Genomic DNA, 72,089 nt, shown 5'->3' with positions numbered 1-72,089 from the left:
CTGGGCCTCCCAAAGTGCTAGGATTACAGGCATGAGCCACCGCACCTGGCCAAATGACTTATTTTTTATTGTAAAATGGTTCCTGACTTTTTAAAAGAAATAAGCATGTTGTTGGAGAGAAATGATGAAAATGTGACCACAGATATCTTATGCTATAAACTTCATTCTACAGCCATGAAGACTCATATACAGGAAACCTCACAAGCGTCCTGCTTCCATATACAACTAGTAACAAAAATGTATCTACATACTCTCATTTTATAGAAATCATGCCTTCTATTTTTTAAATTTCCTAGAATAGAGCAAGGTACTCTGCACAAATGTGATTGCTTTCAAAATTACAGTCTAATTTTAATTTTTTCTCACATCATAAAAAATTCATCAAATTATTCCTGCAAAAATTAATAAGTACTTTCAATATTTACCTAATTCCTGGCCTCCAGCTTCTTAGATGGTTTGTAGTTATACAGGGTCTCTTGAGCCCTGCCAAGAATTAGCCAACATTTAGAACTAAAACGAAGATCAGGGATTTGAGTTATAAAATTTTCATCTCATGGACTCCTGATCTTACTTCCAACAGTGTGTCCAACAGCTTTCTGGAGAGCGGGAGGCTAATTACATGAAACCGAGAAACAAAATTTTTAAATAGCACATTTTGTCCCAGAAACAATACATTTTAGCAATTTAGAATGAAAGAGTGCAAAAGTTATATTATGGCCAGTTACAATTCTTTGTTTACAAAGAAGAGAAATGTCCCAGGTTTATAAGACAATGTACAGCATTTGGAATGCAGGAAATTTTGTTTTATGTCAAAACAAGTGTGAGCAGACATCACCTAAAACCTACCTGACTCTTGGATACAAACATTCTAGGGGCTTACTAGGAGAGTTCCTACAATGACTGCATAGGTAATCATTGGTAATAATACTGAAACAGAAGTACAAAGAGACTCAAAAAATTCATAATAGTAATTCTGATAATCATGATAATAATAACTAAAAGGAAGATTAACTGCAGCCCTCTTTTCCTTGGCTTTGAATTCCGGGAAGTAAGAGACCTCAGAAATAGAAGTTCAAAGCAAATTGTGTCACAGGGTACTTCTTTGTTTTTGAAATCACATCAGTGGATCTGTAACAGATAATTGGTGCAACAAATGAATACATCTGTTTTCTATGGATCGTTATGGGGATGTATCTTTAAACTCCAGTTTTTTTCTGAACAGCCTGGCAAGCTTCCTGCTTACTTGTCGGTAAATTTCTAGTCTGTTTCTATTGATGCTGTGTACATAATGTTTGAATTATCTAAGCAGCCTGTTATTGCCCAGCTTCACAAGTTGAAGGATTTATGCTTTAATTGGACCTCCATTAAATGTTGGGACTATATAATCTTGGAATTATAAAATGTTTAGAGTTTATTGTATTGATTGTGCCCTTTCCCACTTTTGGTTCATCAGCTGATTAAAAGCACAAACTTATGTTCAAATTAGTAAAGCTCAGGATATAAAAGCTACACACTAATTATAGACTCCTAATTCTCCTTTTAATAATTCATACTCTGCTAATAAATATGGGTATACTCTTTTCTCCTGCACCTCTGTCAGTCGTCACCTCCGGTAAAGGAAAAATATTCTATTCTCTTTTTTCAACCCAGACACTAAACTGGCTTAATCTACTTCTTTTCTTCTCAATCTATAATATGGTAATCCTTCAGATGTGTAATACTGATACCTTCCTCTCACCCATGCCGTTAACAACTTCTTTTCTACTCTTTTTATATGCAAAGCCAATTTTATGTGTTTAAGAATTATACTGCTTTCTCTTTCTTTCAGTTAATTTTATATATTCCTTATAATTTCACACAGTACTGAACAAAGAGCCTAGGAGGGTCTAAGTATCTAGAGGGTCAAGGACATATATAACCACCATCCATGCTTCAGTCTAATCCACAGTTGGCAGAGGGGTCGTGTATGATATTGAGAAAACAATTGATTTTTTATGATCTCCAAAGCAACCTTGTGAAGTAGAGGGAATGAACATTGCATCCTCCTTTTACAACATAAAATTTAGTTTTGTTAAGTCAAATAATTTAAAAAGAAACAAAAGTACAAGTAGAATAGAAAGAGAAGGAGTCTTAAAGGAAGATAATATAAGACCTATTTATGAGACAAAATTAAGTATTTCCACTGGTTATTTAAGCACCACACCCTGGCCAATCTGGTTCCTGCTTTTCTTTGCTCCTCTGTGAGCCAGGAGGCTAACTCCTGAGTTTCATGTAAATCATTGTTTCTGCATTCTGGGGCTTTGAGATTAGAGGAAAGAAAGATGTTATTTCTTCTCTGTTTGTCCAGCTTCAGATTATTGCCTCTCACGGCCGTAGTTGCCTCCACCAGAGGCAGGTTTCCTCCACCAGGTGAGCTGTGTGGCTGGGCCTCCTGAGCTCCAGCCCTCACTGGGTTCTAGTAACATCTTTCACCGCCTTGGGCATTTAGGCACGGGAGCAGAAATGTCTTCCCTGTGGTATTGCTAATCTCTGGGTGCCTCGATATGCCTGTGTGTCTCTTTATTTCTGCCCAAATCTTTACGATAGCCTTTTCAGTTTCTTCATCAGAATTTCTTTCCATGAATTCTGTTTCCAGCCTAAACCCTGACTGATATGCTATTATATTGCCAAATGTTAAAAGTTATCACTAACAGTAACTCAGAATTTTGGCTAATACTTTACTAGTAATAGATTTAAGAAAAGACTGTATTATAAGTAAAGCACATTAGCCTCTATCAGCTACCTCTGCTAGTTAACTAAATAGGAAGACAGTGAAACAAAGGAATAACTAATTATTAAGAGAATGCTTGAAAATTTGATATGCACATGTGTATCTCTGCTCAAAGATTAAAAACTGGAGCTTCCTGGCATTGATTAAAGCCAGCACATCAAATGCAAGTGCATAGGTAGAATATTAGTTGGCTCTGTGGGTTTTCACTGTCACTAGTAGAGACTTTGTGGTATGATGAGGTGTTCTTACTTATATACTTTTAAGATGACAATCGATCAATCAAAGAAAAAGTTTCCAAAGTGATCCTAAGGAATATTTACCATTCTCAAAATGAAACATACTCCAGCATTGCCAGATATCAACATGACCTGACATTGATTGATTAAGAAGATTTGATAATCTAGAAATGAAGAATAATTATAACCACGGCTTTGGATGAAACATGCCTGCATTGAAATCATACCACAAGAACCTGTGTTACCTTAACTAAATATTGTAACTTATCCTGATTCAGTTTCATCATCAGTAAAAATGGAATTAATATCAGATAGCTCAGTATGCGGTTGTGTTAAATGATTTATTCAATAGTATGTAGAGTTTGGAACTGATTAAGCACCAGTAAACATTAACTATTCCATATGGGGCAAGGAAAGGTATCTGGCCAACATTCCTGAACTTCTATAATATAGGTATCTGGGAAGAGTAATTCTTAGGATGATTCCATGCAAACATTTGACAAACGTATATTAGTTGAGGTTGTCCAGAGAAACAGAATCAATAAGAGAACAGATATGTAAAAGGAGATTTATTATGGGAATTGACTCATGCAATTATGGAGGCCAAGAATTCCCGTGATATGTCTTCTGTAAGCTTCAGAACCAAGAAGACAGTGGTGTAGTTCAGTCAGAGGCCAAAGGCCTGAGAACTGGGGGTGAGAGGGTGGCAGGGGAGCCCTAGTGTAAGTCCCAAAGTCCAAAGGCCCGTATGTCAGAATCTCTGATGTTTGAGAGTAGGAGAAGATGGATGCCTCAGGTAAAAAAGAGAGAAAAAGAATTTATTCTTTTTTTTTTTTTTTTTTTTGCCTTTTTTGGTATTTGAGCCCTGAACAAATAGGACCATGCCCACCCACAGGAGTGTTGATAGATCTTTACTCAGTCCACTGATTCAAATGTCAATCTCTTCTGCAAACACCCTCACAAACATATCCAAAAACAATGTTTTACCAGGTGTCTGAGCATCTCTTAGCATAGTCAAGTTGACACACAAAATTAACAATCACAAAACTGAAGCTACCTCCCATTTCATAAAGACCATACGTGGCTAGTAGGACAAGGTTAGGACAGCGTGCAGATGCACAGCAGATGCTGTCTACACCATGTCAGGATACTCTCATATCTCACCTCTATGTCCTGACATGAAAAGATATACTTAGCATAAACATTGCTACTTTCTGCCTGAAAAATTTCTATTTCCAAGCTGTGGAAGCAAGTTCAGGCCTCTATAGGACCAGTAAGAAATATTGGGCATTGATGTTGCCAAACGAAGATACCAACAAATCACACATAAGAATTTTGCTAAACAAACAAACCTAAATAAAAACAGTTTCCCAGTCCCTTGGATGGAACAATTATCATGCAAAATCTAGAGTCTACCACAGAATTCCACAGTGAGATTAACCTCACCAAAAGTAGTACCTTCTTTAGTCAGTGGCATATGGCAACTAAGGTTTGTTCATTTGCCTGTTTTAATTCACTTCCCTACCAGTGTTTCCTGGTACCATCTTCCCAGTCGTATACTTGAAACCTTTTCTCAGGTCTGTGTTGGTAAGAGCCCACACCAAGAAGGTGAGTTGAATGTAAATATAACTGTCTGGATGTTTGTGAATAAAATGTTATGATTAGGAAATCACTGGAAATAGGATTACTGACCAAGTGTTACATTATCCAATGATTTTAACCAAAGGTTTGTATTTGCTTGGCTAATACTCTTACATTCCTCAGAAAGTAAAACTAAGCTGCAAAAATAGCCAAGAATTGAGAAAGTGAGCCACAATTCCTCATGAAAATGTGTTTGCATGTCTCTCCTTTCTGTTTCAGAGACATAAAATAGGGCATAGGGCCGGGCACAGTGGCTCATGCCTGTAATCCCAACATTTTGGGAGGCCAAGGCAGGTGAATCACCTGAGGTCAGGAGTTCGAGACCAGCCTGGCCAACACGGTGAAACCCCGTCTCTACTAAAAACACAAAAATTAGTTGGGCATGGTGGCAGGCACCTGTAGTCCCAGCTACTCAGGAGGCTGAGGCAGGAGAATCGCTTGAACCTGGGAGGTGGAGGTTGCAGTGAGCCAAGATCACCGCACTGCATTCTAGCCTGGGTGACAGAGCAAGACTCCATCTCAAAAATAAATAAGTAAATGAATAAATAAATAAAAATAGTATAAAAAACAGGGCAAAGACCATCAGTATGCTAACCACAGAATGGCAGATGAAGAATCTCACATAGATTATATTTTATTAATGGAGTTATTTGGGCAACTCTTCACATATGAGCATTAAAATGAACAAGACCAAGAGATGTGATAAGTTGAAGTCAAGATACAATGAGTAGTTGTTGACTAGCAAAGGAAAAATAGATTTCTTTGTGTAAGGTTGTAGAGTTCCACTGGCATGCTTAGCTCGCCTCAATAACTGCAGGGAGTCTGAAGTTGAGATGACAAGAGGAAATGATAAGAGGGCTTCCAAATGTTTACCTTGTCCACAATATTTCAGTGAATTATAAACTACATAATTCTATTTTAATTTCAGATAGAAAGCTCCAAAATAAGACTTTTTAGGGCAAAATCAACTTTGAATATCATCTTTGGCTTTGATTTTTAGCAAACATAGGACTAAGATTATTGTAAGGTTAAATCAGGAGAGATATTTTAAGGACTTTAAAGTCACTGATAAAAAGCTGAAATGGCAAATCTTTAAAGGTAAGAAATTTGCTTTACCTTTAAGAAAAAAAACAATGCTAATAAAAGTGAAGTGCAAAATGCTGATTCAAAAGGAGATTTACAAAATATTAGGGAAATTGAAGGCAAGAATTTTAAAAAGTTGAAAACATAAGAATGCTTTTGAATTAATAACAAAAGACCAATGAGATTTTTAACAGATTACAAGTAATTTTAAAAACTTACAAATGAACAACTACAAAAGAAAACACATTTGTTTGTATGTCATTTGGGTGTTCTTTTTGTCTTGAATGGCTGCTGGGTGATATTCACAAATACTTGATGTCTCTCTAAGCTGTGCTTCTCATGGGAAAATGTTCAATTTCCTTCCAAATCAACTCCCTTCAGGATAGTTGTTTATCTCCTATTTCCCTTCCCCAAAAGATAACTCAGCTTGGGTGGCTATTTTTGCTAAATTACACATCTCCTTCAGCACCACTCGTTTATTTCTAAATGGTCTTTCTCTAGGGTGGTGTATGGAACATTTGTTTTGTCTATAATAAAGAATGACTATGTTTTATTAATGAATACTGCATGTTAGCATGGAAAAACTATAAACAAAAAATAATTGATTTCCAAAATTTCTATCTATGAAAATGGCACTTCTTGTTTTTGTGATTTAATTTGATTCTATAGCACTTTCTGTTTGAATTCTGTCACACCTGTTTTTACTAAAACAAACAAGCAAAATAAACCAATTTCCTACTTTCAAGCTTTTCAAAATTGTTTTAATACTACAGCAAACAGTACTCTACAGAGATAATAGGCAGACAATTTCAAATGCCTGTAGGACGACCTCTGACACAGTTTTACAATGTTTGTGAGTATATAGGTAAATGACAATTTAAAACATTAAGTTATTCAAAGCATCACCCCTAAAAAATGCCCAAATGATTCCTACAGACTATTTTATTTCACGTAGAATTCATCCTAGTTAATTTGGCAAGAAAATCAATGGAAGTAAATCAGAGTACGGGAAACAATTGAAAAGATAAACACATATTTTCTACAATTGAGCAGTTACTCAATCTAAACTTTGTGCATTCAATGTATAATCTGGCACTGGGTTTCTTGCCAAATTAAGTAGAATTGAATGATCTGGACTCTGCCACCCACCAGACTCCTTTCTAGGATGGCTTTCATGTATCTAGCTGATTTATTTTAAAAGAACCTGGACACTTGCCTACGCTCTCCTGGCTTCCTTTTACTCTAAATTGAGATTGATATTGGCATTTTCTTGGATTCTTCTACTCTGACCAACCAATTTGAAGTCAATGCGCTTCAGGTTGTTCTAAGTAAGAAATTTTATATCAAATTAAAGTCTAGTATTACCATTTAATTTACATTTATGAGTTAAGTCTTATCCATTTCCCACTTTTCTATCAGTTCTCTCTTATTTAACTCTTGTAACAGCCTTCCAAAATGTTCTGTCTTCCTTTTATACCAATAGAGCTCTTTTAATTATAATCTTCAGATTCCCCAAAATGAGCACATTTTACGTTAAGTTGGAGAAAATATTTGAGTACCTATATAAGAATTGTCCTAAATATTATTTTACTCAATATTTCAAAAATCACTTTTTTAAAACTAGTAGGGAAATATAAATTCAAAGACATTATATACCTTCCTTTACATAATATGGCTAATAAAGTGGAAAAGCTAAAGTTTAAATTCTGACTATATTAAAATCTATCACATTTTCAGTGCCACAATGCCACTGTACATCACAAAAATATTCCTACTCATCATTTTTAAATAAAAGGTTTATTGTTCTCCTTTGAGTTCTACAAAGCTACAATAGAAAGATGTTTTTGGTTGTTTTTGAGGGGATAGTGGGGATGGGAAATCCCGTTAATACCACTGTGATATACTCACAAGCTTGGCAAATCTCTTCGGTAACCACTACATACAAGTTCACAAATTCACATTCAGTTGAATGTGTAGTGATTATCTTATTAAAATACTAACAGGTAAGAGGACTTCCAGTTTCTGGCTCAGGATATAAGGAGCTTGAAAGTAAACACATTATTCTAACAAAGAGGCCAAAAGCTAAACAAACTGAAAATTCAATAACTTTTCTTAGATTCATGAGATAAGTGAGGTCACAAGAGAGCCTGCTTCCCCCTCCACAAACTGGAAAGACAGATTACAGAGAATCACAACTTTCCTTGAGCAGATGCACAAGCAGAATCCTCCATGGGAGCCAGTGCCTTTGTGAAAAACATAAAACTAAGTGACAAATTGCTGGAAGCTCAGTATGGATAAGGCTGAGTTAAAAACTCCAGGAAATCTAGCCATACAGGGGCCACACACACTTTTGTCAGTGTACTGCTGACTTACAGTAGAAAGGAGTTCAGCCAGGTTCTCATATATTGGAGAAAAATCCCCTTGTACTTCAAGGGTGGAGGGAAAAGTCATAATTTTGAAATACATGGGAAAATTCTGTTCTTACCGGGACCTGACCTCAAGAGAAACTATTTTATTAGAGTTTACACTGTTGAGTTTTTTCCCAAGCTTAATCAACCTACCAGAAGGGAAATACCAAACTCCAGCCCACTCTAGCCATCCTGTCCCATCTAAGCGGAAAGGAGAGAGGAACTGAGACACACTAGTGAAGTTCACGGCCTGGGGCACAAGCTCACTACAACACTGAGAAATAATTATAGGATGATAGAAGGCTACCTTTTCCTCCATACCTTACCACATTACCAAAGGACTATTCACCACAGCTCTTTTGACCCAGTACATTATGTCCAACTATCTAGAAAAAACCGCAATGCATACTAATAAGAAAAAAAAAACACAGTTTGAAGAGATGGAGCAAGCATTAGAGTCACAGGTATAGATGGCAGAGATGTTTGAATTATCAGACTGGGAATTTAAACAAGTAGAATTAATATGCTAAAGGCTCTAATGGGTAAAGTAGCATGCAAGAACAGATGGGCAATGTAAGTAGAGAAACAGAAATTCTAAAAAAATAAAGACTAGAGATCAAAAAAACTGTAACAGAAATGAGGAATGCTTTTGATGGACTTAGCAGTAGACTAGACACAGCTGAAGAAAGAATCTTTGAAAACTAAAAAGAATCTTCGAAAACTCAAAAGCCAAGAGGAAAAAAGACTCAAAAAATAGAATAGAATATCCAAGAACTTCGGACAAGTACAAGGAATAACATATATGTAATGGAAACAGCAGCAGGAGAAGAAAAAGAGAAAGAAAAGGAAAAAATATTGGAAGTCATGACCAAGAATTTTCTCAAACAGATGTCAGACACTAACCTGAAATGGGCAAAGTTCTCTTGTCCCCCTTGCAGAGGGGGCAGTGGGGGCTGTGGCTCCCTTCTTCGGTGCCCCACTGCTCAAACCTCTACGGGGAGCTTTCAGACAGGCAGGTTGTGGGGCTCCGACTGTATCTGATATCTCAGAAACCATGTAACAAAAAGACAGTAGGGTGAAGTATTTAAAGTCTTGAGAGAAAAAAAAATTCCACCACATCTATAATTCCATACAGTCAGAAGATAGAAGAAGGAATACTCCCTACTTTATTCTATGAAGCTGGCATTAACATAATACCAAAACGAGGCAAGGACATTACAAGAAAAGAAAATACAGACCAATGCCTCTCCTGAACATAATGCAACAATCTTCAACAAAACATTAGCAAATCAAACCCAACAATCTATATAAAGAAATATACACCATGACCAGGTGGGATTTATTCCAAGTATTCATGTCTGATTCACCATTTATAAATCAATTAATGTAACCCATTACATCAACAGGCTAAAGAAGAAACACCACATGATCATATCAATAGACATGGAAAAATCATGTGGCAAAATCCAACACCCATTTGTGATTTTTCCAACTCTCAGCAAAGTAGGAATAGGAAAGAACATCTTCAACTTCACTAGCAAATTCTAGCTAATGTAATCAGCCAAGAAAAGAAAATAAAGGTGATGCTAGATTAAAAGGAAAAAATAAAACTGTTTTTGTTCACATATTACATGTTTGTCTACACAGAAAATTCAAGAAAATAAAGGTGATGCTAGATTAGAAGGAAAAAATAAAACTGTTTTTGTTCACATATTACATGTTTGTCTACATAGAAAATTCAAGAAAATAAACAAAAAATGCTCCCACAATAAATGGTTATAGCAAGGTTGCAGGATATAAGGTTAATATTTTTCAAAATCACTTTTCTTTATACCAGCAATGAATAAGTAGAATTTGAAATTATAAACACAGTATCAATTACACCCCAAAACATGAAATAATTAGAGATAAATCTAATGAAATTTGTAGAAGTTCTATGTGAGGCAAACCATAAAACACTGTTGAAAGAAATCAAAACATATATAAATGGTGAGATATTGTATGCTCATGCATAGGAAAACTTAATATTGTCACAATGTCAGTTTTTCTCAAGCCAGTCTATAGATTTGATGCAACCCCAATCAAAAACTCAGCAAGTTCTTTCACAGATATCAATAAACTGACATGTAAACTCTAAAGTTTGCATGGGGTAGCAAAAACCCAGAATAGTCACATGATATTGAAAGAGAAGGACAAAGTCAGAGGGCTGACACCACCTGACCTCAAGACTTATTGTAAGATTACTGATTAGTACAGCAATTAAGGAAGTGTGGTACTGGTGAACTAATACACAAATCAATGGAACAAATAGAGGGCTCAGAAATAGACCCACGCAAATATAATTAACTGATCTTTGAAATACAATGGGTCGAAGACACTCTTCTCAATAGTGCTGGAACAACTGAACATCCACATGCAAAAGAATAAATCTAGATACAGACCCTAACCCTTCACAAAAATTAACTCAAAATGGATCATAGTCCTAACTGCAAAACTATAAAATTCTTAAACATGACAAGAAAAACAAGATGGTCCTCACTATGGTGATGACTTCTTAGATATACCACCAAAGGTTTGATCCATGAAAAAAATAGAATTGATCAGCTGAACTTAATAGAATTAAAAACTTCTGCTCTGTGAAAGACACTGCTCAAAGAATAAGAAGATAAGCTACAGATTAGGAGACGGTATTTGCAAAAGACCTATCTGGTAAAGGACTCATCCTAAATATACAAAGAACTCAAAACTTGACAATAAGAATGTGAGCAATCCGATTAAATAATGGGCCAAAGACCTGAGCTGATGCCTCACCAAAGATGTACGGATGACAAATAAGCCAAAGAAGCTCAACATCATATGTGATTCGGGAGTGGCAAATTAAAACAACCATGAAATACAACTACGCATCTTTTAAAATGACAAAAATTCCAAACACCACCAACTTCAAATGCTGGCAAGTGTGTAGACCAAGCTAGAACTATTGGTCCTCAGTTGATTGAAATGCAAAATGGCTTGGCCACTTTGGAAAATTGTTTGGCATTTCCTTATAAAACTAAATACACTCTTACCATATGATTCATCATTCATGCCCCTTGGTATTTATCCAAATGTGGTGAAAACTTTTGTGCATACAAATGCCCATACACAGATATTCATTGCAGCTTTATTCATAATTGCCAAAACATTCATAATTGCCAAAACATTTTAAAGCAGCCAAGATGTCCTTTGGTAGGTGAATGGATAAACAAACTCTGGTAAATCCAGAAAATGGAACGTTATTCATTACTAAAAATAAATGAGCTATCAAGCCATGAAATGACATGGAGGAACCTTAAATACATATTACTAAATGAAAGACACCAGTCTGAAAAGTCAACATACCATATGAGTTCAACTACGTAACAGTCTGGAAAAGACAAAACTATGGAGACATTAAAAAGATTAGTAATTGCCAGGGGTTACCGGAGACTGAGGGAGGAATAGGCATGGAACAGAGGATTTTTAGGGCAATGAATCTACTCTGTATGGTACTATAATGGTGCATACATTTTATTATATATTTGGTCCAACACTAACAGCAAAAGTGAACCGTAATGTAAACTACAGACTTTGAGTGGTAATATGTCAATGTAGATTCATTGATTGTAACAATTGTACCATTCTGGTATAGAAATTTGATAGTTGGGGAGGCTGGGCATATGTGGAGGCAGATGCATATGGGAATGTAGTATATGGGAAATCTCTGCACCTTCCACTCAATTTTTCTATGAATCTAGGACTGCTCTAAAAAATAAACTCTACTTAAAAATTGGAAAAAATGACACTTAATGGATCAAAAATGAGATAGAAACATATTTTGATATGTTTACACCATAGTTAATCTAGTTTCTTTTGACTAGTTTGTTAAGAGTTTTGTTTATGTTTAGTAAACTGGCAAATCTCTGATACAATTGAAGACAAACTCCATTAATTACATGAGTATTAAAAAGGCACTAGGGATTATACTATATTCGGAGGGGTGCAGGGCTAGACGACAAAACCATTAGTGAGCCACAGTTCAGGGAGGGAGGAGTAGACAATACACACTCTGGTTGATGACTCTGATCTGAAACCATATAAGAAAGTATGTACCATTTCCAAATATGGGGACACTCACGGGGCTCCAATGTGCTCCCCAGCAACGGTATGGCCCTCTGTCCATTCTAGTGCTAAGCACTCAGCCAACCTAGCATAATTCGTCTCGCTTTGTGGATCAAATCTTTAGGATAACCTTCGTGGTAAAAGAGCAAACAATTTCATCAAGGTCACTAAAGATACATCCTTAAGATGTGATATGTGTATCCATATTCACAAAAGAAATGATTAAGTTCCTAAAAGTGGAAAAATTAAGAGGAAAGACTCCAGATCTAAGTGGCTTTACTGATGAAATTTATCAAACTTTTAAGGAAGTAGTAACAGTCCTCTATTAACTCTCTAGAAACAGAAGAAAATTCTGTTCTTTATAACTAATTTCATGAAGCCAGCAGTACCCTCCATAAAAAAAACCAGATGAGGACATTACACAAGAAAATAATAGAGCACTACACCTTATGATAGATGCAAATATATCCTTGATATAATTTTAGCAAATTGAATTCAGCAATACGCAAAAAGTGTAATATATCAGGATCAATTGAATTTTATTCCAGGAATGCAAGGTTGATTTAGCTTTTGAAAATTATGCAATTTACCATCATATTGACAAAATAAAAGAGTAAAGCCATATGGTCATTTCTTTTTTTTAATTTGACAAAATTAAACAGCCATCTTTAGCACACTGGGAATTGACAGGATCATCTTCAACCTGATACAGAGCATCTGTGAAAAACCTACACCTACCATGTTTTAGGGAGAAAGGCTGGATACCTTTCACCTAAGATTGGTAAGGATGCAAGATGTGCAACACCTCATGTCTCCTAGTCGACATGACCCTGGAAGTCCCCATCATTGCAATAAAGGAATAAAAATATATAGGAAGCATGAACTTTGGAAAGAAAGGAGTAGAACTGTCTTTATTCAAAAACAATATAATCATCCATGTAGAAAGTCCTAAGGAATCTACTCATAAGCTATTAGAACTATAAAAAGAATCTTAGCAAAGCTTTATGACACGTTGTCAATATTTTAACAATTGTATTCCTAAATTTTAGGATGCAATTTGAAATTTTAACGAGAAGATAGAACAACAGCATAAAAGTATGAAATACTGAAGAATCACCTTAACTAAATAGGTAAAAGATCTGTACTCTGTAAACTACAAAATGTTACTGAGGAACGTGTAAATATCTACTGGCAAGACTCAGTATTATTAAGCTAATAATTTTCTCCAGATTGACTAACAGATTCAATGACATCCAAATCACATTCCAGCATTCTTTTTTTGTTGGTCAAATTGATGAGCTCTTCCTAAAACGTATGTGGAAATGCAAAGAACCAAAGCTAGTCAAAACAATTTTGAAAAAAGAAAACCGAAGTTGGAGAACTTACACTATCAGACCAACAAAAACAATATGATATTGATGTAAGTATAGACGTCTAAATACATGGAACTAAAGAAAGTCCCCCAAAATAGATTCATACATATGTAAATTAATATTTGACAAAGATGCTCAGGTAAGTGAACAGAGAAAGGATAGTCTTTCCCAAAATTATTGCTGGAACAATTGAATTTCCACATGTAAAAAAAATCAGGCCGGGCGCAGTGGCTCTTGCCTGTAATCCCAGCACTTGGAGAGGCCGAGGCGGGCAGATCACGAGCTCAGGAGATTGAGATCATCTTGGCTAACACGGTGAAACCCCGTCTCTACTGAAAAATGCAAAAAAGATTAGCCGGGCGTGGTGGTGGGCCCCTGTAGTCCCAGCTACTCGGGAGGCTGAGGCAGGAGAATGGCTTGAACCCGGGAGGCGGAGCTTGCAGTGAGCTGAGATGGTGCCACTGCACTCCAGCCTTGGGGAGAGAGCGAGACTCCATCTCAAAAAAAAAAAAAAAAAAAAAATCGGCCTCATTCCTTTCCTCATACTATTTATGAAAAGTAACTTGAATTCACCTAACTGTCAGAACTAAACACATAAAATTTCGGTAAGAAAACCCATGGAAAACCTTGTGACTTTAGATCAGAAAAATACTTCTTGGAACGAATTTTTAAAACACACTATACATAAAATAACAATTGTTAAAATTGACACACAAAATTTCTTATTCAAAAGATACTGTTTTAAAAATCAAGAAAATGCAAGCCACAGATGGAAGAAAATACTTGCAAAATATATATCTGATACAGGATTTACATTCAGAAAATGCGAACTAAAATCATAATGACATAATATTACATAATCACTTGAATGACTAAAATTGTTTTAAAATCTACAATACCAAGTGTTGGTCAAAATGTGGAGAAACTGGAATACTCATACATTACTGGTAAAAATGCAGTAATGCTGGTACAGTCACTTTGGAAAATAGTTTGGTGGTTTATTAAATTAAACATATACATACCCAGCAATTCCACTGCTAGGTATTTATTTGGAGAAAATGTATTCTCACACAAAGACTTGTGCTGGAATATCAACATAGCTTTATTTGTAATAACCAAAAACTAGGAAGAAAATAAATGTTAAAAACTGGTTAATAGACAACTGTGATAAATCTGTACAATGAAATTCTATTCAGCAAAAAAAAAAAAAAAATTAGCATCTCATGTATGAATCTCAAAAACATCATGCTAAGCCAAAGAATGTAGACAAAAACAGCTACTATTGTATGATTCCATTCAGGTAAAATTCTAGAAAAGGCAAAACTTTGATGATAGCAGCAGATCAGTGATTACAGGCATTTAGGGATCAGAGTGTGGGATTGTCTGTAAAGTGGTATAAGAAAACTTGGGGTGATGGAAAGGTCTTATATCATGATCATCGTGGTGGTATATGACTGTCTACATTTGTTGAAATTTATCGAATTGTGCTCTTGCAACTAGCAAATTTTACTTTATGTAAATTATATCCTAATATAACAGAATAATCCCCTTGTGCCCAATTCTTTCTTTATTCTTTTTTGATTCCCTTTTGGTGTTTTTATGTTATTTAATGCTAACAGCATATCAAGAACAATGAGCCTGAAGTGGAAAAAGAAACCTTAGACATATTTTTCAAAATATAAAAGGAAATACAATTCTTTTGAGTACAAAGATGATAATATTTAAGACAGAAAGGTTTTTGTAGAATAAGTACCTCCAAAAGATGTGATTTAGCCCTATAAATTACAGACTTGAAAATACTGACATAGAGACATAGCATTTTTGAAGACTAAAGTATAAATTTGATCATGACCTTGACAGGTAAAGTCCTAAAGAGAGTCTTTGAAAAATGAGTTAGTGATCTCTTTCCTCTTGCTAATGGTGGACTGTCTGCTGCAAATTGCTAAGTTGTCGACCTCTTTCTTACACTATAGCTTGAGGGAAAAACCAAACTACTGAATTTAGTGGGTGCAATGAACTGTGCTTTCCAATCTCTATGTAACTCCACTAGGTCAATTGTACAGCCATTACTTAACCCATGTATTTTCCAGGTTGTATCAGATTATTTCAATGGCTAAAGTCCTATATTTTGTAAGTCGTACATTTAACATTTATTTCAAGTCATTTTCCCCCTAAATCAGCCACTGAATGTCATTTAGTATAATAGTGATTGGAGTCAACTGCTTAGAAATATTATATGTAATTACCTTTCATCTCAATTTGTAGAGTTCTACCATGGGTCATTTTCCCAAGAAAGAGAATCTGGGGAAAAACAGGTAGTTTAATAGACATTGCTTCCAGAAACAACTTTTGTAAGGGCGTGACAAAAGCAATATGAGGCAGAAGAGGTGAACAGCAATAGACTTGCAACACAGGTTTCAGCTGATATCCTGACTGGCCAAAATGGCCTCTTAGAGATATTTTCATTTGAGGCCAAGTTGTTTCGCCCTTATATCACTACAAAGGTAGGCAACGTAACCCCTTGGGGATTGGTAAGGAAGCCTGCTTTAACCAGGGACACTCCTTAGGTGTACTCACCTATGAGCCCTCAGAAGCCAACACTCCTAGCACGCAAGGCAATCAGTGCTTCAGTCCTAAACCGGGGATCTAGGCAGTATTCTGCATCTCTCCCTATAGGTCTCCCTATAGGGACTCTTAATTGAAAATATCTCCTCTTTCCGTCCCACCAGCATCTGAGTCCAACTTTCTTTGGGTAAAACAGTAGGCCTCAATCTGTTTTCTGTGAAATTACTAAGTCTGAGGCAGGGCTGCAGAGACACCTTAGGAGCAAGAAGCCCCCACCATTTCCTGCATCTTTACTCTCAACAAGAAGATATTCCAATCCCCTTTCAAACGATGTGGCTAGAACATATAGACCTTTATCTTGGCAATATTCATTGTGAGTTAGGTTTATTAAAAAATTAAAAATAAAACTGCAATACAGAAGAAATTCTGAAGAATGTTGTAATCATATAGTCATTTTTTTTAAGAAAGGGAGTACGTTCATGATGCAAGAAGTTCTGTAAGGGAAAATACGTTTTCAGGTATTAAAACCTAAACAAAAATTAACTCAGCAAATTGCCTCTCACAATCTACCCCTAAGCTAAACAATGAAGTACAGTAATTCTGAGTAATAATGCTTTTCTCCTCAATAACATGAATTTTATAATTTTAAAGGTTTTTCTCTTTTATTAAGAAAAGAAAACCACAACGCCAGTATCAAACCCAACAAATTAATATTTTTCCTTAGTATCATTTAATTTCTGTGTACAGTTTATTATGATTGCCTCAAAAAGATTTTTCTGACAGTTCATCAGGATTCAAACACTTTCCACAGATGCGTCTGCATAGTACATGTCTTAAGGCTTACTACCTAGATAAAAATTCTCCCTCCTCATCTCTTCTAATCCATGCTATTTTTCTGTGTCATTTGTCCAGTACAATATCTCATATTCTAGATTTGGCTATTTATATCCTTATACTGTCATTTTAGTTGTTTTCCCTTATTGCCTATATTTCCCAGAAGCTTGTTAATATAAAAGCTTGATTACATTCAGGTTCAGGTTCAAAGTTTCTTATCTCGTAGTGATATATACTATGGTATTTACAGATAAAATGGGATTTGCTTCAAAACATTTGGAAAAAAATAGTGGAAAAAGAAATAAAACTGGAAGAGAAGAAAATTGACAGTTTGTGCAATCTGGGCAATGGATTCAAGGAAATTCATTGATACTAATTTTTTCTACTTTTGCTTATGTTTGAATTTGAAAATAATCACATATATTTAAAAGAGAAAGAGCTAGCCCTTTAAGAAAAATGTTACTTTGTACTTAAAGGAAGCAATTACATTGAAAGTAAAATAATATAAATAATCACATAAAGCATCAAAGTTTACTTAAATACATACTTGTCATAGGAGTATTTAAGACCTAAGCAAGCTGAATATGTATTTCTTTCATTTCTGTGAAACTGAGCTCTACGTATTAATGCCATTATATATCATAATTATAGCTAATATATAATTATGATATATAATTGTATTATAATGAATAACATAAAATGAGAAATGATACTGAGAAAGTAACCAGGTACATATGATAAATTTAAAAAGCAAAAGAGACCATTTTACCCATCTTTATGCAAGTAATTTGAGATTCTGGTGAAATTATTTATAGGTTGAGATATACTACAAACCCTAACCCCAGAAATGAGAGAAAATAAAAATAAAACTCCATAAAATAAATCGAGAAAGTGGTAGAAGAGACTCTACTCTCAACAAAGTCAAGAGGACCACACACTTTTCTCAGAGAAAGGTCTCTCATCTTTAAGACAGAAATTTCAACTTAGCTAGGATGCTCTAGAACTTAGAATAAAAATGAAAGTTTCTAATTTTTTTGAAAGTGAATTTTATTAAAGTGTAATTTTAATACAATAAAATGCATTCATTTTAAGAGGACAGTTTGATGAAATCTGACAAAACTCTACAAGCTTATGGATCCTCTATATCTATTCTGCTGTTAAATCTATCCAGTGAAATTTTATTTTATATACTGGATTATCTCTGAAGATATTTGGCTCTTTTTAAAATTCTTCTAGTTCTTTCTTCATCATGTACAAGTTTTCCTTTAAGCTCTCAAAAATAATTGTAATAGTCTTTTTAAAGTTCTTATGTTAATCTACCATCTCTTTCATTTCTATTTTTATGACTATTAATTCAACATGTTAATGGTCACATTTTCCTGTCTTTTCTCATGTCTAATAATTTTTCATTGGATTGTGGACATTGTAATTGTGATATTGTTGAATGCTATTATTTTGTTTTCTATCTTGAAAAAGGGATGGGTTTAGTTTGGTCAGAGTCAGCTAAATGCAATGCAGCTTAATCCAGAGAATTGTTTTTAAGTGTATTTTAGAGGATTTAGATTTCACTCTAGAGTTAGCTAAGTAGTACTACATATATAATCATTCTTATAATTTCACAATGAGACAGTGATATCATTGTGACGTCTGACTGTTTGGAAAGCAAACTCCTCACAGCCCTGTTTGAGTAGTAGAAATTTTCTAGCCTAGAAGTCCTTGGCACTTCTTTCTCAGAATGTCTTCTTTTGCTGGGCTGGTGGAGTCTTACTCTCTCCCATCTGTGGTTAGTGCTCAACCTTTTTTTTTTTTTTTTTTTTTTTTTTTTTTTTTTTTTTTTTTTTTTTGCATATTTCTAATACTATTTATTTGGGTAGCTACCTTGCCTCAAATATTTTGCCCCAAATTTCAGTTTGCTTCAATATCCCAGGACTCCGAGACTCATCTCTGCAATTCATTGAGACCACTGTGCTCTGCCTGTGTTTACCCCTCTACTCCATGACCTGGGAAATGGCTGCAGTCTGTAATGTGGGGTGATTGTATGGCTTACATAATTTGTTTCCCTTTTTTCAGGGGTCATAGTCCTACACTGCCTATCTTTCAATTTCTGAAAAATAATTGTTTCATATAGCTTGTTCATATTGCTAGAATTTTTTTGTTTTTAGTTTTATTTAATGTCAAGAGGGTATGCCCAGTAACATTCACTATGGCATAAACAGAAGTGAAAGCCCCAAGTTCTTTTTTTTTTAATCAAGTCCAAAAAAACTGACAACAAGCCCCAAAATAGATTTTATTTTTAAAAGCTATAGATCAGGTTTACTCGTGCTTAGTAATGCAAAAATCCTGAAACCAATCAACAAATATAAGCAACAGTAAGAAACACCACAGAGTATATCCCATACATGCAAGAACATATCAAAATCAGGAAATATATTAATATAATTCACCATAGGATAAAAACAAAATGAAAAGGATGTGATCTCCTCCATAGATACTGAGGTTTTTATATAATTCAGTATCCATTCTTTATTTTTTAAATAGTTTTAAGTATATATATTTTTCTTTAAGAGTTTTTACAAAATCTACCTCAGCTGAAAAAGTTGTTTATATTTGCTGTCTACTACAGTTACTCTCATTTAAAGTTTTTAAGGTATTATTACCATAATAAAAGACATAGAGGAGGGCATAAAGCTATCACAATTTGCAAATAATTTTATAACTTACATAGAAAATCCAAAAGATTTGACTAAAAAAAGTCATGTAAACATTGAGATAAATTAGTGTGGCAGCTGGAGTCAAAATTAACGTATCAATATCCTTCCTGTATGTAAAATAAACTTCCATATAGATATTATGGAAGAAAATACTAGATTTATGCATAATATATAAAACTAAAACTAAATTTTAAAACTAGCCAGAATCTACATGAAGACATTTTTAATATCACTAAGAGGGAAGAAGATAACTTCAAATAATGGCAGGGGATACGTTAAGAAAAGTATCATAAAATTTCAATTCTCCCGAAGTGCATCTATATGCAAACCAATGTTTTAATAGGCAGGATTCATAAGATATCATTTTCAAGTGTCTTTACTGTTTTTTTTTCTCCTTTTGTCTTTTAAATGTGTTTTCTGGTACTAGTTCTTTTGGCTTTGGGGGTGAAGTTAAAACAAATCCTGTGCGGTGGCTCACGCTTGTAATCCCAGCACTTTGGGAGGCTGAGACGGGCGGACCACGAGGTCAGGAGATAGAGACCACAGTGAAACCCCGTCTCTACTAAAAATACAAAAAAAAAAATTAGCCCGGCGTGGTGGCGGGCGCCTGTAGTCCCAGCTACTCGGAGAGGCTGAGGCAGGAGAATGGCGTGAACCAGGGAGGCGGAGCTTGCAGTGAGCCGAGATCGCGCCACTGCACTCCCGCCTGGGCGACAGAGCGAGACTCCACCTCAAAAAAAAAAACAAGTCCTGTTAATTTCCTTGCCACTTTATGTAGCAAATTGTCCTTAGGTTAGTAATCAATATATATAGTGTTTTCTCACAGATGTGGGGGTTAAAAGTCCAAGATGAAGGTGTCAGCAGGGTCGTTTCTCCTTGGTTTGTAGATGACCATTGTCTCTCTGCCTTCACATAGTCATTCCCCTGTGACTGTGTTCTAATCTCCTCCTCTTCTAAGGAGAGCAGTCCTATTGAATTAGGGTTCCCCCTAAAGAGTTCATTTAATCTTAATTATCTTTATAAGACCCTATCTCCAAATACAGTTGCACTGGGGCTTACTGGATATTCCACTACTGGGGGTTAAGACTTCAACATGTGAATTTTGTGGGGACACAATTCAGCCCATAACAATAACTAAACTTTAAACTTTTTCGTAGTCATAGGTATTCTCCCTTCTCAGAGCTTTGACTTAGTGACTGCCAACCATGTTAAAGTTGGGGAGTTTATTGGCTGGCTTAATTGTTTCTGTCTTGTTCTTGTGCTGATCTACACTCTTGCTACCCATAAACTTTGGCCTTTCCAGGACCAAAACAGGTAGAAGAGAAGAGCAAAAAATATACATATATGTTTTATTTGACCAACTGGCATCCTCCTTTTCAGATCCGATAGTGTTTATTGCTAACTTTTTCGCAGGGTCTCCTGGGAACTAGTTTCATCATTTTAAATACCACCTATGAGCTCTTTGGAGCACCTAGTTATTGTTAGGTATCTCTTAGTTGTATTTACAAGTGAATAGTACATTCTCTGTGGTTAGCCCCTAAACACGTTCTGTTTTGTCTATGCTTCTTGGCAGGTCACCTTGATAGAGAGTCTCTATTTAGAGAAAAAAAAAGGAGGAATCTCTATATGTATTGATAAAGGTATAATACCTAAGCCGAAGTTAAAAAAAAATTAAGGGGAACAGGTATGTATTGTATGCTACCATTTTTGAAAGGCAAAAAGAATCCTGATGGATACAGAGAAATATGTTAAGTGGTTAAATTTTGGGAGGGGAGCTAAAAGACTGGAGGATAGAAACTTTCACAATACAACTGTTTTTATAATACCATTTTATTTTATACAGTAAGCATGGATTACCTATTCAAAAATAAGTTGTTTTGCTATACAAGTAAATAAAATTATGCATTATCTCTTTTTTTAACTCCCCAAATTTAAGGTAGGCATATAGATTTTTTTGAGTTTCAAAAGAGAGAAAATGAAGACATGGAACAATTTTCTCTAAGACATCATCATAATAGCTACCATTTAATGAGTACTTAGTGTGTGTCAGGAGTTTCCGTTTACTATTTATATTCTCTGAAGAAAGATATTATACATTTTACTGTCTGGATGAAGTTAATGAAATTCAAAAATGTTATATAATTTTTCAACGTCACAAATACTAAAAAACAGTAAAAGGATTTTAATCCAAATATATCTATTTCTAAAGCAAGTAAATATTGTATTAGACGCATCTACCATCCAGAAAGCAATTGGCAGAACTATGCATATCACGTAAAGTCTTTTAGCAATTAGAAATTTTATTTTTCTTTGGAAAAGATTATGAAACTCTACCGTAAGAAATGGCAGGGAGGAGTGGATTTAATCAGAAAAAGATCTATGATTTTTTCCAAATCATCACTAAATAAGTTGCTTCTGTATTATACATCACATACTTAAAACATAATCTAAAAATAGATTCCCCAACATTCCCTATCGTCAGATACTCCAATCCCATTATATATGGGGCCCAATGTGAAATTAAAATGGAAGGGCTTGTTAAAAATTGAATTATTGAATTATTCTTAAATACTAATTGAATAATTATTGAATTATTAAGCATGTCAAGATGGTGACAGCAGAGCTTTCAGGCCTGTGGTCTTTGCGAGTGCTGGAGTGTGGAGCCACTGGCAGCTACTTAGGCCACAAGTCCTTCCTCTCCATCACACTCTATCAGCCTGATGGAGACTTCAGTTCAGCCCTCATCCCTTCATATCAGTCTACAAAAAAAATGTTATTATTGATTACACCAAAAAGCACTTCAAACAACCTACTTGGCTTGTTTTTCTCCTACTATATTTCTTTACAATTTTCTTCACTATTTCTCTTCTGTTGTCTGGAACTCTATATATTGGCGCACCCCAAAGCTTCATCCTTAGTTCTCTTTACCTTTTTACCTATACTAATTGTTATCAACTAGTTTCATCATTTAAAATACCACCTACGAACTGATAACTCCCAGATTTCCATCTCTTGCCCAGACCTATCTCTCAAACTGCAGACATGAAGCTCCCCATCTGCCTATCCACTTCTGCATTGGCGTAAACATCCCAGTGTTGCCTTCAGTATAAGAAACACCAAACTGAACTTCTGATATCCTCTCTACTAAACACAATCTAAAACCACACACACAAAAACTACTCTATCTGTGGCTTCCCTTCTCAGTAGATGATAACTCAAATCTTCCAATTACATAGGCCAAAATCTTAGAGTCATTCTGTTTCTCTAATAATCTATATCCAGTCTAAAAGCAAATCAGGGGCCTCGATCTTCACAGGATGTCCAGAAACCAAGCACTCTCACGAAATCCACTTCTAATTCCTGTCTATCTCCATTATCACCGATTATTTGTGTTATTGCAGTAACCTCTAACATATTGCCTTTCTTCTTCCTTTCATCCCTAAAGTTATCACTGCAGCTAAAGTGATTGTTTTTGTTGTTGTTGTTTTGAGACAGTCTTGCTGTCGTCAGCCCAGACTGGAGTGCAGTGGCGTGATCTTGGCTCACTGCAATCTCAGCCTCCTGGTTTCCAGCAATTCTCCTGCCTTAGCCTCCAGAGTAGCTGAGATTACAGGCTACACACCTGGCTAAGTTTTGTATTTTTTTAATAGAGACGGGATTTCACCATGTTGGCAAGGCTGGTCTTCAACTCCTGACCTCTGGTGATCCACCCAATATTTTGGCCTCCCAAAATATTGGGATTACAGGCATGAGCCACCACGCCCGGCCAAGTGATTGTTTTAATATAAGTGAGACAATGTGCTCTTCTGCTCAGTTCCCTATAATGAGTCCCCATTGTAAACAGAATTAGAGGCCAAGTCTTCACAACCGCCTGATGACACATAAGGCCATAGGTAATCTGGCTGCCTGCTGCCATTCTTACTTCCTCTTCCCTCCTACTATTCCTCTCTCTTGCTCACTCCACTTTAGGCTGACTGGCCTCCATGCAGTGCCTCAAACACACTAATCAGGCCCCCACCCTAAGGCCTTTTTTCTACCTGGCCCCTCTGCAGGTATCTCATTGCCCCAGATTTCCCATTGGCTAAAACTCAATTCCTTCAACTGTCTTCAAATCCTCTTGCAAAAAAACCTCCCCTGACCACCTTATTTAACCCTATTAGCCATCCCCATCTGGCACCCTGACTCGTTTACCTTATATCCACCTTACAATTCTCTGTCAGTCATGTTTTCATAACATAACACCACAATTTACTTATCATTATGCTTATTTTTATATTCTATTTCCCCATGCCCAGATGTGTAAGATAGCGAAGAGTGAAAAGGAGCATTTTATTCACTGATGCACCACCAGTTTTGGAGATGCCTAGATAAATGCCTGAAAACTAACAGGTGCTGCCTAAAAACAATGTTATTCATGAATTTTTATTTTACTTCTCATATTTCAATTTTTCATTGAACATATTCAAAAACTTTAACCCTGTCAGTGAGATAACAGTGATTTTACAACCTATTTCACTTTGGCCCTCAACAGGTCTGTGAATCCTGAGAGTTCAGCTGATGGGCTAGTTTATGCTTCTGATTCAATTTCTAGTTTTTCATAATATGCATTTTCTGGAAATATCACAGCAGTAGACTACTTACTATACAGAAACAATTATTTTCATTAGAGAAAAAAAGAATCTCTGTAATGTTTGGAGAGCACTATGAGAGAGGAACATTTAATTACACAGTGAGTGGTCCAGTACAGGGCATCTCCTTGGTCACATCTGCCATAGCTCTGATTAATGCTTAATAAACAAGTAAGTTGGTATTGTGTGGAACGCACTGACTCTCATTAACAGCATTACATTTGACCATGTAGGTGGTAAATCAATTCTAATTTTGTCAAATAACTTCACAAAGAAAATAAATTAATTGTATGTCTTAGTGATATATTTATCAATTTGCATTCCAAGTAAAGCTAGTTACCTTCTTGGCACACAGTCCTTTCTTAATATTTTTGGTATGAATTAATGAGTGAATGGAAATGATAATAGCTCAATGAAAATCACAAAAATTACAAAACTGTCCTATGGTCAAATACATTTTGCAAATAGACTGTTAAGAGACATAGACTTGTTAAGAAAATAATCAACAAAGAAAGACAAGCAATATTACAATATTCCCACCACAAAATTATAGGATGCTAGACTAGTAAGATCAGAAAAGATGACAACATCAAGATCTACATTGAAATTACATTGGTCTTGAATGGAAATACAAACAAGACGCTTTGCTGACACATTGCTAAAATGAAAAAAAAAATAAAGCTGGTGTGTAATAAGAAAAAAAGTCGATAAAGTGTTTGCAGGAGCCATTCAACAGTTGCACGTTACATTGAAATGGCAGAAACTTGGTGAGGACAAGGTGTAGAAGACAACATTGGAGATTGTATTTTGAGTTTATTTTATTTTTTTTTAATTGAAATGACTGCAAGACATCCATGTGGAAATCTAGAGAATCTGACTTAGAGAAGAGGCCTTGGCCAGAGATCAGATTTGGGAGCCAGCAAAAAATATAAATGAGATATCAGGAAAATATAATTGAAAACCAATTATCCTCCCATCCTGGATAACCTCTCCATAAAGATAGCAGAAAACAATTTTATTATTGAACAAGTATTAAACCAGAATGTGATATACTTCCCAGGCAATTTGCTAAGAAATGGCAAAGATGGAAAGAAATCTTTTCCCTTTATGTAGCCAAGTAGATACAGCTCATTACATTCAAGCCCTCAAGATAAAGAATGATTAGTCCTCAAGTCAAGAACTTGGCAGCAGTATTTTTCACACACAGCAATTCACCTTGCAATTGGGGTGACTAGTTAGGTGGCTTTATATAAAGGAAAATACACTTCTCGTATCTTTATGATAGACAGCAGTTTTGCAACTTAGAGCCAAGCTTTTGCTGAAGTTAGGTCCTACCCTCCCACAGAACCTGGGAGATGGAGGCACTATCTTCCTTGAATATTTACATTCCAAAGATATGTTTTTCAGGTCCTTGATAAAGACATTCTTCTCCCTTAAAACTGGCAAGAGATTTATTTAGCTTTTAAAAATATTTAAATATTTCAAAGAAATGAAGAAAATACAATTTTTCTAAAGTAATTCTATAAGAAAAGAAAGGGGAAAGAATTCTCTTTCCTTATTCTCAACAGTTTTAATTGGTTTTGTGTTTGCCCTTACAGAGGTCATCTAGTAAGAGATTGCAAAAAAGAAGAGCAACTGGGAGCAGTTCCTAAGAATAACCAATATTTAAAGTTTAGTTAGAAAAGGAACCAGCAGTAGCTGACACATATTTATGAGCATTGGGGTGAGTTTTTAAAAAATAATAAAAGAAAATTGAGGGTATTTGTATAAAACGATAATCACCCAGTGTTACAGACTAATCTGTGTTCCCGTCCCCCCAACCCCTGTCAAATTTATATACTGAAGGCCTCCCTAGTCTTAATGTATTTGCAGATAAGACCTTTTAGGAACTAATGAAGGGTAAATGAGGTCATAAAGGTTGGGCCCCAATCCAATAGTGTCTCGGAATCCTTAGGGTGGCACTTTTCCAGCTGGAAACCTCCGTGGCCAGCGGCGCCTTTGCCCGAGTTCTTGCTCGGGCCCACGGGCTTTGTTCTGCCCACTTAGCCTAGCAGGCTGTGCCCAGTTCAGTCTACCAGCCTGGATCCCATGCCCACCAAGGGCAAGCCAGGTGCAGAGTGGCAAGGGGTGTGTGAGCAAGCAAGCATGGGGTCTGGCCATTGCACACAGCCAGGCACGCCAGTTACTGCAGCGGGGCAGGCAGGTCCAGGAGCTGGCACAGGCACTGGCTTCGTGCAAGACTGTGACTGGATCAGGGCACCCATGTCTGGATGAGGGGAATGCAGTGGTGCCGGAACCTGGGAGACGCCAGGAACCACGGAGCCCCAAAAAGGGTGTCACACCCCTGGCTCAGGGAGCCCCTGGGTCTAGAAACCCCAAAGGGCCGCAGCTCTTCTCTCCTTCTTGTCACCCCCAAAGTGGTGAGTGGAGGGTGGGGGAGCGTGCTTCGGCCCTGTTTGCATTACAGCTCTTTCAGTCCCGCCATTCAGTGGGTCCCGAGTAATTGTCCTGTATCCAGGATGAATGAGATATGCAGACAACTACAGGGTGAGCAAGACAGACAGGAGCTTTAGTGAGTGACAGGACAGCTCAGAGGAGACCCACAGTTGGTAGTTCCTTTCTGCAGGTGGCTCATCCCAAGGAGAGCCCAGCTCTCAGTGGAGAGGAGAACAATACTGGGTAGGTCCTTTCTGCAGGCAGGTCGCCCAGCAAGTGTCCAGCTCTCAGTGGAGAGGAGACCTGCAGTGGGTAGCACCTTTCCACAGCTGGTAGTCCCAATGTCTGTCCTAATCTGGCAGATCTGGGGTTTTTATGGGCTCAGGAGGGAGGAAGTGTGTGCTAACTGGTCCATGAGTGGCCATGGGCAGCCTGGAAAAAGCACCGTTAAGTTCTCACTCTGGGCCACAGACTCCACCCAAAACTGACAGCCCAGCCTCCAGTCTTCAGGCCATCACTGGCTTGAAGGTGGGATTTCACCTGGGACCCACCCCTTTCCACTCAGGAGCCCGTCTACCTCCTGGTGCCATCAACATGCCATGCACCACGTCCCGGCTGTTCTTGCTGAGGGTCGTCTGCAGGCCCGTGCTGAGCCGCCCTGAACATCCCCTCAGCCTTCCTCCCATGATCGTTGGTGCCCAAAATCCAGAGGGAGCCAAGGTGATAGGGGGCTGATGTGTCAGCATTGCCCCAGGTGCGTGCACGCCAGGCCAGGTCACAATGGTGTGTGGCCTGGGCTCAGCCACAACTTTGCTCCGCCCCAGAGCAGCCACTGGGAGCAAGGAGAGGCTAGGAAATGAGAGGCTAGGAAATGGGAGCAGGCACTTTCAAGCCTGTGGGGGCAAGGGGCTTCCTGGGCCCCAGAGAGCACAGGGATCCTGGCGTCTGGAGCCGCAACTGGGTGGCTGTGGCTTCACCTGGGAGCAACTTGGTAGGGGATGGGCCTCCACGGAGAAAAATGAGCCATATTTGAGATGGCTGTAGAAAAAATGTGCCTGAGTGGGGCAGGAAGGCTAAGGAAAATGCAATATTCAAAGATCAGATTTAAAATATAAAGAAACGTGCAGGTCAAAAATTTGGTGTTTCAAGGACGGATGCGATGGCTCATGCCAGTAATCCCAGCACTTTGGGAGGCCGAGGCAGGCAGATCACCTGAAGTCAGGAGTGTGGAACCAGCCTGGCCAACATGGTGAGGCCCCATCTCTACTAAAAATACAAAAATTAGCCAGGCGTGGTGGCGCACCCCTGTAGTTCCAGCTACTCAGGAGGCTGAGGCAGGAGAATCGCTTGAACTCAGGAGGTGGAGGTTGCAATAAGCTGAGATCGCACCACTGCACTCCAGCCTGGGCGACAGAGCAAGACTCTGTCGCAAAAAATTGGTGTTCCAGAGTCCACTGCTAAAGGACTTCAGCAAGAAGGGGGAAGTGGGATACTGAGTCACCTCACAGGTTATGCGCCACAGTATGAGAACAGTCTGAGTCATGATTGACTTCTGCGGAGTCTTGGACTTCTGGCACTGGTAAAGGCAAGCAGAGAATGAGCCGTGTCTGGCCTACTTCAGAGTCTCTAAGCAAAGTTGAGAAACTAGCTGCATTGCTTTGGTCCCTTTTGTGGTATGATGTCCTGTGCAATGGCAGCAGTTGGTCTAGACCCTGATGAAAATTACATCCTAGTAAGTAGAATATTCCAGCAGTTTTGCGGCTGCGGTTGCTACAAGTTCACAATTCTGTACCAGGCATGCTCTATCTATGGCATATGATTCTAGAATTTCGATTTCAAAGGGATCTTCAAAACCATCAAATTCAGGGCTTTTGGCTTAAAGAATTCAGGAGTTAGCAAGTAAAATAAGGTAGTAGGAAACTATAGAGATTATTCGCTAGCCATGGATATTCCCATACAAACGATAAGCACAATAAAAATAAATGCTTATAATAATCAAACAAATCAAACTATCATGTCTTTGGATCAAGTTTGAATAAGCTGTCAATCTGCAATGTTTGCTTCTTGTTCAACTTAATTTAATTTCACATCTTAAACTACTAAATTGTAGAGAACCTGATACCAGGCTGAAGATACTGTTGGTCAAAAGTGCCATTTACCTAGAGAGAGGTGAGCTACAAAGCAGCAATCCCTCCTCACTCCTCTACGCCTCTTCATCGTCCATGACATGCCCTTGCAACCCCTGCGGGAAACTTGATCTAACAGACCCACAAAAAAAAAAAAAAAAAAAAAAAAAATCCGTGAGCTAACCATTGAGAAGTTTCAAAAGTACATAGTCTTTGAGACTTCTTTTGTGTTGTTCATTTCTCACGATTAGTTTATTTGAATAAGGTTAATAGAGTAAGCAACTGTATCTCTCCAGCTCCCATGGATTTGGAGTATATGTGCCATCTATTTATCACAACCAAGTTTCTTACCATTAAGCTACTGAAAATTAATTTTACTGGAACTTTGTCCAAGTGTTATTTTCATAACTTTCTTATGTTTTATCACCATTCATACTCAAAAATCAGCTCTTTGGATTTTAGTTTTCAAAGCACTAGACTTTTGTCAACATATTAATAAAATGTAAATATATACCGAGTGAACTGAATTATTCTTTTCTTTAAAAAGCACTTTTAGGGATATTTTAAAGCCATTATGATGTAATTCATTCCCAAATTTTTCTCTTATGTGAATTTAGATTTTCAAGCATATTTTATTAAATGTAAAACTGAAATGGCATATTCTGAAATTTAAATTGGCTGATGTATTTAGAGGCAATAATTCAAATATTTGAGTTTTCCCAAATTTAATTTATGAGTAATATTGACAGATAAAAGAATCAAGTTTGTTTAGCTCAGACATGTTTGATAAGAGTATCATAACATGAAAAAATAAAAATTATTGGAAGTTTTAAAAACATCAAAATAAAAGTTATCTATTCTTCACTTGCAATCTTAGATTATAATTAATAGTCACTTGTTTTTCCACATTTTTAGTATCAGATAGTTTTGTCTACATTGCATAAAATTATATATGGCATATTTGTTAACTAACTGGAATTTCTGTAGGGCTATTGTAAAAATCTTGGAGCATAGTGATTAGAGCCCCAGCTTTGGCATCGAAGGACCCAGACTAAACACTTATTTCAACTGTTGGAAAATGACCCTACACAAAAACTACAATCTGTTTGAGTCACAGTTTCTTGAACTATAAATGACACATTGAGATAAGACAATTAGATATGATGAAATAATTTCATATATTTGAATCTAATTTGCAGATGTTTATTATAATTTTCTTAAAGCCAATTGTCTGAATGTATAAAAGAATGTTAATTAAAAAATTTAAGATGTTTGTTACTAAGTGCAACAATAAAATATATTAATTCATAGCATTAATCGTAAAAATAAAGCTAGGTATTAAAAACTTTTAATAATACTGTATGCTGCATGGAAATCTAATGTCACAATTTCTCAGATTTAGGTACTCAACAAATTATTGTTTAAAATTCATGAAGTTAATTAAACCTAATGTATCTTTCACAAAGTAAATGTTCAATAAATCTTACTCCCATTCACATTAATGACTAAACCTCAGAATATGAATTTGACAAAAAAAAAAAAATTTTTTTTTTTTTTGAGACAGAAGAGTCTCACTCTGTCACACAGGCTGGAGAGCAGGGTGCAATCTCGGCTCACTACAACCTCGACTTCCCGGGCTCAATCAATCCTCCAACCTCAGCCTCCCACATAGCTGGGGCTATAGACATACCACCACACCCAGCTAATTTTGGGGTTTTTTTTTTTTAGAGATGGGGTCTCACTATGTTGCCCCATCTGATCTTGAACCCCTGGGCTCAAGCAATCACCCTGCCTTGGCCTCCCAAAGTGGTGGGATTACAGGTGTGAGCCACTGCACCCAGCCTTCACCTTTATTTTCTAAAAGTACAATGACAGATTCACATATAGACCTTTTAAATTCCAACCTTGGCTGCATAAGACCTCAATATTTTCACTGACCTTCACGTGTTTTACATAATAAAATTCCATAAAGTGCTACATTTAGAAAATAGACATATTGTAAAATAGTTTTAAAAAATAATATAATTCAAAATCAACCAATAAGCCAGAGCCTGTCACACCACCAAATGCAATGGTTATACACAACTGCGTGGGTCTGCATGTGGGTGAGTATAGAATGTGGGGATGATGACAAGATAAGCATGGCTAACTCAGTCAGTGGGATGAGTTGGAATGGACTGATCCAAATCTATGTAAATGCTGTAGAAATAAGGTAGGCCGCGATGGCTCACACTTGTAATCCCAGCACTTTAGGAGGCCGAGGCGGGCGGATCATGATGTCAAGAGATGGAGACCATCCCGGCCAACATGGCGAAACCCCGTCTCTACTAAAAATACAAAAATTAGTTGAGCATGGTGGCGGGTGCCTGTAGTCCCAGCTACTCGGGAGGCTGAGGCAGGAGAATCGCTTGAACCCGTGAGGCGGAGGTTGCAGTGAGCCGAGATCGCACCACTGCCCTCCAGCCTGATGACAGAGCGAGACTCCGTCTCACAAAAAAAAAAAAAAAAGGAAGAAGTTAGGCTCTCCATAACCTCCAGTTCCACATCTGCAAATTCAACCAACCACAAATCAAAAATATTTGAAAGAATAAAGTAAAAAATAGCAATAAAACAAAGAATAACACAAATTTAAAAATACAGAGTAGCAACTATCTACATAGCACTTACATTGTATTCGCTATTATAAGTGATCTAGAGGTGATTTAAAGTATACGAGAGAATGTGCATAGGTTAGATGCAAATACGACTCTATACCATCTTATATTAGAGACTTGACCACAGGGGTGGGGTATCTTAGAGCTAATGCTCCACATGTACCAAGGGGTGACTCTAGTTGTTATGCTATATTTTTTAGGGAATAATGACAAAAAATAAGTCAGTAGATGTCCAGTTACAGACACAACTGCCCTAGGCCTTACGACATTTTCTCCGTGGTTGTTTGAGCCCTTGGTTGGGGAACCCACGGATATAGAGGAACACCTGCGTGTGTATGTACATGTGTGTATATGTAGATATAGATATAGACATTGATGTATCCATATCCTCAGAAACTTTTTATAATCTCTCAGATTTGGAAAACAAAATTTATATCCCATTACTCAAACTGCATTTTGTGGGCCAGGAACGTCAGGAGCTGGGCGACAGGAGAAATTCAGAATGTGAACCTAACCCAGAAGTAATGAATCAGAATATTCATTTTAACAATATCCAAAGGTGGGTCATACTAATATTAAGATTTGAGAAACACTGTTCAAAGATAACCACAATACCTTACTGGGAAGAAATTCAGTTGAGAATGAGAGAATACTGTTATCAGGACAATATAGCAAAAGTAAACATAGGAAATTCAAGCAAAAGTCAGCAATTGAATAGGAAATGATAGGGTGGTATTGGGCATATATAATCAAGGCAACTAAAACCGAGGGTCAGACAGTTTTCAACATTCAAAGAGGTGTGCAACGGGAGATGAAGTCCTGCCAACTATGGGAAGAAAGCCACATACATGTGAAAATTCCAAATTTTTTATATCCTAGGAAACATAAGTATTAAAAATATAGACATTTAAGAAAAACACAAAGGTTGTGTATAATGTAATGTAATAGAAGCTACAGATAAGTTTAAAAAATCTGAATTATGGGAACACTGTAATCCAAGGAAAAACAAAGGTTTTAAACAAACACAGGACAGAGCCTATATGTAAAAATTCTCATCTGATTGGTTTGGGGAGCATATTTAGCTATCTCTTGTTGGTCCTGAGTTAAAAGCAGAGGCAAAAAAAATAGAGAAGCTGGCAGTTTTTGAGCAAGTCCTTACCGTCCTGAGCCAATTGCCACAGAGACTGTGGCTTGGCCTTCCTGGCAGGTTGCTGCAGGCGTGTGGGTCAGGGTTCTGTTCGCAGTGATGTTCTGGACATTGTCCATTGTTCATCCAATATCTCAGTGAGCACAAAGTTCAGTATGGACTGTGGCTGTTCTGGCAGCTTAGAGAGTTAGATGAAGGATGAAACTGAAAAGTCAGGGTAGTTCAAATTATATAGGCTTTCACAAGCGCACTAAAGAATGTGAACTACTTATTGAAACTTCTTGTTAAAATTTTGATTGTTTAGAACAATTTTTTTCTGTGCCAAATTAGCTGCCAAGTGAGCCTCCGTGTCTGAGTTCAAATGATAATTGCCACCTTGCCAATACCTGTATTTAATCTCCGATAGATTTGAAAGTATCACCCAAGGTATATACTTCCAAATTCAGTGCTAAAAGCATATGTTTCACCGGCAAAATGATGTCAATATCTTGAATTTAAAAGTATCAGAGGTTGTGTTACAAAAAAGATGTGAGACGATGATTGAAATATAATCAGGGAATTTTACATCCAACACCCACCACTACCCCAGATCTGAAAAAGAATCGAAATTCATTTTACCTAATTTCCATTCAAAAAGAACCCAGGAGCTTACAGGAACTCTTGATTGTGCCAGAGAAATTTATCCTGAAGAAAAGGAGGCCACAGGTGGCTTCAGGAAATGGGGTTTTCAACTCCTTTTTGTTAATTGGAAGAAGCAATTTGGAGAGAAGAAACTGCTGAAAAGAGCAAACCTTGCTCTGAACACTGTTTTTAACTATCATTGTTGTTGTAATGATAAAAATGTAAGCCATGATACAGCGATCTCTATAAAAGCATATTGACATGCTAGGACTTGGAAGGGGTCCTAGCTGAAAGCAAGCAGCTTTTAGGCCTTAGATCGTGTACCCCAGGCTTCCAAAGCAGGAAAGTTCCTGTGGAGGAACAAGTCAGATGAGAGCTATTACAACAGGATGGGGCCAATGCTCTAAGCCAGAGGACAGCAGCCAAAAACGTTGAATTTTAATAAAATTCCAGATGTAACATCCATGTATCTGAATGACTCTAATGGTGTGCTTTCAGACTTTCAAGTGAAATATTGGTTTTCATATGGTTAAACATTTGGAAAATGTAAACTTCATTTAAATAGCATGGACTTTGGACAAATTAATCCACTGTGTGCAATGCAAATTGGAAAGAGTTGTATTTTTATTTTAAACACTTTCTACAGTTTGGTAACTAAGACAAGTATGTTTACAGCGCATCAATGCAAAACCCTAGGCAAGCCTGCCCGCCCAGCTGTTAAACAGAAAGCTGAAGGAGCTGGCATGTGATGAGAATCATGTTGTTGAATACAGTCCCTTTCTTTCTGCCACTTCTCACTTATGATCAGTGCAAAGGCCATAAGGGGGAAATCTCCACTCTGGATAAGTATGCATTTTTTTCCAAGCCAAAAGTCAACATGTTCTTCTTGCTATTTCAGACAATTTTATAGCATTTTAAGCAATTTTCTCAGGAATCAAAACACACTTAAGATGACTTGACTAAAGAAAATCTGGAGAGAGGATAGTTAGAGATAGGGTTCAAAGATGTCCTTGAAAGTTGTATAACACTGGGGTGGTTTCTGTTCACAGCCATTTTCCGAGGAGAGGGTTCAGAGATTCCTTCACAGTCTCAAAGGGACTATGTGACCCAAAAATCCTGAAGCACTAATCTAAAGGGTAAATAATGTTTAGTGGTGTTTACAATGAAGCTTCAAAAGCATCGTACTGGAGATCAACAGACTTGCTTTTGGCCTAGACCCATCTATGACCATTCTAATGATCCTTCTTGAGCAAGTAATTTCTCTTGTCTTGACCTCAATTTTCTCACCATTAATACATGGACAATGGAAATGACCTCTAAAAGACATGCAATAAATTGTATTTGACATATTCCTCAGCTTCTTGCACCCATTATGAGTTGAATTGTGCCCTCCATAAAGATGTATTAAAATCCTAACTCCTAGTATTTTAGAATATGACCTTATTTAGAAATAGGATCTTTACAGGCACAATCAAGGTAAAGTGAGGTCATTAGGGTAGGTCTTTCCAATATGATTGGTATCCTTATAAAAAGGAGAAACGCGCACGCAGAGACTCATGCACAGGAAGAACACCAAATAAGATGAAGGCGGAGATGTAGGGCGGCTACATCTACAAGCCAAAGGATTTCAAAGAAAGATGCTAACAAACCAATGAAAGCTATGAGAGAGGAATAGAAGAGAATCTCCTTTGAACCCCCGAAGGAGCCAAACCTGCTGACATTGTGAGTATAGACTTTCCCCTTCCAGAACTATGAGACAATTTGTTGTTGAAGATACCCAGTTTGTGGCACTTAGCACATAGCAAACTGACACCCTAATCCAGATGAATAGCGCTGACATAATCCATATTGTCAATCTGATGTGGCATGAGAGTGAGACAAACTGACCAGGTGTCTTTCATCCCTAACCTTTCTTATGTTTACGGGTTTTCCTTGATGTTGTTTGGGGCTTTCCATGGTGATTTCTGAGCATGCCTCTTCTGGCCAGTGGTGTGGGCTTACATGAACACTGTAACAGCCAAAGGTCCTCGGAGAAAATAAGAGGCTGTTAAATTCCAGAGGAAAACCTGATACATAGAAGTTGCATTAACAGCTTAACCGAGTTGGGTCTAGGTATAAATATCTTTCAAAAGATAAATATCTTCAAAATGTTTTTATTCAACTTTGTATACCACTATCTGCATATTCTCTCAGTATTGTTTGAACAGTGAGTTCACCTATACAAAACAGAGGGAGAACTGACAATAGTAATAATCGCTTTCCCAACGCTTGAAATTTTCACTTGTGACCCTAAGATAGGATGCTAACTGGTAATACTTAGGTTTGAGAGTTTACTTTGGTTGGACCCTCCTTGGCAGCTTTTCGTACCCTTACGAATTAGGCCGTTGGAGGACTTGCCTGCCATTGGGCACAGTGATATCTAGCTGTTGCTTTGCCTCCTACAGACAGTTTATTATTTATTTTTTATCTCAGGGACTCCATCTACCAATTCCCTCTCACTGGTCATTTTAGAGATTTCTTCTTAGTTTTGGACATCCCATCCATCTGTCTTTCTCTGGTAATTTTCCACGTGCCTCCCCTTAGTGCCATTTTGCAGCTTACCATTGCTCCCTGGAGCCTTAGAGTCGGCGCCGTAAAACTGGCTTCCGTCTGTCCCGCCCGGGTGCCCCCAGCACCACCGCGTGCTTTCCCTGGCCTGCCGCTCACCGGGTCTTCCAGCCTGCGCTTATGGCTGCCTGCCCATTTGTTATTAGGACGGAGGCACCCCCAAGCAATGTGCTCATTAACAAGACACGATAGAAAAAAATGCCTTTCTTATCTGTATGACTGGAGGGATGGGTTGAAAAATGACTTATTTTGAATGACTCTTTACAATTTATAAAGTAAATCTTAAAAAGAAGATCAACTACTGGAAAGTAACTTCCCTTTATTAACTTCTAAGGAAAAAGGTTAATAAATATGTCTTCAAGGTTCAGTGTCACAAAAGGTCACGTCTTTTGACAATCATATCAGAAAAATAGTATGAAGAGCAACTTATACAAAAGAAGTCAATTTTTATATCATTGATAAAAAATATAGTTTGTAAAAAGTAGGAAGAGGCTGGGCACAGTGGCTCACGCCTGTAATCCCAGCACTTTGGGAGGCCAAGGCGGGCGGATCACGAGGTCGGGAGATCGAGACCATCCTGGCTAACACGGTGAAACCCAGTCTCTACTAAAAATACAAAAAATTAGCCAGGCGTGGTGGCGGGCGCCTGTAGTCCCAGCTACTCGGGATGCTGAGGCAGGAGAATGGTGTGAACCTGGGAGGCAGAGGTTGCAGTGAGCCAAGATCCCACCACTGCACTCCAGCCTGGGCGACAGAGTGAGATTCCGTCTCAAAACGAAAAAAGAAAAAAAAAAAAGTAGGAAGAAATTAGTGTTTTAAGCAATACTATTAGAAAAAAAAATTGAAACAGTTTTCATGTGAAAGATGACAACAGTAGGAAAACTGAGTCTCTAGAATATTTTAAATGGAAAATATTTAAGTTACTATTTCTAAGTGACAAGACTGGAGAGATGAGATTAATTTGGGGGACTTTTGTTTGTGGAGAAAATAGTGGCATATTATGTTTGACTATTGTTAACAATATGCGCTACTTAGTACAAGCAATTTTTGAATATTTTGTATTTATCGTCTTACTCGAAGGACTTACATTTGTGACAGCATTAAAGCCATCCCTTTGAGTTTTCTCAGGTACTGAAAATATTGCAATAGCACTTGGAATGAAGCAAATGAAGACTAAAGCTGCATCGATTCTTTATCTTTTGATAACAAAACTTATTCTGTGATCATATCAAGTAGTGATAATATTTCTTAGTAGAGGAGTTTGATCCTCTACTCAATTCAAGAGCAAAATTTTGATTTATCTGAGCTAATTGTAAAGATTGGATTATTATTTTCAATCATTTATCCCTCCCTGTAATAGAATTGTATAACCATACCCTTTATCGTGTGACTTTATGCTTCCCCCTTAAGAGGTCTTTTTTCCTGTACTAATACTGAACTCGTGTGACTTGCCTTGGCCAATGAAGGAGAGCTGACATGATGTATGCCAGGCCCTACCGGGGCCTTAAATGTGCCTGGATGGTTTTATTTGCCCTCTTGGAGATCCTATCTGCCCCCATTAGAAAAGCATACCCCAATCAGCATCAGTTTCCAAGACAGGGAATGTGGAAAGGACCTTAGCCTGACCTGTATTCTAAAGAAAAAGCTACATTATCTGACCTGCAGACCTGTGAGGAGAAATATTTCACAATAGAAGCCATTGAAATACTGGGAATGTTTGCTTCATGCCATTTTTGCAACAGAAACTTGACTTCCACATTAATCATGACACTTACTCTTCTAGCCAGTGGCAGGTTTAAGTATGAACAGATAACACTATTTTAGATGTGAGGGAAAATGTGCAGAGGGATGGGCTCAGGAAAGGCTTTTCCTGGCTGATACACAAAAAGATTAACATTAGGAAATGGTCTCTTCCTACTGTGTCTGCATGATCATCTAGCAGCCGTCTTACTACCATGAACTCCATAACAAAGACTAGCACACTGAAGATGATTCAGCAAATCAAATAAACTGTCTTTAATAATGTTGTGTAAGTTGCTGAATTAATCAGTTTATTAAATCTGGAAATGTCATGAATTGGGACTATTACGTGCAACTGAAAGCATGTTAATTGATACAAAGATGCAGTAAATATTAGACATAGACAATGGAGCAGATGTAAATTCGTTTTTAGTCCTGTAGAACTGTCAAGGGTTGGCAAAGAATTATCTGTAAAGGATCACATAGTAAATATTTTAGGCTCTCTAGGCCATATGCTTTATATTACAACTACTTAAATCTATAATTATAGTATTTAGACAATAAATAAATTAATAGTGTGACTGTGTTCGAATAAAACTTTATTCATGAAAGGACAGTTGCTTCTGGTTGTACAGAGATGTAGGTACTCCGAGAACCTCTACAATATCAAACAACTAGATCCTAGATTTTAAAGTAATAAGATTTTTGATATATAGTAAATGAAATGTGAGAAAATCACCTACAAAAAAAAAAAGCCACCAGGAACAATGAAGTAAATGACTGTGTTAAACAAATAATAGGCTGAAACTGGAGCTGGGGAAGATGAGCTTAAAGACTCAAGGGGATGCAAAAAGCCCTGTGATCAGTAGTCATCCTCAGGCCCGGGACAAGCTGGGCTGACTGAGCCACATAACCCTGAACTCCCACATTAAGACATTGCCCACAAAGTGGACTAAATTAGCTCCAAGTCTGTGCCATCCCTGAATCTGAGAAGAAGCAGACACAATTTCTTTTTTACAGGCATCCAGAGAGAAAAAAAAAATGCATATAACTTAAAATTACTCACTTTTCAATGGTAAGGATTAAAGCAAGAAGACAGTGAAATCATCAAAGGGATTTTTTTTAAGTTAACTTACAACCTGACAAGAAATTATTGTTTATAAATGACAGTAAAATAAACTCATTTTTGGATATTAAAATAAAGAAAAAAAACAAGAAATGGCAGAAATGGACCTTCACTAAAGGGACTTCTAAAGCGTATGTCTCTGGAAGAAGAAGATACCAGAAAGGTCTGACATACATAAAGAGTGAGAAAATATTACGGTAACATGTTTGAAAATAGAAATAAATATTGTGTATACCTAGCTGTAATGAATTGAATGTATGAAGTTTAAAGATATAAAAACTAAAATGTTAGACAAAAGAACGTATAAATTTGAGGGAAATGAAATAATCCAACTTATTTTTTTTAAGAGACAGGATATCACTGTGTTGCCCAGGCTGGTCTTGAACTCCTGAGCACAAGGGATCCTCCCTCTATAGCCTCTCGAAGTGTTGAGTTCACAGGTGTGAGCCACCACGACTAGCCAAGTAATCAATCTTTAAAAAATAGTTGGAGAAACAGAAAAAAAAAACACAGAAAACAAAGAAACCAATAATTAAAACAGACTTAATTGAAATTTAAAATAAGCATTAAAGATGAAAAGGAGCAATGAAGACAAATTTTTGAAGCCTAAGAATATAGATAAACCAGAAATAGAGAAATTTCCAGAAATAGAGAAGTCACAAATAAATATTAGACAGGAAATTGAAGAAAAATAACACTACAGTAGAAATTTAAAATGAATTAGTTTGTCAGAAAATGGAAATTTAATATATAAAATATTATATAATATATATATAATTCATGTATAAATTAAAAATATATATAATTTAAATGAAAGCAGTTCCAGAAAAAATAAACTGCAATTTATTTTCTCTAAAAGTTATTGAGCAAATCAGGCTGTTTCATTATAGGTTAGTTAACCTAAGTTGAACTATAACTTTAAATAAATTGAATTTCAATTTAAATCTTATTTCCTAAAAACAAACCAACCAACAAAAACCTTTGAGAAAGGTATTACCCATCAATAATAAAATTATTAGCAAGCCAAAAAATACATTGTTACACAATTATCCTGGAAAAGGGGTAAAGGACTTCTACTAATATATCACAGTATATAAAATTCTTATTTATAAAACGTAAGTAGAATTCTTTTTAAAATCAGAAAAGAATAATTGCCACCAATTCTGTTTACTATTATACTGGAAGACCTAGCCAGTGCACTAAGATAAGAAAAATAAATTGATGACTTAAGAATTGGAGAGCCATATTTAAAAAAAAATTTTTATGACTTGCATATTATATATTTGCTTACATGGAAAACCAAAAAACAGAAAAATAATGGGGTATAACTTGGATTGCTGTATTAATAAAATTTCAGTCATAAAATATTAAAAGAAACTCTAGGCATTTCAAGTATGAGATACTTTATTACAGAGGTAAATGATTAGTATTTTAAAGGGGTGGTAGGACCAAAGACAAGAAAATTCACTCTGAACTCTCAAGTTTACTGCAAGAATAAAGAGAGTCTGCAATTTATAATAACAAAAGAAAATCAAAGGAAACCACCAACAATTACCACAGCTGCCTTTAGTGTGATAGTAGTGCAAGTAATTTAAAACAGTAAGCACTGCTATGCATAGTGGCTCATGCCTGTAATCCCAGCTACACAGGAGGCTGAGGCAGGATTGCTTGAGTCCAGGGATTCAAACCCAGCCTGGGCAACACAGTGAGACCCCTGTCTCTAAAAAAATTTTTGGAGTAAAAAAAGTATGTATATAGTAAGCACAGAACGCAACACAAAATATCACATCTGTAAAACCCACACCAGGTCTCTGCTACCAAGGAACAATAATAACACTTGAAGACTGGTTATATTCCCTCTTCCAAATAAAACCAATGCCTCTCATTGGCAAGGATTTCAGCATTTATTAGAGGTAAGCGTAAAAAGATAGCTCAATATTGCTGAGTTGTTAAATAATTTATAACAAGTGCCTTAAGGAAAATATATAAAAATTAATTTTTAAACACAGCAGCAGGTAGTACAAATGAAGTTTTTAAAAGTTGCTTTTATAGCAGCAGCTGAAACTATAAGACAAGTAGGAAGAAGCCAATTAAACTTTGTGCAAAAATGTGATACAGCTTATTTGAAGATATTAAAATCCATGCAGATGAGAATTGCTATATTAATAGATATCTTTTAAAAAAAAGTTTATTGTTGTAAAACGCTTAACCTGAAATCTACCCTCTTAAATTTTTAAGTATACAATACAGTATTGTTAACTGTAGGTACAATAGCTGTACATTGGAAGATCTCTAGAGATATGCAACTTGCTCATGTGAAACTTTATGCCTGTTAATTAGATAGGCTATCTCAATGTCTTATGTATGCCAATTTTCCCAAAACTGATTCATAAATTTGATGCAATATAAAAACAAAAACTTTTTTCATCCACATAGCTTGACAAACTGATTCTAAAATTTGCATGAAAGAGTAAGGGCAAATAGTAAACAAAGCATTGATGAAGAAGAAAAAAATGTTGGTAGGAACTTACCCTAATATCAATATTGATTATAATTTAGATAATAGTGAATACAATCGCACCAGCATGAACAAATTTTAAAACTGTTACAAAAACAGACCCACTCAGACACAAAACTTGGCATAGAACAGAGATATTCTATTTAGAACCCCGGGGAAAGAAAGGACTCTGCAGTGAATGGCACGAAGGCAATTGGCTAACCACATGGATGCAGTGAAGTTGGGTTCCTACGTTATAACTTATGAGTCTGACTCTAATTTTGATGTTTCACTGGAGACAACTTTGAACCCTACCACTCCCACTTTTCCTCTTACCCTCCAAGTGGGCAAGCTGCTAAGAAAGTCCAAGGGTTCCCTCCATTGGCACCAGCAGGCGGGAAGTTCACATACAAAAGGCAGGTTTGCTGGATGGCACCCTCATCTCAGCCACACCCTGACCAACATAAAAGCCCAAAGCCAGTCTCCTTTTCTGGCTTTCTCAAGCCACTTTTGGATCTGGTTGGGAGTCACACTGCTCAATACATGAGTAATAAACCATTCTGAATGAAAAAAAAAAAAAAAAAAGTAGATTGAAAACAATCTGACGTGTAAATTTGCAAAAGACATGGACATATAAAAGAGGAATTATAAAGAAAATACAGATGGATAAAATATTCAACTGCATTAGTAATCAGGAAATGCAAACTAAAATGGCATTGAAATACAGTTTTATACCTATTACATTTCCAGAATTAAATCAGAAAATACCAAGTGTTGGAAATGATATAAATCAATTGGTGCTCCTAAACCCTTTAATGAAGGTATAAATTGATGTAACCATGTTGGAAAACAAGATGGAATTATCCTTCAAGTTGAATATTTACCTACTGTATTAAAATAAATTTCCAATGCTAGATTTATCCTCTAAAAAAATAGATCTAGTTTTGCATGTGCAAATGAAGTTCTGCACAACGATGGCCATAGCAGCTTTGTTCATAATGAATGAAACCAAAAACAAAAATATCATTCAATGGAAAAATTAACAAATTACACTCCGTGTATGTGATGGGATTTCATAGCAGTGAAAAGGAAGGTTCTATAGCTACACACGATGTGTGTGATTCTTTGCAATATAGAGCAAAAAAATCTAATTTAGAAGACCAAATGAAGTCTGATTCAATTTCTATACAAATTAAAAGCAAGCAAAACTAATAATGTTTTACACAGAGTAAAAACATATATGCAATAAAATTGTGTTTTTCAGAATTAGTACAAGATTAAAACATGAAATCTAGGACAGTGATTATCTTTTCATGGGGCCGGGGAATGAAGAACACTTGGGGAAATACAATAATTCTGGCTCTTAGGTTGGGTACTGGTTTGATATTCATTTTAAAAATCATGTTCCATTACATATACAACTTCTTATTCTCTTTCGTATGTATCAATTAGTACATGAAATATAACGAAAATAATCCAAAAAAAAAGAAAACTGAAAAAATTTATTGGGATGAAGTGGTGGTGTATAGATTTATCTGTTGTGAGTAATAAAAACCCCTAAAATTTGTAAGTGAAATAGTTAAAAATAAATTTAACTCGTTTTACTCTCCAGAAAGTTATTTAAAAGCATTTTTTAAATAAGTGGCTTCAGCCATTGTTATCCTTTCTAACATTATGTATTTCTTAATAATTTAAAAGCTAAGGATTAAAAATTTGGAAAAGCAACATATAAAATAGTAAACTTAATTTCTGCATTTCTCCTTTCCACAAGTGCTTTTCTTCATTTCTCTCAGCAATATATGTCTAGGTTGGAGTTCAATCACCTGCCACCAGTATGTTATTTATAAGTAGAAGAATATTTTTGTCTCACTTAAAGTCAAACAAAATAAGCCAGAAAGCACATTGTGACAGGGAGAAAAATTAAAAGTTGAAAATAGGTTTCTCTTTATCTACGGCTAATCTCCCCAGGATAACAGACCATCTAAATGTTGTGTTCTGTGACAGAAAACAACATGTTTTTCAGAACATTTTTTTCTCATTGGAAATTAAGCTTCTGGGAAGCCATTCATCCTGAAAGCACTATTGTTCTCAGTTGCATTGCTTTTCTTCATTGTTGGGTACCTGTTTTTCCACGGTTGTTATGCACACAAAACTCACTCCTTTTTAATTATTTTGGCCTTTTGTTGAGATCACAATGGAAAGATTCATTTAGAAGACTAGGGGAAAAAAAGGCTTTTTTTTTTTCTTGCTCTGAATCATCATCACTCAAAAAATTGTACTGACTTTCTATCATGAGCTTGTGCCCACCTGAGAGGAGACATTTTATTACTAGTTTTTTCCCCATTTAGTTTTTATACTGTGGTTCTCTGTCCTTTGATGTAATGGCTACATTTTTTTTTTCTGTTTTGTTGTTGTTGTTCTTTAGTTAGCTCTGTCATTAACCAGTCTATTATTTTTTCTCATTCCCACTGGGTTTCTCGTTATTGTTTGTAAGTCCACCCTCAAGAAACTGCTGTATCACCATACTCTTCTAATACTGTAAGAATTCTTCTTCATGTAAATTTGTTGGAGTTCATTGTAGATTCTGGATATTAGCCCTTTGTTAGATGAGTAGGTTGCAAAAATTTTCTCCCATTCTGTAGGTTGCCTGTTCACTCTGATGGTAGTTTCTTTTGCTGTGCAGAAGCTCTTTAGTTTAATTAGATCCCATTTGTCAATTTTGGCTTTTGTTGCCATTGCCTTTGGTGTTTTAGACATGAAGTCCTTGCCCACGCCTATCAAAAAGTGGGCAAAGGACATGAACAGACACTTCTCAAAAGAAGACATTTATGCAGCCAAAAAACACATGAAGAAATGCTCATCATCACTGGCCATCAGAGAAATGCAAATCAAAACCACAGTGAGATACCATCTCACACCAGTTAGAATGGCCATCATTAAAAAAGCAGGAAACAACAGGTGCTGGAGAGGATGTGGAGAAATAGGAACACTTTTACCCTGTTGGTGGGACTGTAAACTAGTTCAACCATTGTGAAAGTCAGTGTGGCGATTCCTCAGGGATCTAGAACTAGAAATACCATTTGACCCAGCCATCCCATTACTGGGTATATACCCAAAGGACTATAAATCATGCTGCTATAAAGACACATGCACACGTATGTTTATTGCGGCACTATTCACAATAGCAAAGAGTTGGAACCAACCCAAATGTCCAACAACAATAGACTGGATTAAGAAAATGTGGCACATATACACCATGGAATACTATGCAGCCATAAAAAAGGATGAGTTCATATCCTTCGTAGGGACATGGATGAAACTGGAAAACATCATTCTCAGTAAACTATCGCAAGGACAAAAAACCAAACACCGCATATTCTCACTCGTAGGTGGGAATTGAACAATGAGAACTCATGGACACAAGAAGGGGAACATCACACTCCGGGGACTGTTGTGGGGTGGGGGGGGAGGGGGGAGGGACAGCATTGGGAGATATACCTAATGTTAAATGACGAGTTAATGGGTGCAGGAAAACAACATGGCACATGGATACATATGTAACAAACCTGCACATTGTGCACATGTACCCTAAAACCTAAAGTATAAAAAAAAAAAAAAGAATTCTTCTTCATATGTATCTGCTCCTATTTTCTGCCTCGGTGGTTGTTCAGCATTAATTCAGGAGGATTCAGAGAAAAACAGATATGTTTGTTCATGTTGTTGCTTAAGTGTGTGCTATTGTAAGCCACTGAGAAAAACCCATATTTTAGCCATAAAAATCTGAAACTCCAAATTCTAGCAGTCACAGAAGGTCTGAACATCAACTAGAATTGCATGTCTATTTAAAGCTTACCTAGATCCCCTGTGGTTTTCTGGGAAAAGAAATTGTAACTAGTAGACTTACTTATTTCTATCAGCCCCTGATGTATTGTTCCTGCAAAGGATTGGCAGAAATCTGAGATTCCTTTTAGGTCTTGTTTTTTCATCGGCTCCCTTTGAAATCTGGTGTTCATGCTGAACAGGCTTTATAGATCATAATTGGGATCATCATTGTAATAATAATCATAGCAACATCATTATCAGTATCTGATCTTTATTACACTTACAATTCCCAAAACTGTGAAGCACCTTAGAATAGAAATTAGATGTATTTTTTAAAATCAGTAATTCTCTATTTCTCTAGTCCACGTCTTTCTCTCTATTACAGTACCTTTCTTTCTTTTCCTCTTTTTCTTCAGTCTTTCTATCATTAAACTTAGGGTGACTTGACATCCAGGTATATCTAGAGCAGCCCTGGCTTACACCCTTTAGACAATTACGGTTATTCATAGAACTTCCTCTCATTTTCACAAGTTTTCCATTTAGGGGACATTATTGGTTACATCATTTAAAATCCCACAGCAGGTTCATCCTGCCTTTATGAAACTATGCTGAAATGCTAGCAAACTCGTAAGTTGCATTAAGACAGAGATACCCATGAAAGAAGATAAAGATGAGTGAAGTGGAGGGATATGAAAAAGATCCCCACTGCTGCCCGTTTCCATTTTTAATATAAAAACATGGTTAAAAATATTCTATCTCTTACTGCTGCCTTCTCTTTCTTGTTAGCTGTTAGGATTGTATTTGATTACCTATAACAGAAAATTCAAAATGTAACTGGCTTAAATGCACAAGGGTTTATATCAAATAAAAAGTGGTCCAGATGAAAAATGTCCAAACTTGATACTGCAGCTTGCATTTCATCAGAGACCAACTCTTTATATGCGTAAGCATACTAGCATGTGACTTCCATCCTTGAGGTCATCCCAAGGTCCAAAATGATTGCTGGAGCTCCAAACTTTATACCTACATTACCACCAATAGGGAAAGAGGATGAAGAGTAACGAAACACATAATACAATTATTTCACAAACTATCTATTCTTCCTTTAATGTGCCATTCCTGAATTCCAGCCTTACAACTTTTATTATCATAGTCAGAATTTAGTCACACCTAAGGAGAAAAGTTACACCTAAGGAAAAAGGGAGATTACAGTTAAGTTGTTTTTGGGTTTTTTGTTTCTTTGTTTGCTTTCTCAATCTTACAGATGTCCTCTTAGCATGCAAAGGTGGTATGATAGATGTTGGGAAGAAAAAAGTTGTATCTCTGCAACATCCTCTAACATACCACAGTATTCCAGAGTGTTTGCAGCACAGGGTCTCTGCCAGACTCTCTGGGCAAAGCACTCAACAGCTGTGAAACTTGTGAGAGATATTTTCACCTTACTATGACCCAGCTACCCAAAGGGAGACTAAGATTACTTCCAAGGGATGTTTTGAGGGTTAAGAGGTCATATATGGCCGGGCACGGTGGCTCACGCCTGTAATCCCAGCACTTTGGGAGGCCGAGGCGGGTGGATGACGTGGTCAGGAGATCGAGACCATCCTGGCTAACACAGTGAAACCCCGTCTCTATTAAAAACACGAAAAATCAGCCGGGCGTGGTGGCGGGCGCCTGTAGTCCCAGCTATTCGGGAGGCTGAGGCAGGAGAATGGTGTGAACCCGGGAGGCAGAGGTTGCAGTGAGCCGAGATCCCGCCACTGCACTCCAGCCTGGGCGACAGAGCAACACTCCGTCTCCAAACAAAAAAGGGTCATATATAATGCCTGACATATACGGTGCATTCCATAAATATGGTCTACTTTCTGTTATGATATGCTCACCATTTAACAAATACATTTTTGCAGTCCCTTCGTAACTCCCACGGAATTACTCAATCAAGAACATATCCCAGATACAATAGGTTTTCAGAACACCTATTTTGAATTCAGAAGTCTACATCTAATTATGTGTTATATTTAGTAAAGGCTTGTCCATTAAGTTATAGTCAATTCCCTTACATTGCCTCTAAATCTGAAAACTTCACAACGAGGGAGATTAAGATGTTTCAAAATTTCGGCATGCAGTAAAGTTGGTGTCCCGGGGCATTTACTTTGAAACAAACTGGCCGGCTGTCTCCCAAAAGGTCTCATAGGGTAAAACGGATCATGCTGGTGAGTATGCAAGGTTTGGCTCTCATCCATGCAGGCTCAGAAATCTTTTAATACACACTGTGAGGGAATTAGTCTCTCAGGTTGCCTTTCACTAACCAAATCCACAAGCCTCAATTTATAATGACAAATATAACCATAATAGAGACTGGAACTCTCTCAGATAACTAGTCTTAAACAGGAAAAATAATTTTCCACAGATTGGTATTTGTTGAACATTGAATTAAAACAACAACAAAACACTTAATGTTTAAAGCCAAAGGTGTAGTTTTAAAATGGCAACACAGTAGTCGATGTTGATGCTGTATTGTATTTCACTTCCTGGTTCCTGAACAGCACTTGAGTGTCCATGTTTCTGGGCTTTTCTCGCTTTTGAAAGACATGTTCTTTCCTTAGATGCTCAATGCATTCAATTAAGGTTCAAGAAAAGCCTTGCATGTTTATAAGCCATTCTGTCTTTTGCTACATGTGACTGTCAAGTTATGCTTTGTATAACTTGACTTGTATAACTTGATGTAAAAAGTCTGCTTATCAAAGAGGACATGTCATTCCCTAGTTCATGGAGATCTTTCCCCACAGTTCACAAACAAAACAACAACAAGCTCAAGGCATCATTATCCATTTTATGGATAAGAAACCAAGCCCTACTGAAATTTGCCAAAGTCCAAACAGCAATTAGTAAAAGAAGTGGCATTAGGTGGTCGCGGTGGCTCACGCCTGCAATCCCAGCACTTTGAGAGGCTGAGGTGGGCAGATCACCTGAGGTCAGGAGTTTGAGACCAGCTTGACCAACATAGAGAAACCCGTCTCTACTAAAAATACAAAATTAGCCTGGTGTGGTGACACAGGCCTGTAATCCCAGCTACTTGGGAGGCTGAAGCAGGAGAATCCCTTGAACCCGGGAGGCAGAGGTTGCAGTGAGCCAAGGTTGTGCCATTGCAGTCCAGCGTGGACAACAAGAGCAAAACACTGTTTCAAAAAAAATAAGGAAAAGAAGTGGCATTAAACCAAGTCTTTCTAACTCCATGCCTTTTCTAACAGTGATTTTGCTGAATATTCTTCTAAATCTTTTATTTGACTGTAGTTTATTGTTTAATATCTATCCATGCCACGTATCACCTAAAGTTTTGTCATTTAACATATATTGATTTGTCTGGAGGGAAACAGAAACATGAGGGCATGATTTGGCAAAAGCATTAAGTAAACTGAATAGATTATGCACCAAACACTCATAGATAGAAGCTTCACAGCAAAAAATATTCCCTAAGGATAGTCACCTTCGTAATCATTACTCCTTGCTTCTCGCTTTACTGTCTGATTCAAATAGCCTATTTGCCAGCAGGCCTTCTTGTTGTCTTTGCTGCAACAGCAGCTTTGCATTGTGGTGAGCCAGGTGGTTGCACTAGGATAATGTAGTCCATCTTCACACAACAATAGTGGAATCAGGCATGATTGAAAATTATGGACAGTCCAATTTGTCACAGCTCAGTATAATAGTCCCAGACTAGTATTTAAGCAACAGGACTGACATAATCAAGATTCCACTTCTTGTGGGGCCAAGCAGGCAGAATTTACTGAATAAAATGAACCAATTTTGTGTCACATTTTACTCCATCATAATTGCATAGACTTTAAATATAGTCTGACGTTCGGAAACATAACCTATGGGGTCAAATGTAAAAGCAAGTTCATAGGACCAGGGAGTATTTTAGATATAGGAAGTCCCTAAAAGAGAGGCTAACTCAGCTTTCTATGCAAGATAGGACATAGTTCTCCAAACTTTATGATAAAAAATTGCTCATTTCTTTTTTAAACACAATAAATAACAAGGAATTTACAAACACACAGAGTAAGCCATTCTTTTGGAAAAATATAATTGATACAATGTTCTTTATATTAAGGCAAAAATTCTTTAAAAATCACTGAACAGCATATCTGTGTTCAAGCAATGATAGCTGCCTGAGTATTCTAACACGGTTAGGGTGTCACTAATACAGACTCTCTTCTCAAAAAATGTCTTTACCCCTCCCTCATGTGGCAGAATTTTAAGTCTCTTTACCTTCCCTGGACTCATTCCAGACTATCAAAGCCTTTCTAAAAATATGTTTGCAAAAGTTAAATACATTACTCCAGGTATTATCTGCCCCATATTCAGTATTCCTTACCATGAACGAACACAATATGTTTATTAAAAAAAATATAAGATAATTTTTTTATCGGCTATCATAAGCTTAGAGTCAAATGGATCTCTGAAAAGAATTATAATATCTGACTGTTGTTGAGTGCTCACTCTGTTCCAGGTGCTATCTTAGAATAGTTCTATGAACTGGGTACTAGTATGAGACTCATTGTACAGATGGAAGAAACTAAATCGCACAAGAGTTAAAAGCAGCTCACCGAATGTAAACCAACTATTAAGTGACAGAAATAAATTTTAATTTAGGCAGTCTGTCTCTAGAGAACCAGCTATTAACTATTACTGTAGACCAATGGTTATCCAAAGCTCTAGACCAGCAGCATCATCTAGTATTGGGTGGAAATATAATTTGTTAGGCCCCACTCCAGGTCTACTGTCTCATACTCCGGGGGATAGGCTGTAGCAAACTGTATGTCAACAAGCCCATCAGGCAATTTTGGTGAATGCTAACCTTTGAGAATCACCTGTCTATGCCACATCCGTACTGGTCCTTAAAAACTTAAGGCACACAGAATATTCAACCAATAAGGCTAGAAATAAGGCTTCTGAACAATGACAGGTAGTATACTTGTAAGCTGTAAACTAGAGAGGGTCAGGAAGCCACACACGGGAATGCAGACAACAGATTTTTAAAGAGTAATTCACCTGCTATAAGTATAACATCAACACTTCTTGTGAAACATTGTGTCAACATAAAGAATTTATCTTTTGCTGTTAACTTTCAATATCTTTGAAAAAACATTTCAGCTTCTTAACAAAAGTGGAAGATTGAACCATTACCACCCCACATAACTGTAGATGCTAAAGCTTAGATGACTTGTCTATTTATTAGGATTTAATAGATTTATATTTAATGATTATTTTCTCAGCGATCATAAAACTCCAGTCTGTAATTCCATGACTAAATTCGTATCTCCAAAAACTCATGGATGGAAAATGTTTTACTTGTCATAGCATAGTGAAGATAATGAAATCTATGCATTTTTTTAGAACTAATTGAAGAAATATCTCATTGAATCAATTCAAGTTTATTAAAATCTCTTGGGTAAGGTATCATGGTACTTCTAAAAGACTACTGCTAAATCAATCACCAAGATTTGGGAGTTATAATTATTTTTGTCATTTATATGAAATTATAACATGATTATCAGTTCCAGGTATAGTTAAGTCACAACCATCACCAGCCAATTACAATTTATAGGTGCCATAGGTATAGAACCAGTCAAAATATATCTAGGTGCACTAATTGGTCCTATAATTTAATAAGACAGTCTCATCAAGACTTACATGCACCTGCCAAACTGCTGCCTGTGGCAAAAATAAAAGTCAACCAGCAATTCCTATTATCATATTTTTTTACGACACTTGTTTTCTTAAAATTACTTAATCCAAAAATATCCCCAGAAAGGGTGAACATACTTTACTGCTTGGTTTTAAAGGTGGGAAAACATACAGAATCAGAGTTCTATGTACGTGTAAGATATGCCAATAATACTCCAATTATTTCCAATTATTCTCCAAAATGTAAATGGTGAGGTGGCAGCTGTGGTTAATAAAAAGAACACTTAATGTTGGAACCAGAAGACTTGGGTTGTTTACCATGTGTGTGTAACCTTGGGCAACTCATCCCAGCAGCTCGGCTTTACTGCCTTCCATGGAAATGACAACACTAATGCTTTCTTTACCACAGAAGATGTGGAGGAGGGTTCATTGAAATTTATAGAGAAAAACTTATATAAAAGGTACAGCTCAGCTTCATTGAATGATTGTAAATTATTTTAATAAAACCATTATTTTTTCACTTCTCTTCCTAAGGATTCATTTTCATTCTCCCTTAAATTGGGAGGATATTTGCTTATTTTTCTTTTTGCTATTGCATACAATATAAAGAATAATCAGTTTACCAAAACAATAACTTTGATTTATATAGTGATTCTCTTTAATACTGTCTTACAAATAAGGTAAAAGAAAATTAATACTCAACCAAGGCATGTATATAAGCAGCTTCAAGTGAAAGAATATGTCTTTGATAGTAACAGTTTTAGGGATCCAAAGATCTGAAAGTATGTTGCTGATAAGGATTTGCAAGTAGGTATCAAATTGCATGGGCCAAAGTGTGTTTTATGATGAAGATATTTTCAATACAGAATTAAAAGTGGAAAAAAAGCCAATTTCCTTTTCTGTTATGAAATTGTGTTTTATCTATGTGTTTATATATAAAGATAATAAGAATAGCGAGAACAAATATAAATTTTTTATCATTTCATGATATCTCCATCAGTAGACCTTGCACTTAACTGCATTTCTACAATAGCAAGATAAAAAAGTAAAATAAGCCTCCAGGTTGAATGGACTCTTATCTGGTTGATAAATATCTTTATGTGCCTGTCTTCTTGCAGGACTCCTCCTAAACCACAGTTGGACTAAACAAGAAAGGAAATAATCAAATACACTTCATTCAAAAGCATCACAGAGCTCCAATCTTTCATTCTCCTCAAATCAAAATATAGCTCTCATCACATTTTTACATAGATATAGATAATAACCTTTCCTTTTATGACATTATCATTATCTGAAATTCTTTTTCTGACCATCAATTATGTAAATGGAAAAACTACTTCCAGTAAAAAAGAGTAACTCTCCTTAGGGAGCTGACAATGACAACATAAAGCAATGTTGTTTGTATTAAAAGTACAATTCTAGCTGAGGTTTTATTTTTTAAATACCTAATAATCCAAATTATCACAAAGTTAAATTTACTCCCTGGTGGCATATTAGAAAGCTGTATTCACAAGGACACTAAATAAGTTACTATTAGGTAAGTTTCTACTCAGCATAGAGCCAAAAATCTGTTTTTAATCGACTTAATATTTTCTTGTGGCAGGAAAGAAAAAACATAATTGGAACATTTGAAGATTAAAAATTGTATCAGTTGTGTTATTTAATTTAAAAGAGGGTTACAATTTATACATCCAGATTTTAAAGCTAATCATGTCACTAGCAATCCTTTATGGAGACATATTTGTCATAATAATTTTGAATCAGAATACTCACAAAAGTCAAGTTTGTATTTTCCAGAAGTAGCAATAGAGTAGAGAAATAATGTTGACTGTATTTTGATGGGGACAGTCAAACATGAGGCTGCATAATGAGATGAAGACACCAACAAAAAAACACAAAGTTTGTTGACTCAAGAGAAGTGTCCCTAAAGTAAAAGGAATTAAGCTTCATGATCAGGAAGTTATTTGTTGTACCGGAGTTTTTTTATTCTTTTGGTGAAAATAATTATTTCAGGTATCTGACTAAAACTTTGGGAATGTAGTAAGAGTCTCACTTGAGGCTCAAAGGTCATAGTATGGAGGATGTCAGTGAGTTTTATCTTCTGAAACACTAGCTGCTTTCAACATCCAACTGCCATTTCCAGGTTCCAGAATCACCATGTTACCTTCTGCCTTCCCAAGGCCTCTGTTTATCACTGAACTAAGTAAGAACTCCTCAAAATCAGGAGGTCCATAAAATGTAGCGGTAAAGATCCCATGTTTGCCATAGATTTATGTTTCTGTTATACCCCTTATTCGTACTGTGAACTTTAAGAAACTAGTTAATGTGATTGAGTTTTTTTTGTTTGCTTTGTTTTTTTTTCCTTCGTTTGGCAGGTGATATCAAATGATCCCAAGTGGGGGTCCTGGAATCATAAAATATAGCCCTGTGACTTAGCGGCCCAGAGGAGTGAATTTCAGGAAGGAAAATATGGTCAACCATATCTAATTCTGAAAAGTGGTCAAGTAAAGTGAGTACCAAAAGACACAGAGATCACTGAAGACATTAAGGGCATTATCAGTCTACCACTTCAGAGAAGGGAGGGTAAAAAAATAAATAAATCAAAACTCTAGAATGAGATGGGTTGGGGAATACTCAAGATGTGAAGTGCTAGAGATGGTGAATCTCAAAGGAACAAAAACTTTAAAGTAGGATGAGGGAATTGAGAGCATAGAAGTAGCAAATAGAGGTAAAACTCATTGATACCTCCAGATCTAGACCCTGAGATAAACAACATTTGGAGGAATAAGCAGTTCACTTGAAAGGACTACAGGGGAATTAGTTAGTTTCCTCAGGGAGAACTAGGATTCAGGTATGGCAAGGAGAGAGAGAACATCATACAGTCGAGTTAATATATAAAAGAGATTACTGAAGAATAAAGCTCTGTAGAAAAGTTCGGGAGTGAGAGAAGGATGGAGATCTAGGTCAAGACAAGAAGCACAGAGCAAGCATTATGATCTTGACAGGTCCACAGAAGGTGGACGGAGAGATCTGAAGACATATCTTTGCCTGGACCATTATGTTGGAAACACAAGGCAGGCCCTGGGGCTAATGAATGATCTTTTTGTCTCACTTGACCTTGTTTTATGTCACGTTGGGGCATGATATGGATCCGCTGTGTCCCCACCCAAATCTCCTCTTGAATTGAAGGTCCCATAAGCCACACGTTTATGGGAGGGAGCTCATGGGAGGTAATTGAATTATGGGGTAGGTTTTTCCCATGCTGTTCTCATGATAGTGAATAAGTCTCACGAGATCTGATGGTTTTATAAGGGCAGTTCCCCTCCACATGCTCTCTTGCCTGCCATCATGTAAAACGTGCCTTTGCTCCTCCTTTGCCTCTGCCATGATTGTGAGGCCTCCTCAGCCAAGTGGAACTGTGAGTCCATTAAACCTCCTTTTCTTTATAAATTACCCAGTCTCAGGTATTTCTTCACAGCAGTATGAGAGTGGACTAATATAGGGCATGTTCGTATCAAATCATTATGAAGATCTTTGTGAAAAGGGGTTCTTGCCAAATATTATCTTCAGCCTTCATTTAGCTGCTGGGGTGTCCACTGTGGTACCCTAGAGATATAACCGCATTTTGTTTTCTGTGTTGCTTTTAGCAAGAATAGTATCTTGGAGTTCTTCAGATTTTTAATAGTCTTTTTCCCCCATCAGGCCGGTAACATGTCCAGGGGAGGCACATCTCACACGTGTGGGTGAACACCCAATCATAACACTTACAAATTACAAAATGAAATTCTCAGCTTCCTTCTGTAAGAGTATCCTACCTGTGAAGCATAAACTTTTCTTAATCTCCCAGAAAGAAGTTGCATTGTTTTGATGTTTTCAAGGTTTAATTAATCCTTATCCCCAGGGAAGATCATGTTATTTTTGTTTCTCTAAGGTAGTTTTTCTCAAAATTTAGTCCTCAGACAATGTGTATCAAATTCTTCTAGGAAACTCATTAAAATACACATTCCTTAGCTTCACCTTAGACTCCCTGAATCACAATTTCTTATTAGAAAATCTGAAGATCTGCTTTTGTAATCCTCTTTGCATAACGTTGGAGAAATAATTTTTAAAACTCTGGGTCCTTCCTAGAGACAATTGTAACAAATCTAAGAAAAGGAGTTGAAAGAACCCTGAGAGTGTGTATGTGTGATTCCCTGGGGTTCAGAAGCTTGTATTACAACTTCCTGTATTACAACTTCTGGACCCCAGGAAATCACACATACACACTCTCAGTGTGTCTGGAATTTATTCCTTCCAGTGGGTTCTTGGTCTCGCTGACTTCAAGAATGAAGCCATGGACCCTCACAGTGAGTGTTACAGTTCTTAAAGATGGTGTTTCCAGAATTTGTTCCTTCAGATGTTCAGATGTGTCCAGAGTTTCTTCCTTCTGGTGGGTTCGTGGTCTCACTGACTTCAGGAGCAAAGCCACAGACCTTTGCAGTGAGTGTTACAGCTCTTAAAGGTGGCGTGTCCAGAGTTGTTTGTTCCTCCTAGTGGGTTCGTGGTCTCACTGACTTCAGGAATGAAGCTGCAGACCCTCACAGTGAGTGTTACAGCTCATAAAGGTAGTGCAGACACAAAGAGTGAGCAGCAGCAAGATTTATCATGAAGAGCTAAAGAACCAAGCTTCCACAGCATGGAAGGGGACCCCAGCTGGTTGCCACTGCTGGCTCAGGTGGCCAGCTTTTATTCCCTTATTTGGCCCTGCCCACATCCTGCTGATTGGTCCATTTACAATCCTTTAGCTAGACACAGAGTGCTGATTGGTGCGTTTTTACAGAGTGCTGATTGGTGCATTTACAATCCTTTAGCTAGACACAGAGTGCTGATTGGTGCGTTGTTACAGAGTGCTCATTGGTGCATTTACAATCCTCTAGCTAGACAGAAAAGTTCTCCAAGTCCCCACTCGACCCAGGACCCAGGAAGTCCAGCCTGGCTTCTCCTCTCATCAGGACTGAAGACAGTGTACATGTGTGGGTTTTCAAATGGACAGATGTGAGATCATCTGGTTCTAGCATAGGATCACTAGAGAAGTAAGGCCTATTCACCACTAAATCTGTGGCACAAAAACTATGCCTGTAATCCCAGCACCTTGGGAGGCAAAGGTGGGTGGATCACTTGAGGTCAGGAGTTCAAGACCAACCTGGCCAACATGGTGAAACCCCTCTCTACTAAAAAAAAATATAAAAATTAGCCGGGTGTGGTGGCGAGTGCTTATAATCCCAGATACTCAGGAGGCTGAGGCAGGAGAATCGATTGAACCCAGGAAGCAGAGGTTGCAGTGAGCCAAGATTAGACCACTGCACTCCAGCCTGGGTGGCAGAGCGAGACTCTGTCTCAAAAAAAAAGAAAGAAAGAAAAGAAAAAGAAAAAAAAATACTTGGTACACAGGACACCCTCAATAAATAGTCATTAAATAAATGGATTATTATAACTGCATTCTCATTAAGATTCATTTTTCTTATGTTTTTCTCACCCTGACTATACCCCCAATTAGAATGTACACATAGAAGCCTGCCTTTTTCATTTTTTATCCTCAATAACTAATAATTTCATACATATGAAAATCATTAAGACTAGAAACACTTATAAATATTAAAATGTGGCAAAGGAAATGGAGATTTGCTAAGCATCAGGGATGGTCTAGTTATTTGATTAATAGCTGAAATTTTCAAAGGTTTCTAATCATGAGAGCCATTTTAGTGGCTAAACATTTTAAAAATTAAGAAAATCTCTCCAAAAAAGCTAACAATTTAGAGAAAAAAATCTATTTAATCTGATTATTTTCTTCACATGAAAAAATCGACACACAAAGAATATGACTTCTTGGCAAATATTTAATTTTGCTGCCCTTCCTCTCCACGCTATTTCTTTCATCAATCCTGGTAGTGTCCACATCCTTGAGAGGGATCTGGCCAACACCCTGGCCCCTGAGTTTCTTGACTTATCTGCAGATAACTTTTTTCCTTCGGTCTTAACTCAGCCACCAAATGCCCTACTCATATCTTTAGCAATAACTAAATTTTCGCATTATCAATAACTAGGTTAAAAAAATTCCAATTTCAGGCATGCAATTATTGAATGAGTGCCTCTTACGTTTTCAGTTATGATAGGAACACAAACACCCAGACTTTTACTATTACAACTTTCCTGACGTTAGTTCAGCCCTCCTTTACATTGTCCATACCTCCCTCCTGAAATTATTTTACTTCCTAAACCATTCAGATTTAATGGTCTAGTGAACACTACAATTACTCCCTAATATGCAGCTTCAACTTTTTCTGCCTCTCTCCCCACCTATCACTTTCACCTGGCAGCACCCCAGGTCTGGTTAAAAATCCAGTTCTCTTTCTGTTTTGTGCCATCACCCATGCAGCCAAATGTGATTACATAAAACCAAGGATTCACGCCGGCTTTTAATACAGATTTAAGTAAAAAAGTACCAAGTGAGCCTCCAGCACTACTCAGCAATCTCGTGCTAGTTTCTCTGATCAATTTTCTCTCCTCTTCTCCAAGATGATTATTTCATAGTTTTTCTTTCTTCCCAAACCTACCATACCTGTTCTCTCTTCTCTTTTTCTACTTTTTTTTTTGTATATTTTCACTGTATCTTCACTTATATTCTTCGCTTTCCTTGGAATAATATGGGATAAACTTTCTTGGTTCCTATCTAAATTCAACCCATCATTTTTACAGTCTTGCCCCCTCCCATGTAAACAACTAATTTGTTCCCACAACTTTTTCTCCCATGTTATTAACTTTTCTTTCCTGCTAAAATACTATCAACATCCAAGTATCTCTCATGTAAAAAAAATATATTTGGCCTTATAACTTGCTGTGGACACTGCTGAAGCCTGATTTCATTTATGTTAATAGGAATACTCCTCAAAAAAGAAAAAAACAGTTGAAACCAGCAGTCTGCACGGCCTCACATCCCACTGTCCCCTTAACCCACCCCAACCAGATTTCCATAAGGATGATTCTACTAAAGTATACCTTGTCAAGCTCAGCGACCTTCATTAGGCAATCACTTGACACAGCCTCTACTCCTTCTTAGAGTATTTTCTACATGAATCTGGTTTTCTGCCTTAAACACTGGCTTCTCATTTTTAATCTTCTGGACTGACTCCTTCCCTTTTTGGAATATTTAAATGTCAAAATACTCTGAGGTTCAGTGCCTAGTCCTCTCTCCTTTCATTCCCAGTTTATCTCTTTGAATCCCACATTTAAAAATATCATTTCAATACATATTTGATGAATGAACGCATGAACAGATTAATATGAAAGGATGGTAGAATTAATCAAAGAGCCACTTGTGTGTCTTTGCCGTAGGTTAAGATCTTAGAAGGAAAGGCTAGTTTAAGACGTTCTGGATGAATAATTCAGAGATAGGAGTTAGAAACTTAGGAGTCAAATGATCACATACATATAATCTTGATTCCCAAGTTTTAAATCATCCCTATCCATAGATGAAACCGTCTGCATGACATCTCTACTTGGAAGCATAGCAGACATCTCCAGCTTATCAAGTTTAAAATAGAACTTTGCTTCCATGTCTTTTCTTCACTATATAATATTAAAAAATAAAGTAAACCTGACTCATCTACATACTTCCCCATCTTTTGTTAACTTAAAAATATGCAGTTTATAAAAATTTAGAAAAGGAGAAGAGAAGACTCTATTTCTTATAAAGGGCTACAGCCAGCAGGGTGACCATGCTGACAGGCTGAGAAGCAGAGCCTCCAGCCAGAAACCACAGATACTTGGAGGGAGGGGAAAAGGGAACAAAAATTTATGCTGAGCAGGGTGGCCAAATATGCATATTCAGTAAGCTATAGGAGTCATGAATATTTATGAAAGGGAAAACGTACAAAAGTGCTTTTGAGCTTCATGCTTCATGTTCAAATAATGGTTATGATCTCAGGGTGAAGTTTTTGGCTCTCTGAAGTGAAAAGATGAAGCAGAGAACATCAAGACCCTTCCTATGCATGCTCCCTTTACTAGCCAGAACCAGTCCATGGTCAGTGGCTTCTTATCAGGCAAGAAGAGGGGAGCAGCATGCACAGATTGGTTGAGATCAGTGGTGGAGTCTTTTGAAAGGGCCAGTTTCTGTTGAGCTCTTAGGGAAGAAAGCCTAATCGTGGGTAGCAAGAGGAGGATGGTCTGACCCCACCATGCTATCATGGCCGAGAACGCAGTTTTCAAGGATACTCTGGGGTCCCCTTCTCCAAAAAATGACTCATTCGGTCAGTTGGGCAGAGCTTAGAATTGAATTTTAGTCTACAATAATAAAGACATTACCATGTAGTCAGGGAAAATGTCCATAAAATATTGTTTTCCCTCCCATCCCAAATTAAGTATTTCTGTTAGCTCTGAGCACTTTTCACAACTACAGCTTTGGTGTGACAACCTGTCACCTTAATCTGAAGCATTTTCAGCTATCTTTTGGACCACTTACATAGACTCATTAGTCGACTTCCTCCTCAAATGCTTGCCTTCTCATCATCTGTTCTTCAGACAATCACAAAGATCTCTTAGATATATAGACCACATCACTGTTCTGCTCAAAATCTCCAAAATATTCCCATCACTTGCAAAACAATGTCCAAAATTCTTACCAAGTTAGAGAAAACTGTACTTGTTCTGAGTTCTGTCCACATTTTTCCATGTATTGTTAACAAACCCATGATCATTATCATTTCAGCCATATTGGCTTTTTCACTGTTCCCCAAACACACCAGGTTCATTTCTACCTTCTACTTTGCACACACGGCTTCTTCTGTTTGATGCTACATTTCCTCCTTAATGTCACCTCTTCACAGAAACATTCTAAGACTAGCCTATCTAAAATACTTTCCCATGGCTACTGTCCATTTATTACCCTGCTTTATATCATATTTACATATCATTTTTATATCACTACCTATATCAAAATTGGCTTCATTGATATTACCTATTTTTTCATAGACTGTAAATTCAAGAAAGGTAAGGACTTGTTCACAGCTATGTCCCCAGTGTCTAAATTAGTGCTTGGCATACAGGATATTTTCAATCAATACTATCGAAAGGAACATTGACACAACTTGGGGTTTATTTCAGGCATCTTGAAAGAGTCCTAGCTGGCAAAATTTAAATATGTAGCCTGGCTAATCTTTAATTCTAAACCACTCAGGTTAAGGCTTAGGGTTAGACTTAAGAACATGGATTGATCTCTTATATCAAGCTTGACACATTTCTGATACTGTAAATAAATAATCCTGAGGTGTTTAATATGTTTTATAGATCAATGTCTACTCTACAAATGAGCTATTGGCTGTTTATATAACCACACCTTGTTAGGCAGTAAATCAGTAACTTACAAACACTTTTGCCCCTGTTCCACACACAAAAATATATTTTACCATTATGATATGGTAAAATGATATTTTGTCATTACAACACAATTTATGCATGAATTTGCATAAACACACATAACTGAAATGAAAGTTTACTAAACATTTCTTATTCTATGTGTAATATATTTCTGCATTCTCTACTGTATTTTATCTAATTTCATATTTCATTTTTAAAATTATCTTCCAACATAATAAAGGTAATTGTGTGATGCATAAATGATTTCAAAATCGTATTTTACAAAGCACTGTAGTAGGTATACATATAGGAAAGGCATATTTGTTTTTAAAGGGAGCAAACAATACCAAGAAAATAAATTTCATCTGTGAATCTAAAGAAAGAATTCTACATGTGAACCTCTCTGCATCTCCATCATCCTAAATCTTTTACATAAGTAAATAACAAAGGATGATGCGTTATATAGCTGTGGTTATGTCAAGCTTTCAAGTACAGGTTTTGTTTGGTGAACTTACACATAAATTCAGGTCAAGGAATCACAGAATCCAATATGCTCAGGCTTTTTAGCTCATTACTTACCATTTAATTACCTCCGAATAATGTATAAACACTTTACATCTTTATTTTATTCCTCATTTCTAAGAAAGAAAGCAATGGAAATGATGTTTTCAACGCCACAGGTACTGTAGGGCAAGGACAAGGTGTAGGCTTGACGGTTGGACAAAGCCTCCTCTGGCTTTTTTGGTGGCTCTGAGTGGGAAGCATTCTCTGCAAAAACCTATGCAGTGTTTTAGGGACCATAAGCACAAAATCTACAGGCCTTGAAAGTTGAACTGCTGAAGTCAAAACAATCATCATCTGGACTTGCCTGAAGCATGTATTTTTTTAAGAAATCTAATGACAAAAATTGTTTTAAAATCTGAAAAGGCATATCCCCACAAATATTGACAGTACAGAGATAATTGAGATACAGAAAAAAAAAAACTTTTTTGATTCTAGAATAAGCTGTAGGGGAAGAGGTCAAGTGTTGGAGAGAAGCCACACTATTTCTTTTTAAATAGTGTTCATTGTATGTTTATAGAGCCAGATAGACCTTTCATCCAGGAAAAAAGAATCATTTCGAAGGGCTATGTGTATTCATCTCCGAGAGACGTTCACTGACCCACAGTGATAATCTCAAGATTTAGTAGGGGAAAAATGAGCTTCCTCAACATGTTTATCAATATACTATGAGTTGTGTCACTAGGATTATTATTTTATAAATTGGCAAGTTGTTACAATCTGGTAAATATGGACTAATTTTCAGAAATTAAAATTTTTACTGTCATATTCTTTTGTCTGTTTTAAAAAGTAGAAGGTAGCATACATATAAAAACGATGGAAGAATATATGTTTAAATGGTAAAATAAGACAAAACATGTAATGAGCCCACAAAACCACAAATGCAGTCGCAGATACACACACAGTCAATATATTACACAAAGTATATTGGGATTTTAATGAATATAGATTTAAATTTTTGGACATTATGAAAATGAGTCAGTAAAATTAGAAAACATATCAGTTGTCACCAAAAGCCATCACCCGTACAGATCAATCGGCAAACAAAACCAAATAAACATCTATTTCTTTAGCTACGCTCAAGCAGCGAATTATCCCATGGACAGTTACATAGCAAACAGACAACCTCACCATAAACATTTTCACAAAAGATTTCAAATAGCAACAAAAACAAAACACTTCTCTCAGCTAGCCCTTCCGGTGATGGACTGTGTACGTATTCATGACAGCATTTGTGTTTTTGTGGGCCCATTACATAAACTCTGTTCTATTTTACTATTTATAAATGATCCTCTATAAAAAGAGAGAAAAAAAGTACCAAGTGGCACCGGTGCTTCAGTTTCCAGCCATTTATATATTGATTTACATCTTTTAAAAATTTGATAGACTTTTCTATATATTAGATTATTGCACCCAAATATGCAGTCTTGAAATTTAACACCCAGTTTGACTGATAATCTAATCTGCCAAACAATGACCTTGATAATATTCCAGAAAACAAATTGATATTATACAAAACTTTGGGCCTCAGAGTTAAAGAGATAAGGCATTTATGGATTTCCTTAAATTGGTTTTACCTGATGATGAAACAAAAGCTATGTGAGACCACAGAAGACGACTCTCATCTAAATGACATCAGGAAGACCCCTTTCTCCTTACTCACTGATTGATACCTAAAAATTCCACATTTATGCCATTTTCTTGGATTCACTTATTTTTAATTCCAGGTAAATCTAAGATGATTAACACTTTCAGATGGTATTTGACATTAAGCCTTATGTGATTTTTTTTGACCCTCTCCTGAAAGAAAATTGAATTGGGGGAGGAGAATGGACCATAAGGTCCTCTATGTCCTGAAAGGAACGTAAAAGAAGTTCTTCTAAGTGTTCAAATGGAAAGTCTGCATATTCACCATGAAACCCAGTGCTTGGCGATTTTGCTGAGAATTCCCTAGGTAAAATTTTGAATTCTTGAGGAAATCAAAAGATTTTAAAATCTCAAAGAATTTTTTAAATCTTTTGAAGTTCAATATGACATAATTCAGAAGGATGACATGTACCTCCACTGTGGTACATAGTTGCAACACTCCTTTCCACTAACTGTTAGACAGTGGAATGAATGTGATACACCTGCTTTTCCAAAAGTAAACTTCTTAGAGAATCAGGCAGGGACAGATGCCAAGAAGACATAATCAAGTGTATTGTGGATTATGCTTCTCTCTCACTTTTATTGTCTTTGGGAAGAGAAACTTCTGTTAGAATAACACATCTGTTCTTCCTGCCCCAATTGTTTTTTGTTTGTTTGTTTTTGGAGATAGAGTCTCGCTCTGTCACCCAGGTTTGAGTGCAGTGGCTCAATCTCGGTTCACTGCAACTTCGGCCTCCTGGGTTCAAGCAATTCTCCTGCCTGAGCCTCCTGAGTAGCTGGGACTACAGGCGTGTGCCACCACACCCAGCTAATTTTTTGTATTTTAGTAGAGACAGGGTTTTACCATGTTGTCCAGGCTGGTCTTGAACTCCTGAGCTCAGGCTCCGCCCGCCTCAACATCCCAAAATGCCAGGATTACAGGTGTGAGCCACCACCCCTGGCCCATGAGAGAACACATCACACTTGTTTTGGGGTATTATTAGGGTCATTTGTTAGCTAATTAGATACATAATGTAACTCATCCTCTTTTTATTTGGGATAGCTCTACTTATGGCAACACCTGCCCCATACAGCTATGTCATGGCTGTTTCTAAGGCTTTGCATCTAGGGTAAGGAGGAGAGAGTCCTGACATGTTCCAAGCCCCATCGGAGGTTGAAGGGGCAATTCCCTGTATTACCATGGTTGTGTACTAGGTAGCCCATTAATTCCAAATACATGGGGATCATCTTCCAACCCAGACTTTATCTGCAATATAGCAATTTGCTGGATTCTTGTCCATTTCTTAGTTGATCCAAATTTGGGTGGAAAATATGAGTGTCAAACCCACACTGAGACTCTTTAGTATTTGACAATGGGTGGAATTTGGGATTGAAATAACCAACAGAGATGCTTTTGATGGTTCCAGGACTGGTCACTATAGATGCTAGTTTTAGCGGCAGGATCCTGAGGCATTTGAACGTGCAGTCACTGAAGCATGAGGCAGTCTTCTCCAAGATAAAAGCTTGTGTTTTTACAGGTGAATGGTTGTTCCATGTCAGCAGGCACGAAGGTTTTGCCACCTAACAAGAGGTGGACTAGCAACCCACACACAAGCCAGTTTTACGTAACTTATTCTATAGCAGATCTTGAAATGCATGGACCAAGTGTCATTAAAAAGTGGAACATTCAGTAAAATTGCACTTAAAGAGACATTTTGGTCCCATTAAAAGGTCTCCATGAAAGGAAGACAATGATAGTGCTTACTTTACTGTGGTTTTTCTCGTGGGCAACTTCTGGAGGGCTAATAGAACAAAGCTATTTAAATAACAGAATCTGGAAAGAAACAGTCGAGTTCAAACTCCAGTGCTGCCATTTTGAACTGTGAAATTATGATTAGAAATTTTGTGTTTTATTTTCCTCATCTATGAAATAAAATGATAATATTAAATATCTCCTAGGATTGCTTTAGGTGAAACCAGTTAGCTACATATGCACTCTGACAAATAGGAAGCCTTCAGTAAGTGCAAGCTATTACTATTTTATTTACCCTAGAGAGGAAAAGTTGTAGTTTAAACCCTTCATGTTAAGAAAAACTATACAGTTCTAGAATTATATAGAACCTCTGCCACATTCTTGAAGACATTCAGAATTGTCTTCAAGGCCACTAGAAAGCAACATTGAAGGACAAACTCTGAATTCAAGTAGAACATCCTTTAGCCACTGTCTTCTACATGCTCTTGAGTTAGCTTTCAATTTGCTAATTCTGTAAATTATGTTCCTGAGCTAAGATCTCAGGACCCAAACTATGGATCAACCCAAAGAAAAGCAATGGTCTTCTCAATGGGATAGAAAGAAATAGGAAGTATCTAATACCAGTTAGGTCGTAGATACATCTGAAAGAACAATACTCCTATGGTTACAGAAAAGAAAACCCAGACAAAATAAGTTTATATATTCTTATGGAGACAGTAAAAGGTGGCAGATAAAAATAAGCCTTGGTGCACTAAATTCCAGAGAAAAAATATCTCTTCATAAGGAAACAGAGAATCAAGAAAGATTCCACACCTGGGAGTTTGTGTGAGTATCTGATAATGGATGTACCAGACTGAGATAACAGTAATAATATGAAATCAGTCAAGCCTTAGAAGATAGTGTGGGATGGCAAGATAAACTGGAATCGGAAGAAATGTAAATCCAAAAATAAAACATTCAGTATAGCAAGTCACACACACACACACACACACACACACACTGCTAAAATTATGACTAGAAAGCATCAATGGAAAAGAAATGGTAAGTAAATTATGTCACAGACATTCTCACAGTGGTTGAATCCAGGGGCCGTATCAGAATAAAACCCGAAAATATCTAAAATAGTAGTCAACCCCTCCCAGCTTAAATACTTGCACATTTTTAAATGTGAAAGCGCCAGGCGCGGTGGCTCACGCTTGTAATCCCAGCACTTTGGGAGGCCGAGGCGGGCGGATCACGAGGTCAGGAGATCGAGACCACGGTGAAACCCCGTCTCTACTAAAAATACAAAAAAACAAAAATTAGCCGGGCGTGGTGACGGGCGCCTGTAGTCCCAGCTACTCGGAGAGGCTGAGGCAGGAGAATGGCGTGAACCCGGGAGGCAGAGTTTGCAGCGAGCCGAGATGGCGCCACTGCACTCCAGCCTGGGGGACAGAGCGAGACTCTGCCTCAAAAATAAATAAATAAATAAATAAATAAATAAATAAATAAATAAAATAAATGTGAAAGCTTGGGAGAGTGGAATTGAGACCACTCACAGGTGAATTCACCTAATTAAAGGTACAGATGAGACCTATTCTACTTACTATAAATGCCAGACAACATATAGAAAAAAAGAGTTGTAGTCTCTGGGAAAATCAAAAAATGAGACAAAAACATTACACTTATTTTATATGTAATATCTGGATTCTTTAAATTAAGAGTTATGCAGAAAAGCAGAACAATATGTCTCATAATGAAAGAAAAAGCAGTCAATAGAAGCAGAATTACAGATGACAAAAATTATTGGAATTAGCAGATAAAAACTTTTAATATTATAAATTTATTTAAAGAATTTACAGAAAAAGATATGAAAGGGTAAGGAGACAGTTTATTTCAGAAGAGAAGTAAAAGAACCAGAAGAACTTTCTAGAAACAAAAAACACAATTTGTGAATAAAACTACATTGGATAAATTTCAACAAATTAGACATGGCAGAAACAAGGATAAATTAATTTGATAACAGGTTAATAGAATTATGTCCATTTAATCAGAGAAAAAAGTTTGAAAAACATGAATTAAACATTTACTACCTGTGAGAAAATATCATCTAATATTTAGTCCTAGAATGATATTTCATTCTAGGGTGATATTTCTTATTTATAAAAAAAATTTGGAAAATATGGTAAAATTGTTATCAATCTGAAGAAAACATCAAGCCACGTAGTAAGGAGCATAAATGGTCCAGAAAAGGCCATAAATAAAAATAAAAGCACAAAGAGAGATCACTATTAAAGTGTTGCAAATGAAAGATAAACAGATACTTTAAAGCAGTGAAATAAGACACAATACATATAGGGGGACAAGGAAAATGATGGCTGACTTCTCATCCAAAAATAATCACACCAGCCAGGCACAGTGGCTCACCCCTGTAATCCCAGCACTTCGGGAGGTCGAGGCGGGCGGATCACTAGTGAAATTATCATGCAACAGTGAACACAAAGGAAAGCAGAGAAAAAATGTGAACCATCGAAACACTACAAAATGATACAGAAAATGGCTACACCTGGAAATTCATATCAACAAAAAAGAATAGTGTCAGAAGTGATGACATGTGGATATTAAAAAAAAAAAACTGCATCCTTCTACTTAGTTAAATACCATTGAGTATTTTATTTTATGTATTTATTTATTTGAGACTGAGTCTTGCTCTGTTGCCCAGGCTGGAGTACAGTGGCGCATCTTGGCTCACTGCAATCTCTGCCTCCTGGGTTCAAGGGATTCTCCTGCCTCAGCTTCTGGAGTAGCTGGGACTACAGGTGTCTGCTACCACGCCAGGCTAATGTTTATATTTTAGTAGACATGGGGTTTCACCATGTTGGACAGGCTACTTTTGAACTCCTAACTTCAGGTGATCCCCCCACCTCGGGTTCCCAAAGTGCTGGGATTACAGGCATCAGCCACCGCACCCGGCCACCATTGGGTCTTTAAAGCAAAAAATAATAGCAAAGATTGTGAGGCTTATAACATATATAGAAATAAATACATGATAAAACAAAGGACTGAAAAATTTTACTTCTATAATTTATTTAATGTGAAATGACAGAAAATCAATTAAAAGATATATTGAAATCCTAGAGCAACTATTAAGAAGTAAAGCAAGGACTTTTTTTTTAATGGAGTCCTCCTCTGTCACCCAAGTTGGAGTACAGTGGCACAATCTTGGCTCACTGCAACCTCGGCCTCCCGGACTCCAGCAATTCTCCTGCCTCAGCCTCCTGAATAGCTGGGATTACAGGCACCCACCATCACGCCCAGCTAATTTTTTTGTATTTTTAGTAGAGACAGGGTTTCCCCATGTTGGCCAGGCTGCTCTCCAACTCCTGACCTCAAGTGATCCACCGGCCTTGGCGTCCCCAATTGCTGGGATTAGAAGCATGACTCACTGCGCCCGGCCACAAGGACATATTTCTGAAGACCAATTTGAGACAAAGTAAGATACTAAAAAGAAAAAAAGAAAAGAAATATTAATTAATATCAAAGATGGTAGGAAATAAGGAATAAATGAACAAATAAGAGATGTAATAATCTGGCCAGTTGTGGTGGCCCACACCTGTAATCCCAGCATTTTGGGAGGCCAAAGCTGGAGGATCACTTGAGGCAAAGAGTTTGAGACCAGCCTGGACAACAGAGACTCCATCTCTAAAAACCTTTTAAAATGAGCTGAGCATGGTGTCGCATGCCTGTGGTTCCAGCTACTCGGGAGGCTGAGGTGGAAGGATTGCTTGAGCCTGGGAGGTTGAGGCTGCAGTGAGCCCCTGAACTCCAACCTGAGCTACAGAGTAAGACTCTCTTGATGTAAGATTTTTACCCAATCGTATCAATAATTACATTCAATGTGAATAGGCTAAACATTTTAAGAGATTTCTAGGTTGTTTGAAAAGATCCACTGATATACTGCTTACAGAATATTAAAGCCTTTATATATAATGTGCTTATATGTATATTTATGTAGATACAATGTATCTTTGATAAAATAGATAGGAATATATTGATATCAAGGATACGAAGGTAGGAGACATGTTTTTATTGGACATGAAAAAGGACATTTCAAAAAGATAAAAAATATCAATATCAAAAAAACAAATCCTACAGCCAAGTGCAGTGGCTCCCACCTGTAATCCCAACACTTTGGGAAGCCGAGGCAGGTGGATCGCCTGAGGTCAGGAGTTCAAGACCAGCCTGTCCAACATGGTGAAACCCCGTCTCTAATAGAAACACAAAAATTAGCCAGGCATAGTGGCAGGCCCCTGTAGTCCTAGCTACTTGGGGGGCTGAAGCGGGAGAATTGCTTGAACCCAGGAGGCAAAGGTTGCAGTGAGCTGAGATCACACAACTGCACTACAGCCTAAAGGGAGGGAGATTCCATCTCAAAAAAAAAAAAAAAGAATTCTAAATATTCATGCTACTATAACAAGGTTTTTAATAAGAGATTTAAGAGACAGACAGACTCACAGAATTCTAGATTTTAAGATTCCACTCACAAGATTTAAAAAGGATATAGAAGATTTGAATAATACTCTCAGCAACCTAACCCACTGACTTTTATTGAACTGTATAATCACAATTGCAGAATACACTTATGAAGTACACATGGTATATTCACAAAGAGAAAAAAATGCCGGGTTGTAAAATAAACCAACAGATGTTAAAAGATTGAAATCATACCGAGTATGTTGTCTGATCATAACAGAATTCAATTAGAAATTAATAGCAAAAAAAACCTAAAAAATGCTCCCTAAAAGGTGACCACAATCTTCTAAATAACCGATTGATCAAAGAAGTCAGAGAAATAATGTATTTCCAAATCAGTGATAATGAAAACACTATCAAAATTTGTGAGATGCAAGTAAGGTGCCCTTAGAGAGAAATTTATAACTTTAAATGTCTGTTGTTACAAAAAGCAAAAAAACAAAGCTCCTACCTTAGAACCAAAGAAAAGAAAATACAAGTCAGTAGAATAAAGAAAAGGATTTTTTTATTTAAAGCTTAAGAACAGGCAAAGATAATGTATTGTGATTTAAAATCAGAACTTCCAATTCACTTTAGAAGTCTGGGGACAAAGTTGACCAGAAAAGAGTACAGTGGATGCGCTGGAAATATTCTCTATTATTTTTCAAGTATGGGTTTCAAGTATGGGTTATACCTTTTCAAATTCACTAAAAATTTACAAGTTGTACTTTTATGCAAATAATATCGCAATAAAAAATTTAAAAGTAATAGAAAACTTATTACAAACAAATATGTAGACCATTTTTCTGAATTAAGGTAGTTAAATAATCCAATAAATTTACTGTAAACCCAAAGGCCAAGTAGACTATTTTAAAAAGCTGTTGATAGATATTGTCTCGAAGACTCAAGTTTACTTAGAAAATCAAGGAGGAACTGAATCTGTTGAAAATATGAAATACGAAGATGAATTAAAAGAAAATGATTTGGCAGAAAGATGAGAAGATATTTCTTATAGGAAATGTTGGGAACTTAGAGGAAGCTAAAAAAAAAATAGTGATCTTGAAGTTGAAGCTGGAAAAAAAAAGTAGTATGACTTCTTAAGAAAGGTATTCTGAAAAGAGTTTGTTTTTAGTTCTTATTCCATAGAAATGACTGAAGCAAATAACAACCTGTGAAAACGAATTAATAAGGTGGACTTCTGGCTTCACACGGTGGCTCAGGCCTGTAATCCCAGCACTTTGGGAAGCCAAGGCAGGTGGATTGCTTGAGCCCAGGAGTGTTCGAGACCAGCCTGGCCAACATGGCAAAAGCCATGTTCTCCAAAAATACAAAAATTAGCTGGGCATGGTGGCACACCTGTGGTCCCAGCTACTCTGAAGGCTGAGGCAGGAGGATCGCTTGACTCTGGGGAACAGAAGTTGCAGTGAGCCAAGATGGCGCCACTGCACTCCAGCCTGGGAGACAGAGTGGGATCCTGCCTCAAAAAGAAAATAACAACACAAAAAAAAAGAAAAACAGAAAAAAAAAAAATGAAAAAAGCAAAAAAGGTAGCCTTCATTAAAATTAAAAATATTTGTTTTTTGAAAGCCACTGTCAAGAGAATGAAAAGAAAAGCCACTGAGTGAGAGAAAATATTTGTGATAGACATTTGGTATAGGACTGTTTTCCAAAATATACAAAGAACTCTTAAAATTTAACAATAAGAAAACGATCCACTTAAAAATGGGCTGAAGCCAACCACATCAAAGAAGATACAGATGGAAAATAAGAACATGAAGAGTTGTTCCACATCATACATCATTAAAGAAATGCAAATTAGAACAAAGAGATACCACTGTGCATTTATTAATACAATGCCAAAAATTGAGAACACTGACAACACCAAATATTGATAAGGATGTGGAAGAACAGGAACTGTCTTTCATTGCTGGTGGGGATTCAAATAGTAAAAAGGTACAACCACTTAAGAGGGAAGTTCAGCAGTTTCTTACAAAACTGTACATATTTTTAAATGTACAATTCAGTAACTTAACTCCTTGGCATTTAACCAAAGGAGCTGAAAATGTATGTCGACACACATAATTGCACATGGCAGCTTTATGCATATTTGCCATATAGCAGTTTTATGCATATTTGCCAAGATTTAGAAGCAGTCAAGATGTACTTCCATAGAGTGGTTAGATAAACCATGGTACATCCAAAGGAATATTATTCACCATTTAAAAAGCTATCAAACCATCAAATAACATGGAGGAACTGTAAGTGAATATTACTAACTGAAAAGAACTGATCCAAAAAGTTTACATACTGTTTGATTTCAACTATATGACACTCTTGAAAAGGCAAAACTATAGACAGTAAAAAGATCATCATGCCTGTAATTCCAGCACTTTGGGAGGCCGAGGCAGGTGGATCATGAGGTCAGGAGTTCGAGACCAGCCTGACCAACATGGTGAAACCCCATCTATACCAAAAATACAAAAATTAGCTGGGTGTGGTGGCATACGCCTGTAATTCCAGCTACTCAGGAGGCCGAGGCAGAATTGCTTGAACCCGGGAGGCAGAAGTTGCAGTGAGCTGAGATCGCACCACTGCACTCCAGCCTGGGGGACAAAGTGAGACTCCATCTCAAAAAAATAAATAAATAAATAAGTTAGTGAGGTCAGTGGCTGCTGCCAGGGGTTAGGGGAGAGAGAGGGATGAGTAGGCAGTACACGGGAATTTTAGGGCAGTGCAAACACCCTGCATGATACTATAATCATGGATACATGCCATTATACATCTGTACAAATCCGTGGAGTAGACAACACCAAAAGTGAACTCTAATGTACACTATGGACTCTGGCTAATGATGTGTCTCAGGTTGATCAGTTTTAACAAATGTGCCATTCTGGTGGGAATGTTGATAATAGGGGAGGCTGTGCATGTGTTGGGGAAGGCATATCTCTGCATCTTCTTCTCAATTTTTCTATGAACCTCAAATTGCTCTAAAAGATAAAAGTGTATTTTTTTTATGACAAGGATATCAAGAAACATAGCATGATGCACAGAGAGCAGACCAAGATGATGCATGCAGAGGGATTCAGAATGCAAGACACTGATGTTTTAAAAAGAGGCTTGTATTTACAGCCACTGGGAAAATGTACCTTATAGATTGGGACAACTCTACTAAGTCTTTATTTAAAATGTGTACAAATTTTAGAAGAGTTTGGAAAGATCAAACTCTCAAAAATTGTTCGGTAAGTTTGTAGGCGACAGCAATTAAGGGTAGGCATGCTATTTTTGCCTGTTCCCTAAGAAAATAGCCTGAGAAATTTGAGGAATAAGACCGCTACGAGAATGCAAATCAAAGTGAGCCTCTGAAAGGGGAACCTGGCAGGAAAATAATAGTCCAGGCTTGTTTTTTTTTGTTGATGGT

General features: G+C 36.9%; 1 pseudogene; it reads right to left on the bottom strand.

Annotated features, from left to right (window-relative positions):
• Window positions 1–54,546: 54,546 nt before the first annotated feature.
• LOC115836197 lies at window positions 54,547–54,633 on the bottom strand (annotated as a pseudogene).
• Between the last annotated feature and the right edge of the window lie 17,456 nt (window positions 54,634–72,089).

Source organism: Nomascus leucogenys, chromosome 7b (assembly GCF_006542625.1).
Source record: "Nomascus leucogenys isolate Asia chromosome 7b, Asia_NLE_v1, whole genome shotgun sequence".
In the NCBI taxonomy this organism is placed as follows: domain Eukaryota; kingdom Metazoa; phylum Chordata; class Mammalia; order Primates; family Hylobatidae; genus Nomascus; species Nomascus leucogenys.
Note: the sequence above shows the minus strand (reverse complement) of the source record. Positions and strands in the feature narration are given on the sequence as shown.